General features: G+C 36.9%; 1 protein-coding gene across 1 annotated transcript; it reads right to left on the reverse strand.

Moving 5' to 3' along the window:
• Nucleotides 1–33,991: 33,991 nt before the first annotated feature.
• LOC131053341 (probable zinc metallopeptidase EGY3, chloroplastic) lies at nt 33,992–44,869 on the reverse strand. The gene is made up of 6 exons (XM_059218222.1): nt 44,108–44,869; nt 39,456–39,653; nt 38,950–39,174; nt 34,975–35,213; nt 34,718–34,872; nt 33,992–34,512 (listed from the first exon to the last, which is right to left on the reverse strand). Exons 1-6 carry the CDS (start codon nt 44,747–44,749, stop codon nt 34,160–34,162), a joined length of 1,812 nt encoding a protein of 603 aa, XP_059074205.1. The 5' UTR covers nt 44,750–44,869; the 3' UTR covers nt 33,992–34,159.
• Between the last annotated feature and the right edge of the window lie 27,220 nt (nt 44,870–72,089).

Consider the following 72,089-nt stretch of genomic DNA (forward strand, 5'->3'; position numbering starts at 1 on the left):
TGCAAATATGTACATGATGGAATGCAATATTTGTGTTCTTTTATGTTTTATATGTGTATGCATGATGCAAATGTGAATGTATGAAATGCAGATGAATATGATAATGCAAATGATGAAATGCATGAGTAAAATGTAGAATGTGCTGACATGTGTTGTGTGCAAGATGTGATGCAATTGTGATATCTATATATATGTATGAAATGCTAACATGTGGTAATGTAGGTGTAACTACATGAAATGCAAATATTTTTGGCATGTCATTATACTCAATCATGTGATAGAACGCTACACAGATTCAAGAAGGATGATGGAAGTCAAACAAGAAAGGGGGATGAAAGATAGAAGATATGAAAGTGAAAGAGCTTCTTGTGCGTTATCATCATTGAGCTTTATTGTGGCAAGTAGGCTATGACAATCGATGCATATGTTTGACCCAGAAAGTCATTGTACCCGTTTGCATGGAGATAAGATAGTCGCAAACAAGGAATGCCCCAGTTCATACTAGACTCGCAGTGTCCTCATATCCTTGGACAAGTCATAGCATTACTAAGAGACAATCCACAGACAACAAAAGAAAAATAGGTGACGATACCCCGTCCTCGCCTTTCTAGTCAAAGACATCCTAGAGATAAAATCTCTAGTCAGAGACATCCTGGAAAAGCTAAAATACATGTCACCAGAAAGATAAAATCAAAAGAAAGCCAAGAATCGACACCAACATCCACTGTAGTCCTCAAGTTTAGTGTCTCTTGTCACTTGTATAAGTCTATTTGATTGTGGTCACAATGTTTACTTTCACAAAAAGGATAGATAGCACTAAACCATAATGTTGTTTGAGTCTGTTGAAATATTTGATTTGTTGAAGACCATTGTTGCTATTGTGTCTCATCTGAAACTGACTGAATCCATAAAACTGATACTTTATTGCGGAGAAGACAAAACTTTATTGCGGATTGGTGATGCAAGTGTTGCTTTATTGTGGATTGTGTGCAGATAGACTGAAGAAAGTTGGAAGAAACTATACTCCTCGAAACATGTGATGCTCTTAGTTCCACACCCATCACTAGACGTAGGATTTGCCTTAGCCACAGATATGAGCTGATTTATTATGAATGGTAAGAGGTGAAAAAGAAGGTTTATTATGAATGGCTAACCAATCTTAGGTAGATCAATAACAAGCCATGATGGGAATGGGTAAGGTTATTATGAATGAATAGGTTGTGAGTATGTACAAAGTGACAGGATGAAAGTGAATCCTAAAGAAGGGAGGAGCAATGTCTCTATACATGGTGCTAGTGACCCGGTTTTCACCATGGTACTTGCCCAGGGCACCACTGAAGTGGTTTTCACCGCTAGATGAAAATGTTTTTTATGTTTTTCAATTTTTTATTTTTTATTTTGATTTTTTTGTATTTTTGAATTAGGATACTCTGAAGAGCTACGTGTAAAACCTACGAAGGTGCATGCTGTCAATAGGATCCTCTAAAGGTTCACCCTCTGTGGTTGAGAGCTGATATGCACCAGATCCATATGTTGTTGTGATGATGTAGGACCAAGCCAGGTTGGTTCGAATTTTCCCTTCTTCTCTCTGTCTTGCTGATTTTTAGGATTTTCTCTGAGAAGCAAGTCACCTACCTCAAATGTACAAGGCTTGACTTTATGATTGTATCTGTGACTCATTCATTGTTGATAAGCCTTGAGGTGATTAAAAGCAGTTTGTTTTTGTTCATCCAATAGTTCAAGTTCTTGTAAGCGAGAGATGTTGTAGTCTTCATCACTGATAATGTTTTGCAAAGATACTCGTAAAGAGGGTAACTCGACCTCAATAGTCAAGATAGATTCAGTGCCGTAAACAAGTGAATGGGGTGTAGCTCCTGTAGGTGTGCAGACACTTGTGCGGTAGGTCCAAAGTGTAGGATTAAGTTGGATATGCCAATTGCGGCTAGCGTCGTCAACTGTCTTTTTCAGGATTGTTTTATTAGATGCCTCAACTTGACCGTTACCTTGGGGATAATAAGGTGTGGAAAAACAATGGGTAATATGGAAGCGGTCACAGAGTTCATGAACATCCTAATTTTTGAAGGGATGCCCGTTATCAATGATGATGGAAATAGGAATACCATATCGACAAATGATATAGTTGAGAATGAATGTAGCAATTTGTTTTCCAGTGACTTGTGTAAGAGGCACTGCTTCGATCCATTTTGTGAAATACTTTGTGGCAGTGATGATGAACTTATGACCATTGGAGGAAAGAGGGTCAATCTTGCCTATGAGATCGAATCCCCATTGGCAAAAGGGCCAAGGAGTTGCAATTGATTGAAGTTCTTGAGTTGGCGCATGAATGAGGTCTCCATGAATTTGACACTGCTTACTGTATATGGTGAAAATGGATACAATAATAACAATATTGAAAGGCTAAATGAATTCAACCACCAAAACCCTAGCCTAACAATCAACAAAGATCCACCATAACATATGAAGATTACCTAAGACAATGCAAATCAAATGATATCACAAAGATTATACCATCACATGTCCAATAGGGTTTTGATCTCCATTCTTCCTATCTCCATTGATCTTGCTTGATATATTTGCTCTCAGATTTTATGTGCACAAGAGCTCAACAAAGAACGGAATGTGGTTGCAAGTAGGATCGTAGTATAGTCAAGTCCTTAAGATCAGTGATTAGGGTGCATAGAACGATTAGAACGATTGATTAGGGTTTGATAATGAAGGAAGCATCTCCTTAAATAGAAGACACAATATGAAATGGAGGGATAAGATTGAGAGGTGTAAAAAGGAGGTCGGCTATGATTAGAGGGTAGGTAGAAGAAATAATAAAATAATGAAAGAGGTAGATAGTGTAGGAATTAAGAGATGAATGACATGTGTCATGGGTAGAAAAGGATAATGAATTAATTAAATAAATAAAGATTTATTTAATTAATAGAAGAAATGGGATAATTAAATAAATAAGAATATTTATTTAATTTAGGAAAAGGATAATTTAAATAAATAAATGTATTTATTTAAATGAGAAATAAGGCTAGAAGAGGATAAATGAATTAATTAAATAAATAAAGATTTATTTAATTAATAGAAGAATTAGGCTTAGATAATTAAATAAATAAAAGACATGACAATTTTGGGTGTCTACATTTTGCCCCTCTTTGAGACAATGCGGCCTGTCGCGTTGTTTCAAAGAAGATAAGATGAACTGATACAGAGTTGCCCCAGAATGGGAATAATATGCCTCCTCGAGAGATTGGATGAAAATGTCTGAAAAGATTGCAGACAATCTCTCGATAAGAAAGAAAGGCTAGAATGGACTGACCGAATAAAGTGACAAAGTCACGGGATGAGGAAGACTGACTCGGGAAATGAAGGCTAAGGCTAGGGTAGGCTATAAGATAGACCACGGGCAAAAGACATCCTCATTGTCATCTACACCTTCACGAGATAAAAGTGCAGAGCGAGAAAAGAGAAGCAGCAGTCAGCAGCGATGGCTTCCGTGCACAAATTCGACCGCGTTCGACGATTTCAGAGGCCAGCAGAGGCAGGAGAGCCGGTAAGTACCACCAAGCCTCCTCGTACTTTGATGCATTTATTGTTGTCATTAATGCATGCTAGTTAGAGCAATAAATGCGCTTAGGAATAGGGTACAAAAAAAGTCTAAAATCGTGTAACCGCGTCTGTGTCGGTGTCAGGCGCGTCTGTGTCGGTGCCAGGTGCGTCTGTGTCTGGAACCGCGTTTGCGTCGAATGCGGGCGCGTCTGCGATGTGTAGGGGCATCTGCGATGTGCAGGGGCGTCTGCATAGTATAGTCGCGTTTATGCACAGCCTAGGCACGTCTATGTCATACAGGCGCATCTGTGTCAGTCAGGCACGCTTGTGCAGTCTAGAGGCGCGTTTGTGAGTTAAAAGCGCGTTTATGTCCGAAAATGCAAGGTTGTGTCTTCTAGGTCAAATCGGCAGTTCTGTGATGAACATACATTGTCGATTGGATAAGCTGCTGAGAGGATACACTCAAGCAGGTTCTCTAGGAAGACTAGGATAGATCAAGGCACTTTGTGATGAACAGTGAGTACCAAGATAGAGTACTTTGTGATGAACAGTGAGTACCCAAAGTATGAGCAGCACTTTGTGATGAATAGGGAGTGCAAATGTGAGTAACACTTTGTGATGAACAGTGAGTGTCACACACGTAGTACTTTGTGATGAACAGGGAGTACCACTAGGATAGAAGCAACACTTTGTGATAAACAGTGAGTGTCACTAGGATAGATAACCATATGCATTTAGATAAAAAGTAGCATTTTGTGATGAACAGTGAATGCCACCATGACTGACATGATTAATTTGCTTGACTGCAGGAGTACTTGCCTATGTTGGAGTCACGGGAGAGATTCCCGTCGACACAGAGATTGCGACCTGAGTTGTTATTTTAGGATAGAGCTGCCATCGAGGAGATGGGTTTGAGACATATATTGTATGTGCCTGAGTTTCGGGCAAACATGGGTTTGCTGACTGCGCTTGCTGAGAGATGGCACTCGGAGACGTGCACCTTCCATTTGCCGATGGGTGAGATGACAGTCACCCTTGAGGATGTCTACAGGATTCTGCGAATACCGATTGATGGAGAGTTGATTCCATATGATCGTGACGGAGACAGGGAGGCATTGAGACGGGTGTTCCAGGATCCCGGACTGGAGATGAGAGCAGGACACGTGCCATGGGACACCATGACCGCCACAGGGTTAGCATTGCCGGCCGTGATCGGAGGAGCGATCAATGGATTTCTATGCCCAGACAGGGCGACACGGGGATTGGCTGTGGGCTGGGGGGGAGCACTGGAGACACTGGTGACACATCACACCAGATATGCCTGGGGACCATGTGTATTGGCCCACCTGTACTATGAGCTTCACCAGTTTGTCTACCATGGGTCAGTGGGATTGGGCTGCAGGGTGACACTACTGCAGGTTTGGGCCTATGAGCATCTGCCAGTGACGAGGCCGATACACTTCCGAGGCAGGGGACATGGATGCAGTTTTGTGTATTTATATGACATGATCACCTCGCAGCCGCGAATTGGCAGGTTAGAGCATTGGCGGCGAGTGCTGGATGATATTGATGTAGTCATCTGGAGACCGTATCTAGGATGCGAGGAGTGGGAGGATGACACAGTGGAGCTGCCATACACCTTCCGGAGCAGGTACCTGATTGGGCGGACGCCCTATGTATTAGAGAGGCCGCTTGTGGACAGGGTATGTAGGCAGTATGGCAGGATCTAGAGGATGCCATGGGGCTCGGGCATGTATGCCTGCACAGTCAGAGATCAGGTGTAGTTTGGGCATTTATTGTCATATGATCAGGCGGTCACACAGCTGGCAGAGATGGTACCCCTACCTTGGGACATGTGGCCAGAGGTTGACGATGCCAGGATGGATGTTGAGTATTCAGCATATTGGGCAGAGCATCCATTCCCACGACTGACAGATCCAGGGGAGCTGTTGGAGGGAGATGGAGGAGGAGATGATGATGATGATGGTGGAGGTGATGGGGGTAGAGGCCGACGGAGGCGAAGGGGAGTAGTTGGGGAGAGGAGGGTTGCACCTCAGAGAGAGGGTGGAGAGGAGCGCCAGGCTCGGGTGGTGAGGGGTCGCGGAGGATTACCCCTACAGGTACCAGCAGCATAGGGTCCCAGGCAGAGACAGGGACAGGGACAGGTACAGGGACAGAGGCATGTACAGAGACAGGTACCCGTACAGGCACCAGTACAAGTACCGATACAGGGGCAGGCACCTGTAGAGGGAGAGCCACAGGCAGAGGTAGAGGGTGGGGATCCAGAGGAGGATGAGCTGATTGAGCTCAGGGAGATCTGTCAGGGCCAGGCAGATGAGATACAGGAGTTGGAGAGGGAGAGAGACCGACTCAGGATGAGGCTCAGGGATACTAAGCGGGAGAGAGATCAGGCGATTCAGCGCTACACAGAGGTTGAGACAGCGCTGAGGGCAGGGAGGTAGGTGGCGGAGGACACAGGGGCAGGATATGCATATGTCCTGCGGGCTGGAGAGGAGATAGGATACTGGAGGGACCTCTACTACGGTGCAGTGCTGGCAGATCAGAGGGCGAGGAGATTCCATAGACCGTCGCGTACAGCGACAGCTATAGGAGGGAGTCGGAGGAGGCAGGCATCGAGTGGTGGGGTCATGGGTCCTCCACCACCACTAGATAGAGGGGGCAGGCAGGATGATCCTGGGGCGGGTCCTTCAAGGGCTCAGATTCCGTCGAGGCCAGGTGGCTCCGAGGGAGGGAGTTCATCATAGCCTTAGAGGGCTCCCATTGTATTAGTTTTGTACCATTGTTTTGTATTGTAGACACCTACAGGTGCTTTTGTAGCCATATGTATTTTTGACATCATTGTATCATGACACTTATGATTATATATATGAGATGATTTATTTTTGTGGCAGCTATATGCATGTGTACCTATGTGATGAGATGTTTAATGATGTATGTTTCTATGTGATGCTTATGATATGGATGCAAATATGTATATGATGCAATGCAATATATTGTGTTCTTTTATGTTTTATATGTGTATGCATGAGGCAAATGTGAATGTATGTAATGCAGATGAATATGATAATGCAAATGTAAATTGTGCTAACCAGTGTTGTGTGCAGGATGTGATGCAGTTGTGGTATCTATATGTGTGTATGAAATGCTTATATGTGGTAATGCCGGTGCAACTACATGAGATGCAAATGTTTTTGGTGTGTCATTATACTCAGTCATGTGATAGCGGGCTACGCGGACTCGAGAAGGACGATGGAAGTCAATCAAGAAAGAGGGATGGAAGACAGAAGATATGAAAGTGAAAGAGCTTTTTGTGCGTTATCATCATTGAGCTTTATTATGGCAAGTAGGTTATGACAATCGAGGCATATGTTCGACCCAGAAAGTCATTGTACATGTTTGCATGGAGATAAGACAGTCACAAACAAGGAATGCCCCAGTTCAAACTAGACTCATAGTGTCTTCATATCCTTGGACAAGTCATAGCATTACTAAGAGACAATCCACAGACAGAAAATACAAATAGGTGACGATACCCCATCCTCGCCTTTCTAGTCAAAGACATCCTGGAGATAGAATCTCTAGTCAAAGACATCCTGGAAAAGCTAAAAGACATGTCACCAGAAAGATAAAATCAAAAGAAAACCAAGACTCGACACCAACATCCACTGTAGTCCTCAAGTTTAGTGTCTCTTGTCACTTGTATAAGTCTTATTTGATTGTGGTCACAATGTTTACTTTCACAGAAAGGATAGATAGCACTGAACCATAATGTTGTCTGAGTCTGTTGAAAGATTTGATTTGTTGAAGCCCATTGTTGCTGCTGTGTCTCATCTGAAACTGACTGAATCCATGAAACTGATACTTTATTGCGGAGAAGACGAAACTTTATTGCGGATCTGTGATGCCGATGTTGCTTTATTGCGGATTGTGCGCGAATAGACTGAAGAAAGCTGGAAGAAACTGTACTCCTTGAAACATGTGATGTTTTCAGTTCCAGACCCATCACTAGACGTAGGATTTGCCTTAGCTACAGATAGGATCTGATTTATTATGGATGGAAAGGGAGGCAAAAAGGGAGGTTTATTATGAATGGCTAACCAATCTTGGGTAGATCAATAACAAGCCATGATGGGAATAGGTAAGTTTATTATGGATGAATAGGTTGTGAGTGTGTGCAAAGTGAAATGATGAAAGTGAATCCTGAAGGAGGGAGGAGCAATGTCTCTACGCATGGCGCTAGTGACCCAGTTTTCACCATGGTACTTGCCCAGGGCGCCACTGAAGTGGTTTTCACTATTGGACGAAATTATTTCTCTTTACTTTTTTCGATTTTTCAATGTTTTTGTGTGTCACAAGGTGCCTGTTTGCTAGGTTTTCACCAAGTAACGATTTTTTTTGTTTTATAATTTTTTTTTGTATTTTTGAATTAGGATATTCCGAAGAGCTATGTGTAGAACCTGCAAAGGTGCATACTGTTGATAGGATCCTCCAAAGGTTCACCTTCTATAGTTGAGAGCTGATATGCCCCAGATCCATATGTTGCTGTAACGATGTAAGGACCAAGCTAGTTTGGTTCGAACTTGCCCTTCTTCTCTCTGTCTTGCTGATTCTTGGGGTTTTCTCAGAGAACCAAGTCACCTACCTCAAATGTGCGAGGCTTGACTTTGTGATTGTAGCTGCGACTCATTCGTTGTTGGTAAGCCTTGAGATGATTAAAAGCAGTTTGTCTTCGTTCATCCAGTAGTTCTAGTTCTTGTAAGCGAGAGACCCTGTAATCTTCATCAGTGATGATGTTTTGCAAAGAGACCCGTAAAGAAGGTAACTCGACCTCAATAGGCAAGATAGCTTCAGTGCCATAAACAAGTGAATAGGGTGTAGCTCCTGTAGGTGTGCAGACACTTGTGCAGTAGGCCCAAAGTGCAGGATTGAGTTGGATATGCCAATTACGGCCAGCGTCGTCGATTGTCTTCTTGAGGATTTTAAGAATTGTTTTATTAGACGCCTCAGCTTGGCCATTACCTTGGGGGTAATATGGTGTGGAGAAATGATGGGAAATATGGAAGCGGTCACAGAGTTCACGAACATCCTGATTTTTGAAGGGACGCCCGTTATCAGTAATAATGGAAACAAGAATACCATATCAGCATATGATATAGTTGAGGATGAAGGTAGCAATCTGTTTTCCAGTGACTTGTGTGAGAGGCATGGCTTCAATCCATTTTGTGAAATACTTTGTGGCTGTGATAATGAATTTATGACCATTAGAGGAAGGAGGGTGAATCTTGCCTATGAGATCGAGTCCCCACTGACAAAAGGGCCAAGGAGACGCAAGTGGTTGTAATTCTTGTGCTGGCGCATGTATGAGGTCTCCATGAATTTGACATTGCTTACATTTCTTGACAAACTGATATGAGTCTTTTTCCATATTGGGCCAGTAATATCCAGTCCTAATGAGTTTCTTGGCCAAGGTAGGACCACTAGCATGTGGACCACATATCCCTTCATGCACTTCACGTAACGCAATCTGAGCTTCGTCGCTTTCTAAACATCTAAGAAGAGTGCCATCTAGACCTCGTCGGTATAGGATATCAACTAAAATGACATATCGAGAGGATTGGCGAATGAAGGTGAGACGTTGGTTATTTGATAGATCAGGAGGTAAAGTATTGTCACATAGGTATGTGAAAATGGAACCATATAACTGGGATTCGGGACCAACAACGCATATCATTTCAGTAGGAGTGATCTCATATGAAGGAACCAAAAGGTTATCCACCAAGAATTCATAGCAGGTCTCATTTTGAGGTAGATCAATCAATGAAGCAATTGTAGCCATGGCATCCGCAGCACGATTCTGTTCCCTTGGTATCTGCTCAAAATCTATCTTTGTGAAATGTTGTTTCAAATCATCCACCATTTGCTTGTAAAGCAGTAATTTTTCATCTTTTGTTTGGTAATCATCAGTTGCTTGACGGATGACAAGTTGGGAATCCCCGAAAACATGAAGTTCCTGGATCTTCCACTGAACTGCAATTCGTAATCCAGTTGTTAATGCCTCATATTCCGCTATATTGTTAGTGCAAGGAAATGATAAGCGGTATGATTTTGGTATAGAATCGCCTTGAGGGATTATAAAGAGAATACCAGCTCCTGCCCCATGCTGTGTGTATGAGCCGTCAAAGTATAGTTGCCATGGCTTTGCATGTGATATTGTTAAAATGGATTCATCTAGAAATTATGGATTTAGAGGGACATCATCAATCATGGGGGCATCTGCTAATTGATCCGCAATGGCTTGTCCTTTTATCGCTTTTCTGTCCACATACTCGATGTCGAATTCACTAAGCATCATTACCCATTTGGCCAGCCGCCTAGTAAGTGTTGCTTTATTGAGGAGGTATTTCAATGGATCTATCCTTGCAACTAACTTAGTCTTATGAGTAAGCATGTAATGTCATTATTTTTGTGAAGCAAAGACCACGGCGAGACATGCACGCTCGATTGGTGTGTAGTTTAGCTTATATCCCACCAATGTGCGACTGATATAGTATACTGTTTTTTCCTTGCCGTCAGCAATTTGTTGTGCTAGGAGTGCCCCTAGCGCTGTTGGAGTAGCTGATATGTATAGTAGCAACGGTTGATCTGGAACTGGTGGCATCAAAACTGGTGGATTCAAAAGATAATCTTTGAGCGTCTGAAAAGCTTGTTGACAGTTATCATCTCATTTGAATTTGATATTTTTATGTAGCAGGTGTTGAAAAAGATTACACTTATCTGCCAGTTGTGCTATGAATCTTCGAATGGATTGGAGTCTTCCTTGTAAGGATCGAAGTTGACTGATGTTTCTGGGTGGTTGCATGTCCAAGATAGCCTTGACTGTTGCTGGATCGGCTTCGATTCCTCTTTTGGACACAATGAATCCTAGGAGCTTTCTAGAGGTTACTCCAAAGACACATTTCTTAGGGTTTAATCTTACTTTGTATTTTTCCAACCGATCAAAGATGACTGAAAGTATGTCCAAATGTGTATCTCTGTCTATTGATTTACCTAAGAGATCATCAACATAATCTTCCACAGTTATGTGCATGAGATCATGAAAGATAGTGGTCATTGCTCTTTGATATGTAGCACCTGCATTTTTTAGCCCAAAAGGCATGACATTCCAGCAGAAAGTTCCCCACGGACAAGTAAATGCTGTTTTATGTTGATCCTCAAGTGCGATTCTTATCTGATTATAGCCAGAGAATCCATCCATTAATGATAGCATTTTATGACCTGCTGTGAGATCAACAATCAAGTCAATATTTGGTAATGGGAAGTCATCCTTTGGACAAGCTTTGTTGATGTCTTTGAAATCTGTGCGAATTCTGATGCTGCGATCTGGTTTACTGGCAGGTACCAAGTTAAAGATCCATTCCAGATAATCAATTGGGCGTATGAATCCGACATCGAGTAATTTCTCAAGTTCTGCTTTGACTAGTAATGCCACTTGTGGATGCATTTTTCTTAATTTCTGTTTCACTGGCTTTGCCCCCGGTTTGACTGTCAAATGATGCATTACCAAATCTGGATCTAGTCCAGGCATATCAGCATATGACCATGCAAAGTTGATTTGTCGTTCCTTGAAGAAACTTATGAACTGTGACCTTTCGGACTCTGTCAATGATTTAGCCAGGAATATGTTGTGTGGAACCTCTTCCGTACCAATGTTTGTTTTGATGGTCTCCTCTACCAGCATGGATGACTTTTCCTCATACGAAGCTGGGAGAATGTTGAGCCTTCCATCTTCAAGTGCCTCAAAGAGGTTTTCGCCCTCAGATACGTCCTTTCTTTTTACTTTTTTGGGATCAGATAGCACCACAGTGTGGTTTTCGCCATAAGATCCTTGATTTTCTCTTATTTTCATATTCTTGCGACTGGAAGGTCCGACACCCTCACCAAAATATGCCATGTTGTTGAGTTCTATAGTGTATCTTGCTTTATGGTCTCCAAGGGGAAGATCATCTCATATGCCAAGATAGTCAATAACAGCTTCATCATTTTGGAATGTGTCAAACTGTGCTGGTCCTTCATAATCCCAGTCAATGAGTTGGTGGTGAACAAGGGGAAGGCCTTTAATGTTTTCGGAGTTTGCGGGGTTAAGAGTGAAGATGTGGTTATATTCGGGTATGTCAAGGTAATTATCGAGGTCATCGATGGCACTCTCCTCATCAGTCTCGATCACGAGCAAATCCAAATTATCATCACTAGTAGCGCATTCCGGAATAGGTGTTCTCATCCTATGTGATTTCAACCTAGAACCTTGAGACAAGGACTGTGTAGACTCCTCATGGGTTGTTTTTTGACCAACTCTGAATTTGTTATAAAACTCCTCCTCTTCTGTGGGTTCATCTAGCTCTCTGAATGTCTTGGTGAGCTCGTAGTCACTAGAAGACTTGTCGGAACCCCATTCCCATTCGTTGGAATATGTGGAATAGCAATTCTCTTGTTGAATTTTGGCAGCTTTGATTTGTTAGGCTTCTTCTGTCCTTTTAGTATGGATCTTGGAAGTCAAAAAACCAAGTCCCTTCGAGCGTTCCCTTTTTACAGTCAATTTAGGTTGTAAGGGCTCCATAACACCTTCTTTGCGTAACCCAAGAGGGCTTTTTCCATCATACCCGAATTTTTGTAGAATCTTGAAGCCTTTGCCATATTTCTCACAGGGTATATTGATCTGATCTTGTGTGTCATCTTCAATGTCTTTGTAGAGCATTTTATATAAACCTTCCTCTTCCAGTTCACCCCATCTTTGAAAGGTAGTAGGATCCCATTTGAATACCATGATGGATATTTGCTTGTTAGGATGTGGCCTTCCATTTTCTTTTGGAGAGCTCATGACTTGTCGTAAATACATGGTCTGATTTAAAGTGTATTCTCCCATGCCTTTGTCCTGAAATCTGCCTTTAAGTTCACCCTATTTTGATGTCGATGGTTTCAATTACTCAGGGTCAATGTATGCCGAAGAAGGAACAGCTTCACGATTACTGGGAATGATGGTCTCAGTATGTGATCTCAAGTTATTGCAATATATGAATGGATTAGGATCACCGTTAACTGTTACTTCGACTCCATTGTGAGGAAACTTAATGCATTGGTGATATGTCGATGGGACTGCCCTCATTTCATGAATCCAAGGACGTCCTAGCAATATATTATAAGTGAGGTCTAGATCCAGGACTTGACAAACCACATCCTTTGTAACTGGCCCAATTCTTAGAGGTAAGGTGACTGTGCCCTTGGATGAGTGCTCTTCATCATCATATGCCTTGATGGTGATTTGATTTGTTGAATTCACAGCTTTATAAGAATATCCCAATTGTTTGATAGTGCTTAATGTACAAATGTTTAGACCAGCTCCTCCATCTATCATGACTCGTTTTATTCGATGTTTGCGTATGAAGGCTTCAATATGTAATGGTGCATTATGTGGCTGATTTATGGAGGCGTCATCAACTTCTGTGAATGTAAGGGAATGTGGAATGGAAAGGTATCCCACCATGGCTTGAAATTGGTCCACATCCAGATCAGTAGGAACGGCAGTGTCTCTCAAGATTTTGTCCAGAATAGCTTTATGAGCGGGGGATATGCGTAAGAGTTCAAGTATGGAGATGAGCGCGGGTGTCTTCCCTAACTGTTCTACAAGGTCATACTCAGGTTTGGTTGATGAAGAAGCGGTGTTTTTAGTTGAAGCACCTGGCAAAGTAATTTTACCTCGACGGGTTGTAACATGACACTCAGAGGTAGGTCCGAAAGAAGATCCAACACCTCTTAGGACAATCTTGGGTCGCTGAGGAGGATTCTCAGGGTTTTTGTTCTTGATGGTAATAGTAGAGATATGATTGTCCATCGAGATATGATTGATAGTTGAATCATAGTTGTAAGGTGCTCTAGTATAGTTGGCTTGATCATCTGTGACTTTAGCTTTTCCATTGTCGTGCTTTGGGAATGGTTCCTTAAACATCTCATGTTCTTGATTGGATGAGTGTCCCTCAATCTCAATGTCACCTCTATCAATGAGATCTTGTATGATGTTTTTCAGTCGATGACAATTTCCTGTCTTATGACCCTTGCTCTTATGAAATTCACAATACTCATCATCATTCCACCAATTCGGCTTAACCTTTGGTTCATATGGAGGAAAATATGGAATTGTGATCACCTTGTTTGCCACTAACTTCTTGAAAACTGACTCAAGTGGTTCTCCCAATGGGGTGTACTTCCTTCGTGATCTGGAAGTTGTTTGAGTATTTACTTGATTGTTTGTAGAACTTGATCCTGAAAAGATGAATTTGGGTCGCACTGTGTTGGCATCAACAACACCATCATTGACTGTATTCTTGTTTTTATTCCAAAATCTTGGCTTGTCTTTTCCTTTAAAGTCATCTTTGTTTTCCTTAAATATCTTAATGACTCCTTGTTCAATTAGGACCTTTTCTATTGCTAAGCCTTTTTCGATAACGTCCTTGAAGGTAGACAAACAAGCTTTCCTTAAGTCATAACCAATCTCTTTGTTAACATTTTGGGTGAACATCTCTACCATTTGTTTTTGTGGAATCTCACAAGAGCATCTGCTGGCTAGATTTCTCCATCTTTGCAAAAATGATGCAAAAGATTCTCCCTCTTTTTGCTTAGTATTGCACAAAGTAGTGACTGATATGTTTGTCTCTATGTTGTAGGAGAAATGTTGAATAAATGCCTCTGCTAAGTCACCCCATGACTTAATTCCAGGTGGAAGTTGGGAGAACCATTCCATAGCTTGATCACCTAAGCTTTGTGGGAATAATCTCATCAAATATGTCTCTTCTGCTGCTATCTCAATGCAAGCTGTGAAAAATTGTCTTATGTGTGCCTTAGGATCCCCTTTTCCTCTATACTTGTCAAATTTAGGCGTCACAAAGTGTGCAGGAAATGGAAGCATTGGAATGCTCTTGTCAAATGGATAAGGACATATGTCTCTCATTGTGTATGTTGGCTTTGGTGTATTTATGTCCTCCATTTTCTTTTGTAAATCCCTGATTTGTTGCTCCAAATTGCTCTTAGGTGGAGATCGACTTCTTGAACCATATCCCATGTTTGAGGCACCAATTGGAGGAGGAGCATATTGCATATATGGATGATATTGATCATACACATGTTCATATGGAGGAGGTCTGTAATGATGTTGCATATATGGACCACTTGGTATAGATTCATGTTGAGGAACACCATATCTATTTTGTGCATGTATACCATACTCTACAGGCATGTCATGTTCTATTATATTGCCCCCAAATTTGACATGAGGTTTCCTTGTGTCCAAATTTTGAGCATGCCTTGGAATATCCCATTGCTTTGGTGGTTGATCCTTAGCATTGATATGTGATTGAGCATATTTTTCTCCATAAGACTTCCATAATGGTCTGAGAAGGTGAGTATCATATGTTTGACCATGTGTATGTGGGACCTCTGGTTTTTGAAGCAAAGCTGATGGTGATTCAGGTACCATATGTGGTCCTCTATTTCCTCCATTATTAGGTCTCCTTTGATCCATGTTGGAGTGAGTTTGTTGCAAAGGTCGATTTTCTATTATTTGAGACATGTCAAAATCATGAGGTATCTTGGATCCACTTTGTGCCATCATGTGTAAGAAGTATTGTCTATCTCTCCTCATTATTTCCTCAACCAATCGATTGAAATGGGGATTCATGATGGATTCTTCCACATCTGCTGAATGTACTGAAAAGTTGTCCACATTGTCATTTTGTGTAGCATTGTTGTTTATAGTGTCCATGTTCTCAACATTTGGAATGTTTCTATAGACATCCATGTCAGGCAATGTAGTGTGATTAGTATTGAAAAATAAATCATTCTCATACTCATAAGAACTCATATTTGCGGACTCTTGAGCCTCTTTAGTTTCTCTCCTAGATTTTTGAAGACGGGTTTCAACCATGAACTAGGTATTGACCAAGATGTGAGAGACTAAATAAAAAATGGAAAGAGTATGGAAGACCAAGAGTTGAATGGAATGTAAATGAATCTGAAGTGTACTTGCAATGTCCAAAGTGTAAGACCAAGTATGTATGTAGTAGAGTAGGTGTGACTTCCAAAGAGAGGATAGTTTCTCTTGATGAGGTAAGTTGACCTTGACTCTAAGTAAGACCAAATGAGACCCAAAGGTAAGAAACCTTGATGAAGGACCACTTAGCAAAGTGTTGTTGTATGTAGTATGTTGACAAAGTATGATGAGGACAAGCAAGTGACCTTTTGACTCAAGTTTAGACAAGTATGAATGTAAAATGAGATATGAAGCAATGATGGACTATGTGAGACCCAAAGACAGGTTGAATGCTAGATGAAACCTGGAGAAACAACCTAGGAAGCTCAAGTATTCCGAAACTGATTTCTTTTGTTTTGCTGGACTGTGAAATTTTCTTGCAATTTTTGAACACAGACGCGCCTGTATACTTCACAAACACGGTTATATGACGCATACATGTTTCTATTCAACACAGACGCTGTTATAAACACAGACACTATTTTGCCCTTCACAGACGCGTTTATATGACCCAGACGTGGTTAAAACAGACACAGACGCGTTTCTGTAAAATTTGTGTAATTTTTTCAATCTGTGAAATCGTTTTGTTGTGACCAAATCTGACTGTTTGACTGTTTTTCGTGACAAGAGGACACAATGTTGATGAGGACTCAATGTTTGCAAGTGTCTAGACTCAAAATGACTCTAAGAAAGTGTGTTGTTTGATGTAAAATTGTTTTGCATACACTTGAAGACACAAAAGACAATGTTTTGCTGTTTGGTCTTGAATGTTTGATTGTTAAAAATAAGTCAAGCACAATTCTTATGGCTGGCCAAGACAATAGTTGTTGATCCCACATAGGGTTTTACCCCCGAGGCTACGCTATTTAGAGCGGATACTTAGATGCTTGACCTCACTGGCTCCACCCTTGGCACTCACTTCTCGGGTCAGCTAAGCATCAGTCCCCATGAAAACTCCCCATGGCGAACTTTGTATCTCTACTAAGAACCATATGTGTGTGGGCCGCTACTAGAGGTCCGACCTCCTGCCCCAACAACTAGAAGGATTTGGGCTTCTAAAAAAAAATGGTGCTAGTAAGGGCATCCGCTCGTGTGGCCATACATGCGGCACTTTCAGCTTTGTAAATACAGAAGGCTCCCAGCCGGTAGGGGTTACGCCCTACAAATGATCAAATAAATTTGATCAAACGGGTTTATGGGGAGACATAGTGTCGATATGAACTAATTAGCACACGTTATTCATAGTTTTCACCATGAATACATTTGATTATAGTGGTTCGGATGAGGTGGGTTTTCCTCGCTACCACTTGGGTCGTTCTCTTCTCACTAGTAGTCCTAATGACCACATGGGAAGACAGGCCCTCTAAAGATTAAACAAAAAGAGCCTATTGCTCAAGACACAAAAGACAATGATTCAATTTTAGTGCACCAATGGAAGTGTTTGCTATTCTATGAAAACAAAGCACACAACAAAAATTCAAAACCCTAGCCAAGGACCTGCAACAAAAGTTGTTAGTAGTTTGGGTTGTTTGACATAATCACCCCTTCCTGCAAACACACAAGTTAGGTACATTTTAAAAACCCAAAAGACTTTGTGACATAGGGGCCTTCAACAAAACGCTTTGCTTCCAAGACAAGCTGCACCAATTTAGTTAGCTAGATCTGAAAGTGTTAGTCCAAAAATAAACCAGATCTGAAACCCTAAGTACAAAATCCGAAAATTGAATCAATGAAAACTTCAAAATTTCGAAACAGTAAATACACAGACGCTGTTACCCTCAACACAGGCGCGTCTGGATAACACAGACGCGGTTCTGTGATGCACAGACGCGCCTAAAAATCACAGACGCTCCTTTCCGACACAGACGCGGGTAGAAATAACACAGACGCGCTTATGAAACATAGACGCTCCTTTCTGAAACCTACAAAATAAAAATTTGTCGAAAACACAGACGCGATTCCAGATCCCGCAAACGTGCCAGAAAATCAAAGACGCGATTCGAAAGTTCACAGACGCGAAAAAAAACTAAAATGCTGTCGAACAATGTCCAATCTGCAACTTCAAAAACGCAGAATCTGCAACAAGGAGGTTAGATGCAAAGGGACAAGAGTCCCACCAGGCGTGCCAAAATGTGTATGGTGAAAATGGATACAATAATAACAATATTGAAAGGCTAAATGAATTCAACCACCAAAACCCTAGCCTAACAATCAACAAAGATCCACCATAACATATGAAGATTACCTAAGACAATGCAAATCAAATGAAATCACAAAGATTATACCATCACATGTCCAATAGGGTTTTTATCTCCATTCTTCATATCTCCATTGATCTTGCTTGATATATTTGCTCTCAGATTTTATGTGCACAAGAGCTCAACAAAGAACGGAATGTGGTTGCAAGCAGGATTGTAGTATAGTCAAGTCCTTAAGATCAGTGATTAGGGTGCATAGAACGATTAGAATGATTGATTAGGGTTTGATAATGAAGGAAGCATCTCCTTAAATAGAAGACACAATATGAAATGGAGGGATAAGATTGAGAGGTGTAAAAAGGAGGTCGGCTATGATTAGAGGGTAGGTAGAAGAAATAATAAAATAATGAAAGAGGTAGATAGTGTAGGAATTAAGAGATGAATGACATGTGTCATGGGTAGAAAAGGATAATGAATTAATTAAATAAATAAAGATTTATTTAATTAATAGAAGAAATGGGATAATTAAATAAATAAGAATATTTATTTAATTTAGGAAAAGGATAATTTAAATAAATAAATGTATTTATTTAAATGAGAAATAAGGCTAGAAGAGGATAAATGAATTAATTAAATAAATAAAGATTTATTTAATTAATAGAAGAATTAGGCTTAGATAATTAAATAAATAAAATATTTATTTAATTAGACATGACAATTTTGGGTGTCTACACTTACAATTCTTGACAAACTGATATGAGTCTTTTTGCATATTGGACTAGTAATATCCAGTCTTGATGAGTTTCTTGGCTAAGGTAGGACCACTAGAATGTGGACCACATATTCCTTCATGAACTTCACGTAACGCAATCTGAGCTTTGTCCCCTTCTAAACATTTAAGAAGAGTGCCATCTAGACCTCAAAGGTATAGGATATCGGTTAAAATGATGTATCGAGAAGATTCGTGAATGAAAGTGCGACGTTGATTATTGGACAGGTCAGGAGGAAGGGTATTGTCACGAAGGTATGCGAAAATGGGACCATATAACTGTGACTCAGGACCGACGACACATATCATCTCAGTACGAGTGATCTCATATGAGGGAACCAAAAGGTTGTCCACCAAGAACTCATAGCAGGTCTCATTCTGTGGTAGATCGATTAGTGAAGCAATTGTAGCCATAGCATCTGTAGCTCGATTCTACTCTCTTGGTATCTGCTAAAAGTCTAATTTCATGAAATGTTGTTTCAGGTCATCCACCATTCTTTTGGAAGGCATTAATTTCTCATCCTTTGTTTGGTAGGCATCAATCGCTTGACGAATTACAAGTTGAGAGTCCCCAAAAACATGAAGTTCCTGGATCTTCCATTGAACTGCAATCTGTAATCCAGTTGTTAATGCTTTGTATTTTGCTATGTTATTAGTGCAAGGAAATGATAATCGATATGATTTTGGTATAGAATCCCCTTGAGGAATTATGAAGAGAATACCAGCTCCCGCCCCATGCTGTGTGTATTAGCCGTCAAAGTATAGCTGCCAAGGTTTTGCGTGTGACACTGTCAAGATGGATTCACCTGAGAATTCTGAAGTTAGAGGAACATCATCTATCATGGGAGCATCTGCTAACTAATTTTCTATAGCTTGTCCTTTTATTGCTTTTCTGTCCACATACTCAATGTCAAATTCACTTAGGAGCATCACTCATTTGGCTAGTCGACCAATAAGCATTACCTTATTGAGATGGTATTTCAATGGATTGATCCTTGCGACCAACTTAGTTTTATGAGTTAGCATGTAATGTCGTAATTTCTGTGAAGCAAAGACCACAACGAGACACACACGCTCGATTGGTGTGTAGTTTAGCTCATATCCCACCAATGTGTGATTGATGTAGTAGACTGCCTTTTCTTTGCCCTCAGCAACCTGTTGTGCTAAGAGTGCCCCCAGTGCTATTGAAGTAGCTGATATGTATAATAATAGAGGTTGATCTAGAATTGGTGGCATCAATACTAGCAGATTCAGAAGATAATCTTTGAGTATTTGGAAAGCCTGTTGACAGTTATCATCCCATTTGAACTTGATGTTTTTATGTAGCAAGTGCTAAAAAGGATTACATTTATCCGCAAGTTGTGCTATGAATCTTCGTATGGACCAAAGTCTCCCTTGCAGAGATCAAAGTTGACTAATGTTTCATGGTGGTTGCATCTCTAGGATGGCCTTGACTTTTGCTGGATCGGCTTCGATTCCTCTTTTTGATACAATGAATCCCAGGAGATTCTCAGAGGTTATTCCAAAGACACATTTCTTGGGGTTTAATCTTACTTTGTATTTTTCCAACCAATCAAAGATGACTAAAAGTATGTCCAAATGTGTATCTTTGTCTATTGATTTTCCCAAGAGGTCATCAACATAATCTTCCATAGTAACGTGCATGAGATCATGAAAGATAGTAGTCATGGCTCTTTGATATGTAGCGCCCACATTTTTTAGCCCAAAGGGCATGACATTCCAGCAGAAAGTTCCCCAAGGACAAGTGAATGTCGTTTTGTGTTGATCCTCGGATGTGATTTTTATTTGATTATAACCAGAGAATCCATCCATCAAAGATAACATCGCATGACCTATTGTGAGATCGACGATCAAGTCAATATTTGGTAATGGAAAGTCATCCTTAGGACAAGCTTTGTTGCTGTCTCTGAAATCTGTACATATTCTGATGCTATGATTTGGTTTACTGACAGGCACTAAGTTGGAGATCCATTCAGGATAATCAATTGGGCGTATGAATTTGACATCCAATAATTTTTCAAGCTTTGCCTTGACTAATAATGCCACTTGTGGATGCATCTTTCTTAATTTTTGTTTCACTGGTTTTGCCCCCGGTTTAACTGTCAAATGATGCATTACCAAATCTGGATCCAATCCAGGCATATCAGCATATAACCATGCAAAACTGATTTGTCGCTCTATGAAGAAACTTATGAACTTTGATCTTTCTATCTCCGTCAGAGATTGAGCCAAGAATATGTTATGTGGACTTTCTTCTGTACCAATGTTTGTTTTGATGGTTTCCTCTACCAACATAGATGATTTTTCTTCATAGGATGCTAGGAGAATGTCGAGCCTTCCATCTTTGGGTACCTTAGAGAGGTTTTTCCCCTTAGATACGTCCTTTCTTTTTACTTTTTTGGGGTCAGACAATGCCACAAGGTGGTTTTCACCATAAGACCCTTGATTTGTTTTTATTTTTATATTTTTTTGACTAGAAGGTCTGACACCCTCACCAAAATATGCCACGCTGTTGAGTTCTATAGTGTATCCTGCTTTATGGTCCCCAGGGGGAAGATCATCTCGTATGCCTAGATAATCAATAAAGGCTTCATCATTTTGGAATGTGTCGAATTGTGCAGGTCCTTCATGGTCCCAGTAAATAAGTTGGTGGTGAACAAGGGGAAGGCCTTTGATGTCTTCAAAGTTAGCAGGGCTAAGAGTGAAAATGCCGTTATATTCAGGTATGTCGAGGTAGTCATTGAGGTCATCATTGGCACTCTCTTCATCTGTCTCGATCGTGAACGAATCCAAATTGTCATCACTAATAACACATTTTGGGACAAGTGTTCTCATTCTATGTGATTTCAACCTAGAACCTAGAGGCAAGGACTGTATGGGGTCCTCAGGGGTTGTTTCTTGACCAACTTTGAATTTTCTATAAAATTCTTCTTCTTCTGTGGGTTCACCTGGTTCTCTGAATGTCTCGATGATTTCATAGTCACTGGAGGATTTGTCTGAATCCCATTCCCATTCATTGGAGTCTATGGAACAATGATTCTCTTGTTGAATTTTGGCAGCTTCGATTTGTAATGCTTCTCCTGTCTTTTGAGTGTTTACCTTGGAAGTCATGAAACCAAGTCCTTTCGAGCGTTCCTTTTTTAATGTTAATTCTGGTTGTAAAGGTTCAATGATGCCTTCCTTTCCTAAGCCAAGAGGACTTTGCCATCATACCCAAATTTTTGTAGGATCTTGAATCCTTTGCCATACTTTTCACATGGTAGGCTGATGTGATCTCGTGTATAATTTTCAGTGTCTTTGTAAAGAATTTTGTATAAGTCTTCTTCTTCCAGTTCACCCCATATTTGAAAGATAATAGGGTCCCATTTGAGTACAATGATAGATACCTGCTTATTAGGATGTGGTCTTCCGTATTCTTTTTGTGAACTCATAACTTGTTGTAAACACATGGTTTGATTCAAAGTGTATTCACCCATGCCCTTATCCTAGAATTTCCCTTTAAGCTCACCTTGTTTTGATGTCGAAGGTTTTAATGATTCAGGATCATTGTATGCAGAAGAAGGGACAACTTCCCTATTACTTGGAATGATCGTTTCAATTTTTGGTCTCAAGTTATTGCAGTATATGAATGGATTAGGATCACCATTAACTGTTATTTCAACTCCGTTGTGAGGAAACTTAATGCATTGGTGATATGTAGATGGGACTGCCCTCATTTCATGAATCCAAGGATGTCCTAGTAATATATTGTATATGAGATCCAGGTCTAGGACTTGACAAACCACATCCTTTGTAACTGGCCCAACTCTGAGAGGCAAGGTGACTGTGCCTTTGGATGAACGCTCTTCATCATCATATGCCTTGATGGTAATTTTGTTTGTAGAATTCACAACTTTATCTGAATATCCCAATTGTTTAATAGTGCTCAATGTACAAATTTTTAGACCCGCTCCTCCATCTATTAGGACTCATTTTATTCGGTGTTTGTGTATGAAGGCTTCAATGTGTAATGGTGCATTATTTGGTTGACTTATGGAGGTGTCGTCAACTTCTGTGAATGTAAGGGAGTGTGGAACAGAAAGGTATCCCACCATGGGTTGAAACTGGTCCACGTTGAGATCAGTAGAGACAACAGTGTCTCTCAATATTTTATCAAGAATAGCTTTATGTGCAGGGGATATGCATAAGAGCTCGAGGATGGAGATGAGTGTGGGTGTCTTCCCCAATTGTTCTACAAGGTCATACTCAGGTTTGGTTGATGAGGAAGTGATGTTTTTAGCTAGAGCACCTTGCAAAGTGAATTTACCTTGACGAGTTGTAACATTACATTCAAAGGTAGGTTTGGAAGAAGATCCAGTGCCTTTTAGGACAATCTTGGGTCTTTGGGTAGAATTCTCAAGCGTTTTGTCCTTGATGATAATGGTAGATACATAATTGTCCATCGAAATATGATTGATAGTTGAATCATAGTTATAGGATGCTCTAGTATAGTTGGTTTGGTCATCTGTGGCTGCAGCTTTTCCCTTGTCATGTTTTGGGAATAGTTCCTTAAACATCTCATGTTCTTGATTGGAAGAGTGTCCTTTAATCTCAATGTCACCTCTATCAATAAGATCTTGTATGATGTTCTTCAGTCGATGACAATTACCTATTTTACGACCTTTTCTCTTATGAAATTCACAATATTCACCATCATTCCACCAATTTGGTTTAACCTTTGGCTCATATGGAGGAAAATCTAGAATTGTGATTATCTTGTTTGCCACTAGCTTCTTGAAAACTGATTCAAGTGGTTCTCCCAATGGAGTGTACTTCCTTCATGACTTTGAAGTTGTTTGAGTATTCACTTGATTGTTAGAGATTGATCCCCAAAAAATGATTTTGGGTCGTACTGTATTAGCATCAACAACACCATCATTGATTGTGTTTTTGTTTTTATTCCAAAATCTTGGCTTGTCTTTTCCTTTAAAGTCCTCTTTGTTTTCTTTGAATATCTTAATGACTCCTTGTTTGATTAGGACTTTTTCTATTGCTTAGCCCTTTTCAATGATGCCCTTGAAGGTGGACAAATAATCTTTTCTTAGGTCATAACCAATGTCTTTGTTAACATTCTGGGTGAACATCTCTACCATTTGTTTCTGAGGAATTTCACAAGAGCATCTACTGGCTAGATTTCTCCATCTTTGTAAAAATGATGAAAAAGATTCTCCACCTTTTGCTTGGTGTTGCACAAAGTAGTGACTGATATGTCTGTCTCTATGTTGTATGAGAAATGTTAAATAAATGCCTCTACTAAGTCACCCCATGACTTAATTCCAGGTGGGAGTTGGGAGAACCATTCCATAGCTTGATCACCTAAGCTTTGTGGGAATAATCTCATCAAATATGTCTCTTCTGAAGCTACCTCAACGCAAGCTGTGAAAAACTGTCTTATGTGTGCCTTAGGATCTCCTTTTCCCCTATACTTACCAAACTTAGGTGTCACAAAGTGTGTAGGAAATGGAGGCATTGGAATGCTTTTGTCAAATGGATAGGGACATATGTCTCTCATTATGTAAGTTGGCTTCGGTGCTTTTATGTCCTCCATTTTCTTTTGTAAGTCCTTGATTTGCTGTCCCAAATTGTTCTTGGGTGGAGACCGACTTCTTGGACCATACCCCATGCCCGAGTCACCCGGTGGAGGAGGAGCATGTTGCATATATGGATGATATTGATCATACACATATTCATATGGAGGAGGTCTATAATGATGCTGCATATATGGACCACTTGGTATAGAGTCATGGTGAGGAATGGAATATCTATTTTGTCCATGTATACCATACTCTATAGGCATGTCATGAGTTTGTTCTAGTGTGTTGCCCCCAACTTTGACACGGGGTTTCCTTGTGTCCAAATTTTGAGCATGCCTTTGGATATCCATTTGCTTTGATGGTTGATCCTTAGCATTGGTATGTGATTGAGTATATTTTTCAGCATAAGACTTCCATAATGGTCTGTGAAGGTGAGTATCATATGCTTGACCATGTGTGTATGGGACCTCTAGTTTTTGAAACAAAGATGATGGTGATTCAGGAACCATATGTGGTCCTCTATTGCCTCCACTATTAGGCCTCCTTTGATCCATGTTGAGGTGAGGTTGTTGCAAAGGTCAATTTTCCATTATTTGAGACATGTCAAAATCATGAGGGATCTTGGCTCCACTTTGTGCCATCACTTGTAAGAAGTATTGTCTATCTCTCCTCATTATTTCCTCAACCAATTGATTGAAACGGGGATCCCTAATGATGTCTTCCACTTCTGTTGAATGTACTGAAAAGTTGTCCATATTGTCATTGTGTGTATCATTGTTGTTTGTAGTGTCCATGTTCTCAACATTTGGAATGTTTCTATAAGCATCCATGCCAGGTAATGTGGTATGATCAGAATTGAAGAAGATAGCATTGTCATACTCATAGGAACTCATGTTTGTGGACTCTTGAGCCTCTTTAGCTTATCTCCTAGATTTTTGGGAATGGGTTTCAACCATGAACTAGGTCTTGACCAAGATGTGTGAGACTAGATGAAAATGGAAAGAGTATGGAAGACTAAGAGTTGGATGGAATGTAAATGAATCTGAAGTTTACTTGCAATGTCCAAAGTGTAAGACAAAGTATGTATGTAGTAGAGTAGGTGTGGCTTCCAAAGAGATGATAGTTTCTCTTGATGAGGTAAGTTGACCTTGACTCCAAGTAAGACCAAATGAAACCCAAATGTGATAGACCTTGATGAGGGACCACTTAGCAAAATGTTGTTATATGTAGTGTGTTAACAAAGTATGATGAGGAAAAGCAAGTGACCTTTTGACTCAAGTTTAGACAAATGTGAATGTAATGTAAGGTGTAAAGCAATGATGGACTTTGTGAGACCCAAAAATAGGTTGAATGCTAGATGAAAACCCAGAGAGATACCTAGGAAGCTCAATAAGTTTGAAACTGACTGTTCCTTGTTTGCTGGATTATGAAAGTTTTCAATTCTCAACACAGACGTGCCTATATACTTCATAGATGCGCTTAAATGACACATACACTATTTTGTCAGACACAGACACGTTTAAATGACATAGATGCGGTTCTGTCAAACACAGACGCATTTCTAAGATGTTGTAAGTGCAATGTTGGTCAAGAGAATGCAAACACGTTTTTGCCCTTCACAGATGCAATTATATGACACAGACACGGGTCTGTCAGACACAGACGCGTTTCTAAAAACTTTGTGCAATTTTTCTATTCTGTGAAGTGACTTGTTGTGACCAAATCTGAATGTTTGACTGTTTTTCGTGACAAGAGGACACAATGTTGATGAGGACTCAATGTTTGCAAGTGTTTAGACCCAAAAATGACTCAAAGAAAAAGTGTGTTGTTTGATGTAAAATTGTTTTGCATACACTTGAAGACACAAAAGACATAATGTTTTGATATTTGGTCTTGAATGTTTGATTGTTTAAAATAAGTCAAGCACAATTCTTATGGCTGGCCAAGACAATAGTTGTTGATTCCCACATGAGGCTTTGCAATTCAAAGTGGATACTTAGATGCTTGACCCCACTGGCTCCACCCTTGGCACTCACTTCTCGGGGCAGCCAAGCATCAGTCCCCATGAAAACTCCTCGTGGCGAACTTTGTATCTCTACTAAGAACCATATGTGTGTGGGCCGCTTCAGAGGTCCGACCTCCTGCCCCAACAACTAGAAGAATTTTGGCTTCTAAAATAAAAATGTGCTAGTAAGGGCATTCGCTCGTGTGGCCACACATGCGGCACTTTCAGCTCTGTAAATACATAAGGCTCCCAGCCGGTAGGGGTTACGCCCTACAACTGATCAAATAAATTTGATCAAACGGGTTTATGGGGAGACATAGTGTCGGTATGAACTAATCAACACACGTTATCCATAGTTTTCACCATGAATACAGTTGTTTATAGTGGTTTGGAAGAGGTGGGTTTTCCTCGCTACCACTTGGGTCATTCTCTCCTCACTAATAGTCCTAATGACCACATGGGGAGACAGACCCTCTAAAGATGAAACAAAAAGAGCCTATTGCCCAAGACACAAAGGACACTGGTTCAATTTTAGTGCACCAATTGAAGTGTTTGATAATCTATGAAAACAAGGCACACAATAAAGATCAAAAACCCTTGCCAAGGTCTTGCAACAAAGATCTATTAGTAATTTGGATTTGTTTCAAATGATCACCCCTTCCTGCAAGCACACAAGTTAGGTAAATTTTAGATCTAAAAGACTTTGTGAAATAGGGGCCTTTGACAAAACGATTTATTTTCTTCTTTTGCTTTCAAGACAAGCTGCACCAATTTCGTTAGCTAGATCTAAAGATGTTAGCTCAATATAAACCTGATCTGAAATTGGAATGATGAAAAATTAGATCAAATAAATCAAAATGCAACAACTGCACACAGACGTGGTTACCAGAAAGACAAACACGATTAGATCTGACACAGACGCGGTTCCTGAACACAGACACGCCTGAAGACTTCATAGACGTGACTAGGGAACACATACGTGTTTCCTGGAATCTGCAAAAAAAATAAAATACTATCGAAGGTGCAGACACAATTCCAGATGTCACAAACGCGACATAAAATAAAAAACGCGATCCGAAAGTACGCAGACGTGAAAATATCAAAATATTGTTGGAAATGTCAGATCTGCAACTTCAAAAACACAAAATCTGCAACGAAAGATGTTAAATGCAAAAGGGACAAGAGTCCCACGGGGCGTGCCAAAATGTATACGGTGAAAATGGATAACAATAATATCGAAAGGCTAAATGAATTCAACCACAAAACCCTAGCCTAACAACAACAAAGATCCACCATAACATATGAAGATTACCTAAGACAATGCAAATCAAATGAAATCACAAAGATTATACCATCGCATGTCCAATAGGGTTTGGGTCTCCATTTTTCCTATTTCCATTGATCTTGCTTGATATATTTGCTCTCAGATTTTATGTGGACAAGAGCTCAACAAAGAAAGGAAATGTGGTTGCAAGTAGGATTGCATATGAAAGTTCAAAAGCCTAGTGTAGTCGAATAATCATCGGGGTGCATAGGGTTGATAATGAAGGAAGCATCTCCTTATATAGAAGACACCATAAGAAATGGAGGGATAAGATTGAGAGGTGTAAAAGATAAATGGTCGGCCATGATTAGAGGGTAGGTAAAAGAAATAATAACATAATGAAAGGGTAGGTAGTGTAGGAATTAAGAGATGAATGACATGTGTCATAGGCAGAAAAGGTTAATGAATTAATTAAATAAATAAAGATTTATTTAATTAATAGAGGAAGTGGGATCAATTAAATAAATAAATGTATTTATTTAAATGAGAAATAAGGCTAGAAGAGGATAATTGAATTAATTAAATAAATAAAGATTTATTTAATTAATAGAAGAATTAGGCTAAAATAATTAAATAAATAAAATATTTATTTAATTAGACTGGACAATTTTAGGTGTCTACAGTAACAATCGGGTTACAACATACTGACTCATAGGCCTAGTAGAACATACATAATAGGTCACAACTGAGACCTTGAATCGTGAGATCTATCTTCTACGCATAGTCTAGCTACATGATTCTCTGATTGATTCATTCTAATGTGCAATTATAATTATATATATCGATCCAGTCGGCCCAAAAGGGATCAAAACCTGAAGAACAAGATCTAACGTGCAAAATAAACAAGGTCGGCCTCCACCAAGAGATTCCTCTAGAAAATCCAAAGGATGAAAGGCAGATTACGGGAAAAGATCGGCCATACGCCAAGGAACATCAAAATCAATGCCCAAGGCTCCGCAATCTTCAGAAGGGGTTCCGATAGATCACCAAAATGGGTCTAGGCAACTGGTAACAAGAATTGCCAATTGGTAACAAGAAACTATCATGGAAACCGGTCAGCGATATCTTGCCGAAAAATGATCCAAATGCGATGTAGTCTGGAAGCAAGAAAGATGATCAAGTCTTCAAGTAGAATCCAACTCAATAGGATCCGGTGAGCCAAAACTAGGACACACAGAAAGGAAAATGTTTTTGGTTGATGCAAGATTGCTTGAACAGGGGATGCTCCTGCATCAGTTATGTATGCCTTCGTGGCAAGATGCAATTTTAATGTAATCATTATGTATTCTTATGAGACTTAATGGTTAAGTGCAATGTAATATTATTTCAATCTTGTAATGTAAAAGAATTGTATTGAAGAGAATTAGATGGTTAAATGTATATCTTTTATTAGAATCACCGATGTAATGTAATGGAAAGTATCATCATGAATGGAACATAGGAATGTTAATGATATCACATGCAATTCTATGAAGCAATCATTGTTTAGTGAAATTGAGTTTTTAGGATAAATTCATCTTATACAAATTAATTTACCTTAAGCAATGTTTAGTTTATTTATGTAAACCATGTTGGGAAACCCTTTAGGAGTTACACTCAAGTCTTCCGTTTGTGCAAATTAAATGTAATGTTTATCTTAATGCATCATTTAGTTTATTAAAGTTTAGAAAAAAAATATTTACTCTTTTTCAAGTGTATTAGTTTAATCCCTTCGAGGTTTCCTGACAGGGCGTTACAACAACATTCCAACAAGCAAAGGTGTTTAGAGTGAGTGTAACAATGGTGTGAGTAGAAGTAGTAGAGTAGCAGTGTGACTTAGATTCCCTAATCAGGGAGGAGGTTTGGTTCTTGTATTGGGTAAGCCATCGCCGACTCACTAAAGAGTCAACAAGGAATTGCACTCCCAAGAGGCAAGAATTTTAGTTAACTACATATCATTCACAAACAATTTTATATAGAGAATATGGAAAACAACATGATATTGTATGTTAAATCATGATTCTTTAGAGATGCTATTTTATATGGAGACTAGTTGTTGTCATATGTTTGTAGCCATATTAGGACAAAGTAGTCTCCCAAAAATTGTGCAATGTATGAGGATGTTCATATTCTGTTTGAAAATATTTTGAGTTGACAGTTTCAATGATATCTTTGAGGAGACAAGGCTCCACAATATCACAAGCTTCTTAATTAAATATACAATAAAAGAGCTGACAACATGATATTGTATGTTAAATCACGATGCTTTAGAGATGCTATTTTATATGGAGACTAGTTGTTGTCATATGTTTGTAGCCATATTAGGACAAAGTAGTCTCCCAAACATTGTGCAATGTATGAGGATGTTCATATTCTGTTTGAAAATATTTTGAGTTGACAGTTTCAATGAAATCTTTGAGGAGACAAGGCTCCACAATATCACAAGCTTCTTAATTAAATATACAATAAAAGAGTTGACATTGAAAGAAATCTAAAAATGGATTAGCTCTATATCTCGTGGTCCCTTAGATCACATGGTCTTGTGAACGTCATTAAAGTTCATTCAAGTTGCACAAATGTCCTAATACCAATGAGGATATAAAAGAGTTTGTTATAGTAAAGTTTCAGATTGCCATGTGGACTAACCACATTGGACGTAAAAAGGCATATTACATCAAAGAGTTTAACCGAACTTGGGAACATGGAGAGAAAGCATATTTAGGGGCAATTATTAAAGGGAAAGTAAGGTTGTTAGTGACACAATTGAGGACATGTTTGCATCATCTCAAGTGAGAAATGGGTAGTTGGAAATTGCCCAAAGAGGTATGGGAAGAGAGAACTTGCTTGTTCTGCGGGATGGGTGCAATCGAGATAGAATGACACTTTCTCATTGAGTGCATAGTGTATGATGATATTCGTGCTTAGTACGAGATCATCTTAAAGGCTGCCAACATGCAACATTTATTTGACAAGGTTAAGATCAACTAGAGTGATAGCTTTCTAGTCAACATAAATAACATGAGATCTAACCTTGAAAGGAATATACATATAGTTGAATCCTTGGTCCCATAGACTGATCGATCTTGTAAACATCAATAAAATCATTCATTCAAACATAGAATTGTACTCCAGTGACACTCTAAATGAAAATTCTTAACAAGGAAAATTCATATATATTTACGCCGAAGGCGTCTCTTTCTATGAAATGGACGAGCTATTTTTTTCCTATCGATGGTACGCATTGTTCGAGAATGGGTGCAAGACGATTCAATGCATCTTGTCTGTTCAAATTTTTTTTGCATACAGTTCTATTTGTTCATCAACTGTACTCGCTGTTTTCACCGTTGTTTTTTACTCCTCGACATCAGTGACAACACGTCACTACATGATTTTGAGTCCACCGCTGGCAACTTGTTGTGCCTGACAGTACTATCTTGTCATCGTTTCCACCATCTATCTTCCCGTTCACGTTTCCTTGAAATACGCATTACCTGTCATAGGATCTTTTTGTGCCAGTTCTTTGACTTTGATGTCTATTCGCATTTTTCAAGCATACACAACGAAACGTAATGAATCAAAGGCAAAAATGCATTTCTTCCCGTCATCAAAACAAAGTCAAATCCAAAGTGTGATTCCACCTCTTTACAAAATACTAACAAGCACGTTGAATAGTTTTTCACTTTTTTATTATAACGTTAATTTAGTTTTCATGTATGATTTGAATTTTATATAATTTTATTTTCCATTTATTATTAACTTTAAAAATTAGTTTTACTTTTTATTTATCAATGTAATAAATTTATTGTTTATAATTATTGTTTAAATTATTATTTATTAATATTTAGATTTTGATATATTTTAATTTTGTATTTAATTTATTTAATTTTTAATTTAGATCTAAATTTTCAATTTATTTTAATTTAGATCTAAATTTTCAATTTATTTTAATTTAGATATAAATTTTCAATTTATTTTAATTTTGAATTTAGATTTAAGTGTGAAATTTATTTTAAGAATTTACGGTTTTTATGAAATTACAAATAATAATTAAATGTTATTAAAATTTTAATTTAATCATTCTTATTCTCTTCCTTTCTCTTTGTCTCTTCTAATTTGAAAGCAAATAGACTTTACACCACATTATCCATCTATCATTTGGATGTCTATTTGACAACATTTAATATTGAATTAAGACCTTTTCACATGATTGCAATGAAATTTGAGTGGCACTGCCACTTAATTCTTACAAGCCTATCTCGATTGAACTATCAAGTGTTCCACATAGATAAGTAGTGGATTTCAAATTTCGTTTAGATATTTTATGTTGAGCACTAAAAGAAATGGCCTTATCAAGATCAATAAACTTAATCTTTTTCAACATTAATCAAATATGCTTACTTGTATTCTCATATTAACTACGATTTTTGTGCAAAAAGAGTGGTCTAGATATAACATTGACAAAAAATCAATGTCTTGACAAGTAGAAAATAATTAGTGAAAAAAAGTACGTAAAAATATAATAGCAAAAATAACCAATGAATAATGATCCAACAACTTTAGACATAGTAATCATCTTGCACATCTCTCCTTAAACATGGACCGCCAATTTGTGAAGCTATTAGAAGTAGTTTAATTTATAATATTTTTTGTTATATTAAATTTAAATTAATACAATCATTATATTTAAAATTTTATTCTCTCTATCTTTACCCCCTCTCTCTATTTACTTGTTTTTGTCACCTTTATTTGGAACTATTGCCCCTTCTATCTCTATCTTCCTAACTTCCTCTCTCCCTCTCCATCTATATCTCATTACCTTCATCTATCTCTCTTATTCACTCCATCTCTCCTACTCTTTATAAATGTATCCCAATGAATAATGATCCAACAACTTTAGACATAGTAATCATCTTGCACATCTCTCCTTAAACATGGACCGCCAATTTGTGAAGCTATTAGAAGTAGATTAATTTATAATATTTGTTGTTATATTAAATTTAAATCAGTACAATCATTGTATTTAAAAATTTATTCTCTCTATCTTTACCCCTTCTCTCTATTTACTTGTTTTTGTCACCTTTATTTGGAACTATTGCCCCTTCTATCTCTTTCTTCCTATCTTCCTCTCTCCCTCTCTATCTATATCTCATTATCTTCATCTATCTCTCTTATTCACTCCATCTCTCCTACTCTTTCTAAATGTATCCCCCCCGCCTCTCTCTCTCTCTCTCTCTCTCTCTCTCTCTCTCTCTTTCTCTCTGTCTCCTTCCTTATATCTCCATATCTTTCCCCATCTCTATGTATCTCCCCCTCTCTCTCTCTCTCTCTCTCTCTCTCTCTCTCTCTCTCTCTCTCTCTCTCTCTCTCTCTCCTTCCTTATATCTCCATGTCTTTCCCCATCTCTATGTATCTCCCTCTCTCTATACCTCTCACTCTTTATTACTTGTATGCACATCGACATCTCTCTCTCTATTTATATCTCTTTCCATCCATATATTTCTTCCTCTATCTGCCTATCTCTTTAACTTTTTCTCTAACCGTCTCCATACCTCTCTCACACTATATATATATCACTCTATCTCCACCTCTCTATTTATCGGAATCTCTCTAACCATACTCTTGTGTGTGTGTGTGTGTGTGTGTGTGTATCTCAATCCTCTATCTATTTCTCGTCTTTTCTTCCCACATATATCTATCTCACTATCTTCTTCTTCTCATATATCTATATCACTTCCTCTTTCTCTCTCCTTGTCTCTCTCTTTCTACCTCTCTTTACCTCTATATATTAATCTCCCCCTTCCTCTTTCCCTCTATCTTCATCTCTCCCTCCATCTTCTTATCTCCCCCTCTATCTCTACATACGTCTCCCTCTCTCTTCCTATGCCTCTGCCTAGACTTTTGCAACTGTATATCTTTACCACTATAGCTCTTTCCCTCAACATTTCTTCTGCCATCTCCTCATGTATCTCTAGACATGTCTCCCTCTTTCCCTCTTCATCTCCCTATTCCTCTATATTGATATATCTTTACCTTTTTAGCTTAAGTTCTCACTATTTCCTCCTCCATATCACCCTCTATCTCTATCTTATTATCTATCTCTCTATCACCTCCTATATCTATCTTTATATTTCTCTCTTTCTAATATATATTTATCTCTTCTATCTCTATACATCCTTCTCTCCTCTCTCTTTGTCTCTCCCTCTCCATCTCAAAATACCCATCTCCCTCTATATCTCTCTCCATCTCTCTCTCACTATTCAATCCTCTATCTCTTCCTAGATTTATATATCTTTATGTCTCTCCCTATTGCAAACATAACATGAGCCTATTCATAATGAATCGTGATTGTCTTCCTTATCTTACTATCACTTCCCCACTACTACCTTCATTGTAAAAGAAAAATTATTTTCTAAATTGTCTTAATTGATCTCATGTACTATACTATTGTATGCAAATAATAGACCAATTTTTTTCCGTATTGACCTCCCATACCTATTCGGCATACCCATTGCACACCAAGGTGCAATTGCTAGTTTTATTATTTACACGTTGCACAAGGAAGCTCTTTGATGCTTGCTTTAACCAACCAAAAATTACATATCTGAAGATAGACCGAGATAGGCTATTCAGTCGCCCCTGAAGTATGGAAGAGTGTAGAATGCACTCGGAAAAGTGCCTGCACCATTCGGGAAAAGGGTGAGGAAACATATGATGGCAAGAATATAACCCCACACATAACGCTCATCACCTAACGGTGTGATCTCATCCTTCGCTGGAAGTTCTTCACCTCCTCTAAAGAAAGTCGCAAACAACCCCCATGATAAGCACAGAACACTACCACCTAGTCCTCCAATTCCAAGTATGAGTGACGCTGCAAAGGAAAGTAAAGTTGCCGCTTTTCTTCCAAACAATGCTTGAGCTATCCTCCCTCCTTCGAGCCTCCCACATGGCAAAAGGTTCAATGAAGTTATAACAATACCTGTAAAATACGCATGCATCACCTTAGATAAACAATTCTTGTGCCAATTTTCTTTCCGTAAGTCTCTTACACCTATTACAACCTTGGACATCTTAAATTATAGTTACACAGAAAGAAGTGGAAATTTAAATTCCTATTCAGAGGAATCCATGACTTGATTATCATCCATCCTAGCATTTACCAGTTTTTCCCAATGCCCACCTACCTAGAAGACCAGCAAAAGCAAGGGGATCTACAGGAACTCCAACTCCCTCCACTGCTCGGGGAAGAACATTTCCAAGCTCATCAGCGTATGGTCCAATAACAAACTGGATAAACGAGAGCAGTGGATTATTATAGAAAAATTCGGGCCTTATATACCTGTCAAAGGAAAATCATTCAAGGAGGTAAGTATAAAGTCGAACAAAAAAATATAGTCTTTTCCTGCAAATTATTAAGAAGAATGAATAGAAAAAGACTTACAAGGCATTGCCACCTCCATTAAAGCTACCATCAAGGAAGAATGCTGTGGCTACTAAAAGAAAAGAAGTGACATAGGCAGATGTTATCCGAGCAGCAGGAATATCAAACAGTGCCTTTTTGTTTGGTAGGAGGGATTCGTAATTGTTGATTACTCCAAGACAACCAGTCCAGTTAGATGGGACTAAGAATGACGGGCTTAACCTAACCCCATAGCGAGCTGCCGTCCATCGTGTTGCAATCTGTAAACAGTAAATAAAGTTCACATCAATCAACTGTGAGAGTTTTCATGGAATTGTATACATATTTTGAAGGCCAAAGAAGAAATACCCAAATATATACATCTTCATTCGATGTACAAATCTAATCTCATAGTTGGTTATAGTTTTAATTCTATAACTGTTTGTGTTTTTTTTTCACAAAAAGGGATAGAAATTTATTAATCACAAAGAGATTTACAAAGCCAGAAAGGCCAGTAGTCCAAGAAAAGCAACGAATTACAGAGTCTTATCTTAGCAACTAATTGCTCCAACATGTCAGAGAAATCCAGAGGCAAATGACTCCTACCCACAGTATTCCAATCTTAATTTTATAAAGTCCAGATTTTAGGTCGTAAAATCAGATACATTAAGCATTAATATTAAGACGAAGGTAACACTTCGGAAACTCCTTACAGTATGTTTTCGAAGTAGTATGGAATAACATTATTTGTCCTCAGGACAATGTGATATTATTTAGATCAAAATGATTTTTTTCCAGCTTTCAGTAAGAGAGAATGGAGGAAAATGATCTAAGTAGAGAAGATTTGTTTAATTTGCATGGTTCCTTTCACGGAACTTTTGCCATAAAACAAAAAAGAAAGGATGAGTTTCAACCATTCAGAAGTAACTTGTAACCAATTCCTTGAGCTGTTACTCAAAGGAGGCAATCTATGGAATGCAGCTCAAATTTTCTTGGATAATGGATTACCTCCAGATTTCTTGTCAATGAAAGAACAGGACAAGAAGGTTGCGATTAAAACAAACTCAAATATTAATAATTGAGCTCAGATCTAGATCCAGTGGGATCCTATTTCCACCCAAGGATTCAACTTCTTAAAAGGAGGAATGTTACTGAAGATGAAAGGAGATGCCAAGCCCGTGTATAAATATATATTTTATAGTCTTACTCTTGGCAACCCAGATTCTAGAATATTGAGGGGACAACAAAGTGAAAGAGAATTCTCCCATAATATGAGGGTGGAAACGATAGTATGCAACACATGCAAACAATATCTCATCAGAATGTCCAGGCCCAAGGGAAACAAAAACAAACATGTGTTTAGATCTGTATTTCATCAAATTCAAATTCAATTCATAAATAAACCCCTCAGTAGATTTCAAGCAAAGATAACACTTAGCAGAGAGAGAACCAATTAGACCATCTATATCATTTTATGCACAAGCGGTAAAGTTGCTTGGGCCATCTTTATTTGTGTGTTTGTACAGATATTCTCCAGAGAATGGAGTGGCTTCTGACAGAATGGTTTTGTGCAAACAGATTTTGAATTTATCCAAACATTCATTTGACTTTTGATTTTGGTCCAATGATGTTTAGGATGCTTGGTCTATAATTACTTGCCCGGTCATCGCCAGTAATTGTTTAGGATTTGGTCTATAGGTTCCTGCAAGAGACTTAGGCCCAGAATCAGAAATCTGGTTGTGAGAAATCAGATCATGGTCAATACTATTGTTAATTAAATATATGACTATCTGATTTATGTAGTTATACTTTGAGGTCTGATGCAGGAGCATCTGGCAAACAGGAACAGAAAGAGGCTTAGGGAGGTGAAATTGTAATGCGGCAGAAGCATCAGAATTAAATTAATGACCCATTTTGAGCTTGAAAAGAAAAAGATATCAATTCGCTGCACACATTTAAGGAAAAATAAAAGGAATTGGAAATCATTTTCTGCACCATCATTTATGATGTTTAAGTCTCATAAAAGAAAACAGAGCAAATCAGCAAGGTGGCAAAGAGATAAAAGAGGAAGGCATAGAAGAGTGGGACAGCCATTATGGTTCCTACGTAACAGCTGGTGAAATATAATAATAATTGAAATAAATAGAACAGCAGCAAGATAATGTGAGGAGACTTTGGAGAGTGAGGTGTCAAATTTGGAGTGTAGATGACAACAAATTATAGAAACAAGTATCGCCTCCTGAAGGCAGTTTTTTATTTGTTTTTGAAACTGAAATTTTGAGGAGATTCTCTATGCCAAGTGGCGAAGATAAGGTAAGAACGGAGGCCTCTTAAGGAATGAAGGGATCGACCAAAACGGATAAGAAATGTGGGCTGTGAGTGTGGAGATAAGGAGAGGGAGTCAGTACGCGGAAGTGTGGTGGGACTGCATAAGGAGAATTGGGAGCTGCTAGTAAGGGAATGGAAGCATACAAAGTCAAGAGGGCAGGATTAAAGAAGAGAGCATAAAGGAAGAGAAAATAATAAGAGAGGAGAGATTGAGATATGTGAGGCCAGAAAAGGCCATTCTTGTAATGTGATTATCCAGTTGTTTCACTTTGAATATATGGATGTATTTTCCTTATGTTACATTCTGATTTTGTTATTAGCAGAGAGTCTCTGCTTTGTTAACAGTGTTTGCTGATGATTTGTATGTGAAGTTTAAGGGCAGGGATGCTTAAAGTCCTGCGTCAAGGTCTTTAATAAGACTGCAAAATTGAATTAGGAAACCTAGTACTAAAGCCTCTGAAGATCCAGGTTTATGTCCTCCTTCATTTTCTAGTTCCATGCTGAACTCTATAATTTGAAATTTGTTCACATTTGAATGAGAAATCAATCAGACCCACACTACGATTCTTAACACGTCTAGAAGAAATTGTACAAAAAATGAATCACATTCTTAGCTGCATAGGGTTAGATAGATGCTAAGGGAACAAGTTGCAAAGCAGCTGCCAGAAGACATATCAATGCTGAAATTTGGTTCCTCATTCAAAACAGCAAGATGTTTTGTTTTGAATGATGCAACAAACTGCTGTATGCAAAGAAGCCGACCAAAAGCCATATCAGCTTTGCTCAATTGGTAGCCAGCATGTTTTCAATCTTACTATCCCTTTGAAGACCACTTCCCATAAAAGATCATATAAGAATGAGGTGGAGAAAAACTGCAACAGGTAAAGGCAAAGATTTGCAGAAGCAAAGCAAAAAACAAGCACTCAAAGTAGTATACGTTTCAGACATTTATCCATAGACATCGTAACCAATCTATCAAACATGTTTTGGCTTGAAAGAAAAGAAACAAAACAAATATTCAAATTTGATCATAAATTCTGCGGTGAAAAAAAATGATACAACTATGTCATGAAATTTTGGAAAAAAAATGCAAATACAAATATTCTTCATTCCTCGAACTTTTCATTCAATCCTCTTCTCTCCTTCAACTTCTATTTAATAGTGTGATAAATTTAAATGTTCACATAATAGACCTTCATTTTCGACCTGATGATGTCCTCCTGAAATACTTAGAGCTCTACAATTGAGCAGCCCAAGCCTTCAACTCTAGAGTTCACAAGAAGCATCATTCAAACTTGAGTTGTGAGATCATTTAATAAATTTGATAGAGTTTTAAATTAGTTTGTGTGATCTTGTTTAATCAATAAATTTTCGCATATTTAATGTTAGTAATGGTGGCAGACAAATGGTAACTGTTACTACTTACCAGGCCTCCAACCATGTTAGATTCATTGAGAGTTTGTAGAATAGTTTTGAAATGCAATCATCTGAATTTTGTTAAGTATCTCAAAATAAATTCTCTTCTTGGACTTTTACTCAAGTTTGGTACCATATTAATCAATTAAAAAACAACCTAACGAAAATGAAACATTCCTACACTGATCAAAGCATTTTGTTTTATACTGCAATAGAAGTTTATGAAACATCTAATTCACTTTCAAATAATGCTCATAGTGGGATGGAACACACCTCAGAAATTATGAGAATGGTGACAAAGCCACCAAAAAGAGGCAAAACATTGGCAATGTAGTCATCGAAAGTAGCATCTGGCTTTACAAAGAATCCACTCATGATAGCAGTTGTCCCAAACGTTGTAACACCAAGAAGTGCTGCGCTAATATAGCCCAAAGGAGTATCGAGTTTCGTGTACTCGAATTGGAGATCTATTTCTGATTTTGGTTGCACCATGCAAACCTGAAAAAGTGAACAATTATCATGTGGTTTTAAATGTAAGGATTGAGGAATTATTAGTCAGCTGAGCAACACAATATTCAGACTACAGCCTCTTTTATAAATCTAAAAACTATAAGAACCAAAACTAAGTTCAAGCTCAATTACAGGTTCTTTACAGCTAAATGCATCTCTACCATGAAGCATATCCAAGCAATCATTGCCATACGATTTACAAAGTATGCAGGAAAATTCAGAAAATCAGAAGATTAACCATACTGAAGCAAACATTAACGCTGAATTACCTGTTTTTTTATATCATTAGTTTCTTCTTCCATGAACCAAAGGACAACTTCTTGACCCGCAGCATCAGCTAGCTTCTTCTCCAGTTTAGGTATGACTTCTTCTATAGGCCTTCTAAGATTTCCAATAAAAATACCACCATCTCCAAAGCGGCGAACATCAACAGCAAAGAAGGTGTCAAAACCAAAACAGCTCTTTAACTGCAAGTCATAGAATAGATAACAAATGTATGTTATTCTGTGTGCAGGGTTCTGTATTTCAGTATCTCTTACTGACATAAGTTAATGTACAAACAACAACATGGGTGGTGCTCCCTTGTCCAAAGCAGGTTAATAAGTTTTTCTCCAAAGCACATATAGAACATTATCAGGAAATCTGCAAGGATGCACATTTTTATGAGTCATAGACTGACTTTACTAGGCACTAATAAGTGGCTTTAAAAAGTACACTTTAAATTACGTCCTCTTACCAAATAAGAAAAGTAGCTCTAGAATATATATTCTCTGGATACAGGGAAAGCGGATTTATTATTTAAAAATATGCTTTTAAAGAATGTAAACAGTTTAGAAGATTTTACGACATTAGAAGTCATCATTATCACCATGAAGGGGATGGATTTTGATTGTGTGGGTAGATAAAAAAGGCATTTAAACTAAAATTATGTTTCCTGTGAATATAAGTCAATGTTAGTGTTGATTTTCCAGTGTGCATTCCAGTCTCTTGTGTCCCTCTACAGAAGTAGTGTCAGCAAATTGCTAAAGTTTAGTTGAGAGTAGCAGCCTGAGTGATAAGATCGTGGCTATAATAGTTCCAAGATAGGCCTATTATTTTGAGAAGAGTATTAGTGCAAAAGAAGTGCAGTGCAGCAGCTTGAAGAAGGCTATAATAATTTAGAAGCAGAGCCATAGAGAATAGTTAAGAAAGGAGCTCACTCAATCTGGGGAAGAAGAAACATAAGGATCATGAGAAACTCAAGAATCATTGGCAAGAAATTTGAACCTAGATTGCTGAAGAAGTAAAGGTCAAGTCCTAGAAAGTCAAATAGGAAAATTGAGGATGCACAACTCTCTCAATATGTCTGAAAATTTTCAGAGTTGAAGATTTAAATCAGTGGGCTCTTAAGATGGAAGCATAATTCAAGAGAATGAAGATGGAGTTTCTACAATGTCTTAAAACTTGCAGCCTCTAAGTTGGCAAAGAAGGTATGATTTGTTACGCAAACTGCCTACATCAACGATGTGTATGTTGGGTGTGCTGGCATGGGTGTTCAAACCAAGGATTTTGTGATGGTGAATATTCCTATCGATGTCGATGGTTCTGATAATTTTGTCTCTGTCCAGGCCGTGGTTGAGGGGCAGATTCAAACTTCTATCCCTAACTCCCTTATTGCTAAGTCAACATCTTGGCTTAAGAACTCGCTTATTAGGAGATTCTATTGTAATTGCCCCAACATTGATGCTACTAGATGATGGCTACTTTGGAAATGGAAGTTAAAAGGCCAAGTAGAGGTATCTGCTATGTTTTATAACTTCTTATTTTCCTTTTCCAATTTGGATCGTTGCTCTTGGGCTTTGTCGGAAGGTCCATACTTTAGGTGGCAAAATGGCCTGTCTTAAATAATGGTCTCCAGGCTTTAATCCTTTAAAATAAGACTTCTTCAATCTTCCTGTATGGATCAAATTGTCAGGCTTGCCTTTGGAGCATTGGGATGAAGAGTTTTTTAATGCTTATAGCCAATTATTAGACAGTACTTTGCTACTAATCTGATCACTAAATTCAGAAAGCATTTGTTGTTTGCTAGAATCTGTGTGCTTATGGAGAAAAACAAGAAAATCCCTTTTAGAATTAATTTTTCTTCCAAACTGGGTGCAGCAGATTGAGCGTGAAGACTCTGCTATAATCCGCCTTTGTTGCTCCAAAGTGGGCCATGGTATGCTATTTGCCCATGTAACATGGACAACCAGTTTGGCTTTAAACCACCCTGAATTGGATTGTTTGTTTGTTTGGGTTGTTTGTTTTTCTACTTTTTGTTGTCTCGTTGTTGGTCTTCTTGGTTTTCTTTTGTTGATTTGCTGTGCTAAATGCTTATCTTTCTGATTGTACAAGGGTCTGAGCCCTTTCAAAAACCCTGTTTTATTTTTAATAAAAAACAAGCAAGAAGAACAAGATGAAATTATCAGAGAAGAGACAAATGTTGGGGGAGGAAACTGGTTTATTATCTGAGGGTGGAGAAGCCCCTAGCGAAGAGAAGATTTTGTAAAGAGGACCTAGCTGTAGAGATAGAAGAGACAATAAGAGAAACTGTGATTACATTTGAAGAAGAGGACCAATAGATTGAGGCTCCCATTCTTAATTCTAATGTTATTGAAGTGATTGATTTGCATGCAGTTGAGGAAGAAGAACTTGAAGACTAGTAATCCCAATTGAAGATTGCGGAGGCAAAATGTGGTTTTGAAAGAACTATTGGATCAGACATTAGTACAAATATGAATATATTTCAGGTAATCAGAATAAAAGTAACAATCGTAGAGCCTAAAGAAAAAAGCATGTCAAAGGAGGTGAAGATTGAAATGCAGAAGCAGTTAAAAAGATAAAATTTGATGGATGGGATTTAAGTAGATAGAAATAAAATTGTTGGAGAAATGCAATTAATGTAATTTGTGCAAATACAAAGTGGGTATATAGGAACAGACAAGATGAATGAGATCTTGTCCTCTTTAGTGGAGGAGAGAAGCAAACCAAAAAGAGGCTGTACATCTTCTTTATGCTAATGATATATCTATTGAATATGTGTTTGAAAAAACAATAACAAAACAAATTGGTAGACCAGGTGGTTCAATTTTGTTCCAACAATGGGAGGTTTCGACATCTGGAGAAAGAAGCGGAAGCAGAGAAATAAGAAATGATAATTGAATCGGGTGATTCAAAATTTTCTTCTAGCCAGTAGAATGATGCAGTGGCAGAATATTGCTTGAGTTAGTAAAACAGCATTTAATCTAAAATTCTGTCTCCTTCACATGTGAGTCATTGTTGGTTTTGGTTTTCCTGTATGCATACTAGTTTCTTGCTTTCTGTTGCCTTGAGCTTATCACAGATGCCAAGGAGCTGAATAGAGGCCAGGACTGAAAATTGGTTTAAATGGAAATGCAGCTTTGTCTGAATAGACATAGATTATTCTAGATCTTCAAGCTCATGGGCCTGGTTAGATATAATTTCAGTATTTAAAGGCCTGATTTTGTGATAATGTGGTGAATCCAATGACTATAATCCTGAATTAGGTGTGGCCAGAATGACTGCCACAACTAGTGCCTGATTGGACAATAAATGGTAGTCCATCTTCCTATCAAAGTAGAACATGAAAAATGTCAATAATGGCATAGTCTGATAATTAAATCATGATGATGTGATTCTTACTACCAAGTTCAAACCTCTGTTGGGGTGTTGTTGCTAAGTGTTCATATTGGAAATGATGGGGATGAGATCCCAACTGTGACCTTATGATTCATAGCTCTGGTGAAAAGCATTTACCAAAAAAGAAAAAAGAAAGAAGTAGAACATGGAAAAGTAAAACAAAAGAAATGCAAAAGAAGAACCAGAGCAAAGCAATGTAGCAGAGACAATCATGGACAAGTCAAAGCAGATGAAGATGACTAAATAGGCACCGAGAAAGATGCCCTGAAACATCACAGTTGATGAGAGCGTATGCTAAAAATCATGCCAACCAGTTTGGTATTACAGCACAGCATGTACCAATAGGTTAGGGTAAATTTACATGTCTGCTATGCCAAGATTGGACTCTCAAGATTTTACCATTTGCATTGTATTCCCTTGGACACCAGAATTTCCTGGTCTATCAGCATCAAGTACATATCCCCTGCAGGACACTTACTTTGTATCAAAGCTTTGAACTCAAGTGTCCACAAATGTGAACCATGGTTTTACTCCCGAGCCTCACCAGCTCAGAATTCATAAATAAATATTTCTTATCAAGGAGAACATTAAAATTTTGGAAAATCAATTCACACTCTCGAAAACAGAACCTGTTAAGGTCTAGCAGTTCACGGAACATTTGAACGCCTGAAGATCAGCAGTACAGCACTCAGAGCTCCTGGGATTGAATTTTAGATGGTTATTGTAATTTGTTATCATTGCAGTATTAGAGCAAGACTTGGTAATCTCAAACCGTGATTGGCTCGGTGTGGCTTGAAAGGTGTTTGGAGGTCAATCCATACTTAAGAAGCACTAAACGTGAGAAGAGCCTATACCTTAGTGGCAGAGCAGTGTACCTCGGAAGACCTAAGTTAGTCATAGCTGTTTCATCTTCTTCGTGAAAGAAAACAAGGCTACCAAAGATGTTACAGAATAATAAGAACAAAGCAATGAAACAGAGCAAGCTTAAGTAAGTTAAAGGAAAAAATGATAGATAGGTGTAAATAAAATAAATTGCAGATGCAGAAGAGAAAAAAGAGCAAAGTAATGAGGCAGAGCTACCTGAGATAGGTTAAAGAAGACCAAGCTGAACAAAAAGACGGCTCCCAAAACCATCACGGCCAATAAGAAGGCATCCTGATAGCTCTATACTATGCCTACTAGTTGAGTACTACACTACAAAGCATATCAAGGAATAAGGATAAGGAATCAGAGAAAAACTTACTTTATTGAGATCAAGGGCCTTAAACTTTTCTTCTGCCTTCTCCAACCTCTCCTTTTCCTGAGCAACAGAGCTTCTGAGCAAATTTGAAAAGAATTTCTGAAAGACATTCCCCGAGGCGTCCTTTTCCAATTCCTTTAGCCTCCTTTCAGCTCTCTTTTTCTCCAGCTTAACTGCTGCTTCAATGGAGGGATTACCCATAAAGTTCTTGAAGTCCTCATCCGCCTTCCAGTCACTCTCTTGCTCTATGTTCTTCTCCTCCCCCATTGTGGTCTCCTCATTTTCTGTCGGGTTTTCTGCAAGGCCAACATTCCCACCTTCTCTTGCACTATCCGTATTTTGATCTATTGAAGATTCCTCATCACTGGACTTGACAGAAAGCGCTACTGGACCCAGTATTCCTTTTCTACTTCTCTTAATACAAACATCATTCTTCTTACTGAATTGACTATAGATACCATTGTTCTTATTGAATTGACTACAAATAATATTGCTCTTATTGGATTCACTACAAATACCACTATTCTTATTGAATCGACAACAAATTTTTCGCCTTGAGAATTTGAATCTTTGTGAGTTCAGTCTTGGGCTTTTAAAATTGCCTGCACTCAGTGGCAAATTGCTGTTCAGCAGCGCTACTGCCATCTCGGTAATTTCAAGTGAAGCAATCTGCGTATTGAAAAACCATGCTATTTGCTTTGGGATCCTGTTACAGTTATAGACTCATTGCAGTTTCGACATTGTCCAGAAAGTACTGGAAATAAAGCTTATAATTGATGCGAGTTATTTATCTTGTTTTATGTGTGAGTTGCCTAAAATTTCAATTTTATTATTAATTATTATGTTTAATTTATTATTCTAGAACAAGATCAATTCCTTTCTTTTGGACTCAATAAATTAATATATCTTTAGATGGAATTTCTTCTATTTATCTAGTCAATTGTCATATAGAACTTTAAAAAATTGATGAGACTCTTGTAATTCATTATTAATTTTTTTTCACTAATTTAAGTAATGTTGTTTATATTTTTTTTAATTAATTCTTGGTATGAACAATCAATATATAAATAATGTGGTAAAATTTCAATTATATTAATGATTCAAGTCTTGTTGAGATAATGATAATTTTCAAATATTAAGTGTATATATAAGTACAAAAATACAAGCATTATTTTGATTAAAAAGCTTTTTAAAGAAAATAAAACAAAGATAGATGAATCAACATATATAATTGAAAAAATTATAGAAAAATATTTATATATTTATTTTGAGTGCCTCAAAACCTTTTCTATAATTTTCTTTTTTATTTTGAGTACTTCAAAGTCTATTTTGTTTTATGACGAGTGGCAATTCTCTTATCAAAGTTTTATTTGTATTTGTAGTTATATTATTTTATAAAGTGAAACACCAAGCTTTGTGTTGATTTCATCAAGTTTATCAAGTTTATTATCATTCCTTCAATTTTATTTCAAGTTCTCAATCTTTTTTTATACTAGTAAATAGTAGTCTATGATGACTATACCTTTTGTATTAAAGATAATAGAAAATTTACATTGTTTGTAGATACAGTCGGAGAACTCTCTGGTTGAGTCTATCACCAAAATTAGGAGAGACCTATTAACAAGATCTAAAAGAAACAAAATCCGGAGACCCACATTTTCTATACTATAGCTCGGTATTCATCGCTAGATTAAGCTTCGACGCTTACAAAAATGGAGCATCATTTACAAAATATAATACAAAATGCCTTAAAACCTATACCTTGCCCTCCACAACCCCACCTTCAAACACACCCTTGAATTTTTTTGGGACATTTTGGTCTACAACCATTGTCATCCTACTCATTGTCCTTAGGATCCTCATTGCCACCATATTGCTCCAATTTGTCTTCTTTGATATAATTTTATAGCCATCACAACCCCTCTTCTAGGACCAATTCAAGAATTTTTTTCAAGAATCATACGCTCCTGTCCATTGTCTCCTTATGCCTAGGTAGGGATGTGTTAGATGTAGAAAAGTTAAGTGGGAATTTATCCACTTCTCAGCCCCAAGAATTGATAATGTATAAGTCACTCAATAGTAGTACATCAACACCTATATATACATGTTCTCTAGAGTGTTATCCAACTCGACTAGAAACTTCTTCCATATTAGCAGAGTGCATCTGATGGGGTTGTTGTAATCCTCATCATTTAATTTATCAATTCAGGGTGGTGTCCATGACTGTATGCAAAAGAGAATGAAGAAAACTTGCTTGTCAATCTCTTCTAAATTGTAGGAAAGGAAAGCTAATCTAAGACACACTTGCATGAAAGGAAATGCTAATCTAGGGCACACTTGCATAAAATGAAAAGACTGAACTAGTTCACACTTGCTGAAAATAAAATGTTTGCTTGAAATTTAATTTACTCTAGGAAAATCTAGAAAATACATTGCTGGAAATGAAACTAGTCTATCTTATTTCCTCAAGCTAAAACAAGCCTTTCTAATCCACCCTTTTCTCAAATGATTACAATTGTTTTATAGAATTCTCATTCCATATCTACCCAACCAATTCCCTAAGAATTTGGATCCAAGATCCTATTTTTAAGGGGTCGTTTACAAAGCTTTGAGAAAACTAAAACTGCTATCCTTCATCCTGCCAATCTGTCTCAATCATTTTGTGATGTGAACCTCTCCCTCACTATTGTGAATCTTTCTAAACCCTAAAAAGGTATTTTATCCCTTCAAGTCTACTTTATAGATCATTTTTAATTTTTTAATTTCGTTGAGAAACGAGGGAGATATGGTCGTTTTACTAAGACTGCATTTTTCACAATTTCTGGGCACTTGAATTTTAGGAAGTCTCAAGTTCTCAACATGAATGAAGGAATTATTCTTCAATTCAGTTGACCAAATCATTGTAGCTCATCATGAAGAATATTCTACAATCATACAATTACATTTGAGTTCTTTTGTAACTTGATTTATCTTTATTGGAGAAGGATACCACAGTCTAGTGTGCAATTGCAACTTGTATGAAACATATAGTTTTCCCATTGATTTAGGAATGGCTTGTGCTCAATGATTTTGCATTATTGTTGGTGTGTGTTGGGAGTCTTCAATAATCTTCTCTATGTTCTCTTAATCTCTTCAAAACCTTTTGCAATGTCTGGAGCTGTTTGGAGTTAATGTTTGGAGCTCTCTGCTGTAAGTATTTTTGAATCTTCAAGTTGTCATGAGTTATTTAACAATTCATTCAACTACATTGCAACATCTTGCACACTCATACAGACATATTAGAAGAATTTTGGATCTCACATTTATTTAACTAAAATAAACCAAATATCTACTTTATATTCTACTTTAATCAACCTAAAGAACTTTCAGTCATTACTCAAATCCACTTTTACAACAATACACTAAGAAGAAATAGATGATTTTAATGGGTTAAATATGAGACAATTTATGGTCTCATCAACATCCACCTTTCCTTGTGTTTCATCAATGTCCAATAACGATTCCAAGAACATCAATGTGATATCGGTGTTAACTCTATACCGATGGTCCACATGTAAATATTCCTTTCTCAAAACTCCCTTCATTGCATATATGATCAACCCATGGTGCATCTTAAAGATACATTTCAGCCTTTTCTCTGAAATCTCTCCTAAAAATGTCATCTATCTACACTAGAGGGGTGTCCATCTCTCTTGGTAGCAATTTTTTTTTAAATGCCTTTGTGACAATTGCAATCACCTTGATAGAGCTTCTCCTACATATGTCACTTCCCTCACACACTATTTCTTGAAATGTGACAATGTATTATGTCCTTTGTTGGTTTATTACATTTAGTTTAACTACCTTGACATGTATAATAACATATTTGTATCTATCCTTGCCCTTTCCTAGTTATCCAAGTAGTTATCTACCTCATTTCCTTCCACAATTACTAGCCCATCTATCACTTCAAATGTTTCCTTTGCTAGTTGGTCAACCATGTCATTGCCCTCCCAATAAGTATGGGTAAGTCTAAACTCTTTGAGTTTCCTTATTATCTCCCATATTGGTGATAGCCACTTCATTGATCTTCAATTTGGAGTCTTTTTTGGTGTATATCATTAATTATCATTGGAGAATCACTTTGTAGATGAACATGCTTCAAGTTCAATTCGACCTTGCAAGTCAAGTCAAACAATGTTGCTTGGAATTCTACTTCATTATTTGTTTTGATACCTAATTATTTTGATACTTTCTTCAAGACTTTCCCTCCATGATCTCAAACTACACACCCAATACTAAGCTTACTCTTGAGTTGCCTCTAGAAGCCCCATATAAACCAATTTTGAACCATTCCATTGCTAGAGGGACCCAATTTACCCTCGCCATATGGTTACTAGCAAGATCAACCTACTTAATCCCATAAACAAGGGATTTCAGATTCTCAATCTTAGTAACTATTTGGTATTATTATTATAAAATTACTCATACATAGGAAAGGTTTTCTTGTGGCAATTCTCATCTAGTTTGAAGGTTGGGCTATATTACAATTTGCATGCTTATCTAATTTAATGCAAAAATAAGGTATGAAATTTTGATCTCCTATAAAAAATTGTGTTTACTTATTTAAAAGCTAATTATATGTTTCTTTAGGTTTAAAATAAATTTTACATTTTTTTTTTTTAATTCTTGGTTAAAGATGTTGCATGTTATCAATAACTAAACTTATGAAAGGAACACACAATAACATTTGATATAAAACATTTTTTTTGTAATACAAAAAATTTCATTTTGAGTTAAGAATTTATGATGTGCATGTGGGAGTGCCGAGAGTCCAATCCAAACTAAAGCAATTGTAACTCAAGATGAGCTCTAAAGTGGGAAAAGTGCAATTAAATAGGAGTAGGGTTGTGTTATGTGAACATTGGTATATCTTCCTCTCATTATTAATTTGAGATAGTTCCCAATTAGTTATGACCACATAGTGTGAAATTTTTAAATCTAAATCTAATGATGATATATACTTTCATAAAACAATGTCAAACATTAAGGAATTGAAGGTAGTGCATGCTTAGAAGGAACAATCCATGTCAAACAAAGAAAAGTAAACAAAATTCAACTTTATGACATAATTAGAATCACAAGGACATACTAAGAAAATGTCATGGAAATAAAAAGGAACTTTTTTGAGAGAGTGGGAATCATATTAACAATTCATATTATTTGTGCAAACTTACTTATACCATTTCATGTACAAAAGTTCCTATGAAATTAAAGTTTACATAGTTTCAATGTTAGTTTTTAGTTTCTAGATAAGCTTAAGGAAAAAGTTTATCTTCAATTATAAAACCCAAAATTGAACTCTATGTAAACCCAAATATCAAATCCAAATTATCTAGAATTAAAAAATAGACTAAGTTATCCCACAAAATATTATAAATGGAAAATCTTTAATAGCTACTCCAAATTGAAGGAAGAGAATTTTTTGTAATGTCCTAAAATTGCACTCCTTGCAATTTTAGACTGCATTTGGGTCTTCACCTTACTGTTTTCGCCTCTTATCCTGATCAAAGACTTGATTATGCTCACACATATCAAAAACCTCATGCAATTAATTGATGCACCCTGCTTGCACCTTGATATTGCCCCAAATTAGGGCAGGACTAGGTCGTGGCGCCTTGGTCCCCCTTAACGGGGACCTATCTTGGACCCCTCTCCCTCTCCTAACTCAAATTTGAAGCGAGAAAACCCCCCCTATGTCGTCTCATGTCAAAAAATTAGTCAATTAATCCTACAAACAAGTATATATATCTCCATCCTGATCTTCCATATGCCATAGTAGGTTCCATCAAGTTTAGGACTGTCCTTCCTGAAATAGTTAGAAGACATTGGATCTCCTCAAGCTGTAAACTTCTGCAAAAAGAGGACTAGGCTCTGATACTAATTATTAGGTCCTGGAGACAACTAAGAGGGGGGGCGGGGGTTGAATCAGTTGTCCAATAAATTTAAACCAAAATTAACTTAACCATAACTTAATGCTGATAGATAGTTTTATCAGTTAATTGTAGTACCGGTAAAGATTAATGCATGAAACAGAAAGACAATAACATCCACAACACATAACACAAACATTTGTACGTGGAAATCCTGTAAGGGGAAAAACCACGGTGGGAAACCTTACCCATAATCAAATTATACTACTATAGATAGTATGTGTGTACAATATGGATTCTCAACATGCAGAAAGGCCAGCTGCCTAGAGGTCATTGCTCAATCACAAAATGGGAGTCACAGTGACTACAATTGGATGGTTAAATCCAATGATAATGTATTGCTCAAAATAACATCTTCATATGTTGGATTCAGTATAAGTTTAGCTCTGATATGCGTTCTTCAAACCTTCCTTCAATCTTCAAATAATGTCTGCGTGTATAGTTTTGCTTATTTTTGCATATACCTTATTCACACTTCCTTACATTCCCATATCAATCTCACAAATGAGATCTTACATATATACCGAAGACCAAATGTGTAGGCCGACTTAAAAAAAATATTACAATAAAATCAATTACAAATAAATCAATATGCGATGTATCATGTTGGCTTAATGCATTTACAATAATAATAAATCATCTTCATAACGTGTCATGCTGATCTGGACTAGATATGCTTGCTGGTGCATATCATGGATCTATTTGATGGTAACGGAAAATATGCAAACCCGAATAAATCAATAACCAAATTGCCAAAACCAAGTGATAAAATCATGTCTTCGACATTCCAAGTGCCAGTGAACAATATAACCTACCGGTGAACTAAATACCGGTGACTGTGCATAAGTCACTGACATGCCGGTGGACAAAACCAAAGATCTCCAATTGTTGATAAGTGTTGACAAGTGTCGACAAGTGTTGAAATCAATGACAAAACCATATCAACATATCCAAAATACCAACAATCTCGCCCTTTGGCATTGATGGCAATACAAGATGGAAAAACCATCAAAGTGCCAAAACAGAAATGCCAAAAACCAAAAACCAACAATCTCCCAAAGAGATCATTAACAAGAAATCAAAATACATAATATCTCCCCTAGGAATAATCTCTCCCAAAAGATAATGTGTTTTTCCATAATATCTCTCCCCCCTTTGACATCAAATGCCAAAGCAATAAAAATTAGATTCAAAATACAAAATATCAACTCATTACAAAATACCAATTATCCAATTTATCCAACTACTCCCCCTGAGAAGTAGCTCTCCTCATCAAAGCCAAAATAAAACATTTCTCTGTTAATTCTACCGGTTGATGACAGACATCAACTATCGAAGTCTCTACCGGTGGGGGATAGAACTCCAAGCTGCTCTCTAAAATATTCAAAAGTCTCCTTAGGAAAAGGCTTACTAAAAATATCTGAAATCTGCCCTTTAGTATTCACATAAACCAATTTCACTTCTTTTGCTTCAACATTTTCTTTTAGAAAATTAAATTTAATAGAAACATGTTTAGTTTTTGAGTGAAATACAAGATTCTTAGATATATCATTTTTTGCCATATTATCATAGTAGATAGTTATAGGTTCCTTGCATTTTACCTTTATGTCCCTCAACATTTGTTTAATTCATAATACCTATGTACAATTAGTTGTTGCTGCAACATATTTTGATTCAGCTGTTGATAGTGAAGTACAACTTTGTTTCTTACTCAACCATGAAATTAGTTTGCTACTAAGAAAAAATGCTCCGCCGGTGGTGCTTTTTCTGTCATCTACATCTCCTGCCCAATTTGCATCTGTGTATGCAAATAAATCAAAGTTTTCATCTCTAGGATACCATAAGACAATATTTTTAGTGCCTTGTAGGTATCGAAAAATCCTTTTTACTGTTGATTCATGATTTTCTTTAGGATTACTCTGAAATATTGAGACAATACATATTGCATTTGTAATATCAGGTCTTGTTTGTGTCAAATACAGTAAACCTCATATCATAGACTTGTATCTAGTCAGATTAACAGGTGTTGATTCATCCTTCAAAGATAGTTTATCAGTTGTAGTCATAGGTGTGCTTACCGATTTAGACTTTTCCATGCCAAATTTCTTTAGTAATTCCTTCAAGTACTTAGATTGACATAAGAATATACCTTTACCAGTCTGTGAAATATCCAATCCTAAAAAGAATTTTATCTCCCCAATCATAGATATTTCAAATTCTTGCTGCATTTTATTAGAAAAGTCTTTACACAATCCATCTTCTCCTCCTAAGATTATATCATCAACAAAAACTTCAATAACCCAGATGTCATCATTAGTCACTTTGTAGTAGAGATTGTTGTCAGCATTACCTTTAGTGTATCCAAGCTTCAAAATATATTTGTCCAATCTAGCATACCAAGCTCTAGGAGCTTGGTTTAGTCCATATAAAGATTTTCTTAACCTGCAAACCATATCTTTGTCATCTGTCAAAGAAAATACATCAAGTTGTTCAATATAAACTTCTTCTTCAAGATCTCCATTCAGAAATGCACATTTAACATCCATTTGATATACTTTATAGTTTTTGTGAGCTGCAAAAGCTAATAATAGTCTGACTACCTCAATTCTAACTACCGGTGTAAAGGTTTCATTGTAATCAATTCCTTCTTTCTGTGAATATCCCTTACACACTAATCTTGCTTTGTTTCTAATTACCTTGCCATCTTCATTAAGTTTATTTCTGAAAACCCATTTAGTTCCAATTACATTTTTTTCTTTAAGTCGGGGAACTAATGACCAAGTGTTATTCCTTTCAATTTATTCCAATTCATCTTCCATATCTTTAATCCAATATTTATCTTCACACGCCTCATGAATTGACATAGGTTCAATTTGAGAAATAAGACATACCTCTTCATTTGCCAATCTTCCTCTAGTCATAACTCCTTGAAATTTATTTTCAATTATCTGATATTTAGAGTGATTCAATCTTACATACCGAGGTGTTTTTACTTCATGTTGTTCTTCAATGATTGTTAAATCCTCAGATGACTCCGGTGTAACTGGATCAACATTCTGTACTGGTGTACTCATAGTAGGTTCATTTGTGATTATCTCTATTGCCGGTTCAGAGTCCATGTACCTTGAGTTTCCGCTAAACTGTTCATTAATCTTCACATTTGCACTCTCAACATTTTTCTGCAGTGTTTTGTTAAAACATCTATATGCGTTGCTCTTAGATGAATAACCAAGAAATATTCTTTCGTCACTTCTAGGATCAAATTTGCCAATATAATCTTCTCTTCTAATATAGCATTTACTTCCAAATATTCTAAATATTTAAGAGTAGGAGTATTACCAAACCATAGTTCATGAGGGGTCTTACCGGTTTCACCTTTGATGTGAGCTCTATTGAATGTATAAACTATTGTATTGACTGCTTATCTCCAATATATGTGAACAATCCAAGTGTCGGTGAACCAAATACCGGTGATTGTGCATAAGCCGCTGACATGCCGATGGACAAAACCAAAGATCTCCAAGTGCTGATAAGTGTTGACATCAATGACAAAACCATATCAACATATCCAAAATACCAACAATCTCCCCCTTTGGCATTCATGGCAACACAAGATGGAAAAGCCATCAAAGTGCCAAAAAAGAAATGCCAAAAACCAAAAACCAACAATCTCCCAAAGAGATCATTAACCAGAAATCAAAATACATAATATCTCCCCTAGGAATAATCTCTCCCAAAAGATAATGTGTTTTTCCATAATATCTCCCCCCCTTTGACATCAAATGCCAAAGCAATAAAAATCAGATTTAAAATACAAAATTTCAACTCATTACAAAATACCAATTATCCAATTTATCCAATTTATCCAACTACTCCCCCTGAGAAGTAGCTCTCCTCATCAAAGCCGAAATAAAATATTTCTCTGTTAATTTTGTCGATTGATGACAAACATCAACTGTCTAAGTCTCTACCGGTGGGGGTAGAACTCCAAGCTGCTCTCTAGGATATTCAAAAGTCTCCTTAGGAAAAGTCTTAGTAAAAATATCTGCAATCTGCTCTTTAGCATTCACATAAACCAATTTCACTTCTTTTTCTTCAACATTTTCTTTTAGAAAATTGAATTTGATAGAAACATGTTTAGTTTTTGAGTGAAATACCGGATTTTTAGATATATCAGTTGTTGCCATATTATCACAGTAGATAGTTGTAGGTTCCTTGCATTTTACCTTTATGTCCTTCAACATTTGTTTAATCCATAATACTCATGTACAATTAGTTGCTACTGCAACATATTCTGATTCAGCTGTTGATAATGATGTACAATTTTGTTTCTTACTCAACCATGAAATTAGTCTGCTACCAAGAAAAAATGCTCCACCGCTGGTGCTTTTTCTGTCATCTACATCTCCTGCCCAATTTGCATCTGTGTATGCACATAAATCAAAGTTTTCATCTCTAGGATACCATAAGCCAAGATTTGTAGTACCTTGTAGGTACCAGAAAATCCTTTTTACTGCTGATTCATGATTTTCTTTAGGATTACTCTGAAATCTAGAGACAATACATACTACATTCGTAATATCAAGTCTTTTTGTGTCAAATACAGTAAACCTCCTATCATAGACTTGTATCTAGTCGGATTAACAGGTGTTGATTCATTCTTCAAAGATAGTTTATCAGTTGTAGTCATAGGTGTGCTTACCGGTTTAGACTTTTCCATGCCAAATTTCTTTAGTAATTCCTTCAAGTACTTAGATTGACATAAGAATATACCTTTACTAGTCTGTGAAATCTCCAATCCTAAAAAGAATTTTATCTCCCCAATCATAGACATTTCAAATTCTAGCTGCATTTTATTAGAAAAGTCTTTACACAATCCATCTTCTCCTCCTAAGATTATATCATCAACAAAAAATTCAATAACCAAGATGTCATCATTAGTCACTTTGTAGTATAGATTGTTGTCAGCATTACCTTTAGTGTATCCAAGCTTCAAAATATATTTGTCCAATCTAGCATACCAAGCTCCAGGAGCTTGCTTTAGTCCATATAAAGATTTCCTTAACCTGCAAACCATATCTTTGTCATCTATCAAAGAAAATCCATCAAATTGTTCAATATAAACTTCTTGTTCAAGATCTCCATTTAGAAATGCACATTTAACATCCATTTGATATACTTTATAGTTTTTGTGAGCTGCAAAAGCTAATAATAGTTTGAATGCCTCAATTCTAGCTACCAGTGCAAAGGTTTCATGGTAATCAATTCCTTCTTTCTGTGAATATCCCTTACACACTAATCTTACTTTGTTTCTGATTACCTTGCCATCTTCATTAAGTTTATTTCTAAAAACTCATTTAGTTCCAATTACATTTTTTCTTTAGGTCGGGGAACTAATGACCAAGTGTTATTCCTTTCAATTTGTTCCAATTCATCTTTCATAGCTTTAATCAAATATTTATCTTCACACGCCTCATGAATTGACATAGGTTCAATTTTAGAAATAAGACATACCTCTTCATTTGCCAATCTTCCTCTAGTCATAACTCGTTGAAATTTATTTCCAATTATCTGATCTTTAGAGTGATTCAATCTTACATACCAGGGTGTTTTTACTTGCAGTTGTTCTTCAGTGACTATTGAATCCTCAGATGATGCCGGTGTAACTGGATCATCATTATGTACCGGTGTACTCATAGTAGGTTCATTTTTTATTATCTCTATTGTCGGTTCAGAGTCCATGTACCTTGAGTTTCCACTAAACTGTTCATCAATCTTCACATTTGCACTCTCAACAATTTTCTGCAATCTTTTGTTAAAACATCTATATGCCTTGCTCTTAGATGAATAACCAAGAAATATTCTTTCATCACTTCTAGGATCAAATTTGCCAATATAATCTTCTCTTCTAATATAGCATTTACTTCCAAAAATTCTGAAATATTTAAGAGTAGGAGTATTACCAAAGCATAGTTCATGAGGGGTCTTACCGGTTTCACCTTTGATGTGAACTCTGTTGAATTTATAAATTGTTATATTGATTGCTTCTCTCCAATATATATGAGGTAGATTTGCTTCTGATATCATACTTCTAGCTACATCCAAGATAGTTCTATTTTTCCTTTCTACAACTCCATTCTGCTGGGGTGTCTGGGGTGCTGACAACTGTCTTCTGATCCCATTCACTTCACAGAATGTATTAAATTCCTTAGATGTGAATTCACCTCCTTGATCCGATCTTAAACATTTGATTTTCTTGTCAGTTTCATTCTCTACCATCATCTTGAATAGTTTGAATTTCCCAAATGCTTCAGATTTCTCCATGAGAAAAGTAACCCAACACATTCTAGAATAGTCATCAATGATTATCATAAAATACCTATCTCGTTGTATACTTCTAGTTCTTGCTGGACCACATAAATCAATATGAATTAAATCAAGAACATTGTTAGATTTCTATGGAATACTCTTGAAAGATTCTCTAACTTGCTTTCCAGATTGACATTCCTTACATACCAGATTGTGAGGTTTAACAATCTTAGGTAAATCTCTTATTACCTTAGTTGTACTAATTTTCACAATGCAATGAAAATTTGCATGACAAAGTCTCTTATGCCATAACCAAATTTTATCAATATGAGCAATCAAAAATTCTTTCTCATTGTTGTTCAAATGAAAGATATTACCTCTAGTCTGATTACCAGTTGCAATGTCCAAACTAGTTCTGTTTAAGATTTTGCTTTTACCATTCTCGAATTATAACTGAAATCCTTTTTCAACTAATTGACCAACACTCAAATTATTATGCTTCAAACCTTCAACATAGTAAACATTATCAAGTATTGTGCTTACCATCAAAAGATATAGTTCCTTTTCCTTTGATCATACAAGCTTTATCATCTCCAAATCTCACTAGACCTCCATTGTATTCCTGAAAGGTTAAGAATTTACTCTTATCATCAGTCATGTGATGTGAACATCCAGAATCAATGATCCATTCATCCTTATCTTCAATTTTAGCTGCTAGGGCTTGCTCTACTGGTTGAATAGTAGGTGTCAGTTGATCTTCTGTTATTGCAACAAAAGCCCATCCATTGTCTGCCAGATCCTCATCAGAATCATCAGTGACTCCTTCATCAGCATAATAACAAGATTTGTCTCTATTCTTCTTGAATTTGTATCTCTTATAATTAGAGTTAGACTTATATGTTCTTTTAGCTTCTTCTCTTAATCTTGCATGTCTATCAGGACACCTAGAAGCCATATGACCAATTTTATTGTAGTTGAAATATTTAAAGGGTGCTTTACCTTCATACTTATTTCCAACTGGACCTTTAGGCATTTTCCTTGCGAATAGTGCTTCAAGTGCTTCAAGTTCTTCCAGTTCTTCATTCTCCTTTCTGATTTCTTCAAGTTCTCTTGCATAAAAGGCTTTCCAATCATATTTATCAGATGATGTTGATGATGTTGCAGATGATGATGCTTTGAAAGCTAAATCTGTCTTAATAGTAGCAACATGACCAAATTCCTCAAGTTCAAAAGCTGAAAGTTTTCCAACCAAAGTATCTCTAGATACTGATGCATTAGGCATTGTTCTTAATTCATTTATAGTAGTAACTTTCATTTTATATGCTGGTGGCAAAGCTCTTAAAACTTTTAAAATGTTCTCATCTTCACTTAAGGTTCCTCCACAACATTGTATACCCAAAACAATTTCATTTACTCTTTCCATAAAAGCAGAAATTCTTTCATCTTCTTTGATTTTTCAGATTTTCATACCTGACCTGGAAGCATTGAAGTTTTGCAATTTTGACTATGGAATATCCTTCATTCAATGTTTCCAATCTATCCCAAATAGCTTTAGCAGTAGATCTATCTGATAATCCAATGATTTGCTGATCTGATAATGCGCTCAACAGTGCTCCTCTTTCTTTGCAATCATTTTCCTCATCTTTAGCCATGTTTGGTGGATTATGCTGACCTTGAGTAGGAGCATTAGAACCATTCTTTGTAACATCCCATATGTCCTTTCCAATGCAATTCAAATGTGTCTCCATCCTGATCTTCCATATGCCATAGTTGGTTCCATCAAGTTTAGGACTGTCCTTCCTGAAATAGTTAGAAGACATTGGATCTGCTCAAGCTGTTAAACTTCTGCAAAAAGAGGACTAGGCTCTGATACCAATTATTTGTTACTACTTATCAAATTGCCATTAGTTTCATATCCAAAGTCATACTATATTCTAGTTGGTTAAGTATTACCGAATCAAGTAGTCGGTACACACAGAGAAGTCAGTATAAATAGTCTAGTCGGTTACTGAAGAAAGCAGTCACAGAATACAGTATTCACCGAGTTGTTTACCGAGTAAAGGTTCATGGCTACCGAGTGGTAAATTTAACTCACCGAGTTGATATTCACCAAGTGAAATGTTTTACCAGATACATTGAACCTGGACATGCACATGAAAACGTGTTACAAGATCGAGGCACATCTAACCGTTTTTTGCATTGGAAATTGCACTAGGAGATTGTGCATGATTACAAGATCAATCTAACCTATGAGATATTTTGTTTAGTTATTCATTCGAAGAATATTTTTGTAAGATCGAAGCAATGAATCAGATCACCGCTGTAAGAGATCTATATATACAACATGATTCTAGGTTTAGAAGAATAAGACATGATATGATGTGGTATGAGATGCAATGAGATAGCAGTGTGTATGCATGAAGGAAGACTGTTACAGAGACACATAGAGGTCACCGAGAAGGTTATCAATGAACAGTCGAAGAACAAAGTAAACAGAAGGGTTTACCAAGTTTCATTATGGGTTACCGAGGTATGCTACAAGCTAGGTAATCTTATTCAGAGCACATAGAATCTGCTTTAACATTTCAGATGTAAAGTTGCAGATATTTGTAATGATTATATTGTAATATTTTGAAGTTGTAAGAGAAACCTTTAACAGGGTAAAAGACTCTAACCAAGTCTATAAACTGTAAATCCTTTAACCAGGTGCTACACTTATATAGTGTTGTAAAAATCCTTTAGTAAGGTAGATCTAACTGATCTTAATACTCCTAACAGGGTAAGCTATCAGAAATAGCTAAATGTAGCTCTAACTGAGTATTCTTTATTATTGCAGTAGTGAAGTTGTGGGTGCCATTCCCACCACAGTTTTTCTCTCTAACCAAGAGTTTATGCGTGACCAAAATATATGTGTTATGGAGTGAATCATGTATGATTGTTATCTGTTGACTAAAGTTTTATTTTATGTTACTGCACTATTCTGTTTATGCATAACAGTAATGTTATTACAAAGGAAAAATTTTGGAGTACTGATTCACCCCTCCCCTCTTAGTACATTAGCTTTCTATATTGGGCCTAACAATTGGTATCAGAGCTTGAATCTTGGAAAAGGGTTTAACCACCTGAAGAGAAAGATCTTAGAAATGGAAGGCTACAAACAATCTTGGAGGATTGTGCATCTTCAAGAAGAGCTGGATAATGCAAATCAAGTGATTGCAGACATGCAAAGGCAAATGCAAAAATCTCTGAAAGTAAGGAGTAGATTATCTGATGACTTGCAGGATTCTCAAGAGCTAGTGGAACAAATCGAGACATCATCTGAGAACAGTATATCTGAAGAAACTAAAGAAATGATTGGAATTTTGAAAGAAAAGAACAAAGCATTGGTTGATCAACTAAAACCAATGAAAAGAGAACATGAACATTTCAGTACACAAATGACTGAAAATCTAGATGCATTAAGGATAGTTGAGGATGAAGCAAGAGATCTACAAAGAGAGAAACAACAACTTGAAGCTCTAGTATCTGATAAGGATGATGAAATCATGAGGTTAATTGGTATTCAAGAAAATATGATAGATCAACTAGGTTATGCACATTATGAAGCAATTCTGAAGAATGATGAAAATCAATCATTGAAACTTGAAGTATCAAGGTTGACTGGTGAACTTGAAACAGAAAAGAAATCCAAAGAATCATTGGAGAAAAGTTATGAAGCATCAAAGATGTTGGATGAGAAAATGAATACAAGAAGACTCTACAAAGATGGAGGACTCGGTTACAAAGGAAAAGACTCTACCAAGAAAGGAATTCATACTATCGAGAGAGGAGAATCATCAAAACAAACTGGTAAAAGGAATAACATCAAAAGGAAGAAGCCTATTTGCTACTACTGTGGAAATCAAGGTCATACTGCCAACATATGCCAGATCAAAAAAGGTAAGCAACCGAATATCTCTAAGTCCAATAGATATTGTTATAATTGCAATAAATATGGTCACACACCTAATCAATGTAGGACAAAGTCTGTTAACAACCATCAAAAGGTAAAATTCAAAGGGTTTTGTAAAAACTGCAATAGATATGGACATAGCATCGAGAGATGCTGGTTTAAGCGAAAGAACTACATGAAGTATCCACACCGAGCAAACACTGGAGGTTACCAAACTCACACAGATTCTTACCGACAATATGCAGCAGTACCATGGGATTACAATATGAGGATCTGGTGTGAATGTTGTGGAAGATATGGACATATAAGTGCCAACTGTTTTATAAGGTTTGGAATGAACAACCGGAGATCATGGAGAAATCCCGATATGGCATGTTTTCCTTGTCACAAAGATGGACATTTAGCTGGAGATTGCAGAGATCAACCAAGAAGAGACACTGAGGAGATAAAAGAAAAATTCAAGATGATCTGGAAAAAGAAAGAAATTATGTCTGATGAAGAAAGCACCTTACCTACCGAGTTAGGTGCACCTATTTCAAATTAGTCAAGAAAAGGTATGAAGGGACTACATTCTTTAAAAGTTAAATCATAACAGTTCCTATTTTATTATGAACGGAATTCAAAATTTGCATAGTTAAGATGCAATTAGTCAGTTTACATACTATACAGGAAACCTATCAAGTCGGTGTATACAGGAAACCTGTTAAGTCGGTTAGCAAAGAAAAGTTGGGTACTCGGTGAAAACAGAAAATGAAGTAAATCGGTAAAAGGTGAACCGAGTGCATTTAATACCATGACCTAACTTGCACGGGGCCCGATAAGGTATTTTTGAGTACTTAAAAGTGTTTTCGCGGTCATTTTCATTCACCCAAGTTTTCAAAAAGAAGAGCAGAGCGAATCAAAGCGACCAAATTTTAGTTAGAGTGAATTTCGAGGTATTTACATCAATCTATTCACACTGTTTAGCTGCTTTCTGATTTAGTCAAATTGCTAGTATCTACCGAGTGTGAAGAGTCAGCTACTTGTAAACCCTAAGGATAACCTGTCAAATTTTACTCGAGATCTACCATGGTGCCCAAGATCCAAGACCCTGTAGTTGTCCAAAATGTGGAGAAGCCATCTCTAAAGTATTCCCTAACATCTAAAGTCGCCTCAAAACCGGATGATAAAACTGCATTTTCACTCATCCCGGATCGAGTCTTATTGGTAGAAGATGTCAGATTCTTTACCAAGTGCCGTGTTGAGGAACTCAGTCATGTAGAGATTAGTGACACATATGATGAACTGTGCACTGACGGCAAATTGGATAGTAAATTTGAACATATCAGAATCAAGGGATTAACCGAAGCCCTAGTCTATCCTCATGTGTTCAAACCCCAATGGGTTAAGTTTGCATTGAGCAGAGTACATGATGATTTCATGTGGCTACAAGAGCAACCGTTCAAGATCATGAAGGAAGTCATTCACCTGATCACCGGATATCCCATCTACGATCATGCTCGTGCATAGAAAATGATATCACAAAAGGAGCTAATAAGTCTAACTGGAGTAGAATCTGATTACCGAGGACTGAAATTGAATAATGTCACTAATGTTGAATTGAAATTTGCAATCAAAGTCATTGGTTACTGTTTCTTCCAATCTGCAAGGGAAAATAGTGTACCATGTGCTGCAGTGGCCCTGGCCTACAAAATAGTAAAGAAGGGAATGAAAGTAGACTTGTGTGAAGTACTACTAAAGAACTTATTTGAGAACCTGAACACAATAAGGAAGCCGAAGAAGAACAACTCGGCAAACACACTCAAGTTCGGTTCACTACTTGTTTGTATGTTTTTCTATTTTGAAAAGTTCTCTCCCTCAGTCGGTAAAGTAGTATGGGAGCTACACCGATCTATCACCCATCAGATCAATGATTACATCAAGAAGTTAGGAGATAACTTTAATGATGTCATGGATGATTACTTTAGCAAATTCCAAGAGAAAATGCACAACAGGTACAGGATCCCACCACAGCTGGTTGAAAAATACAAGGACAATATTTGTTTTGAAGTCGACACTGATTATTGCTATGTAAATGTTGTTGAACCGAGGATTCAATCGTTGCAACCAATGGGTTATGAAATTGATCATGACATCACACAACAACAAATTGATGCCTACCTATCATTGCCAAGGCATGCAACTGAACTAAGGTATGGAACCTATGAAGAGGTAAAGGAGAAAGTAAAAATGAGCATTGTAGTTCCTAAGGCTACAAGGAAAGCAACAAAGATGATAAAAGCTTTATCTGAGAAATTCAGAGAAGAATCCTCATCTACACCTATCAAAGGAAATCTTGCCATTACCAAGGAAGAATCAAAAGCACAGGAGACTGCAATAACATTGAGCACAGAGTTGCCAAAGGGAAAAGATCTAAAAAGAAAGAAATAGGACATTTCAAAGGCCCTACAGATTCCACCAACAAAGAGACCCAACACCAGAGCATCAGCTGCATCACCGAGCAAGAAACAAAAGACTGTTGCTGCTCCTAAGGTAACAAAGACTTACAAGAAATCTACTCGGAGACTCATTTTGGCAAAAGAGTCGAGTGATACAGAGTCTGATGATGCTAACAAATTCCAAATTGTGAAGAGCAAAAAGGCAAACATTCACAGTGTTGAAAACTTTTGTGCCAATCTTAAGGAATACAGTGGGTTTGCAGGATTCAGATATGTTAAGTATGAGTCTAGGAACAATGATGAGAAATGAAAGATTGAAGAAACTGTCATATGTACACTTCTGAAGTTTTGGTTAGCACCATTGGAACTAGCAAAGTCACTTCCAAGTGAACTCTACTCACATATTGATAATAGATGGAAATATGCAATGGATTCAGAGAGACAAATAAGAGAAAGAAGTCTTGTCCATTTATTTCCTAACATGTCCGTAGCTAAAATCAAGAAGCATTTGTCCACATACAATTCAAAATTTCTTGTGAAATAGAGAGCCTTAAAATTGATGAATGGGCTATATATTAACGTGGAGAATGAGACTAAGGCCAAGTGGCAGGAAATCTTCAAACAAAAGGATGTTAGTGAACAATCTCAAATTGAAATTTTTGATGTCACTGAGCAAGATCCAGATGTCATCGAGCAAGGTCCAGACCCAGTTGACACAATACAAATTGATGAAGATGTAATGGATGAAGCCGCACCGGAGCAAGAAATGATTGAAGGCACTACTTATGCAAAACTTGTGTCTAGTGAATCGGTCTTAGAACAAGTTCAGCCTTATCCACCGGTGAAGCCAACAATACCAACCGAAGCCCCCAAGGACACCGAACAAGTTACCGAAGGTAACAAATCTGAAGCTGCAGAAGATGCAAGTAACAAATCTGAAGCTGCAGCAGACACAACAAAAGATCAATCGTCTAGGGGATAGACAAGCACAACAAATATTACAGCAGAGACGCCTAGCACCGAGCCATCCAAAGATACTGCAACTGCTACAGGAACAGTGCAAAGTGTTGCATCTACCGAGCAACCTACCAAGGGACAACAAGCCTCACAAGCACTTGTCTTAGTGCCCCAGATAAAAGGAAAAGAGAAAAAGGTGAGAAAGCATGGTTTTAAATTTGACTTATCTAAACCGATCGTGTTGCCCAATGTCAACATCTCCAAATTAAAAGGGCAAGCACTCACTGAATTCAGTGAACTATGCAAAGCAAAGGCCGAACAGGAGAAGAAATTGGCCATATAGAAAAAGAACAAAGTACTTCAAAAGGTTAGTACACTGCTCACAGAAATGCTACCATCAGCAACAGTGTCACCCAATGCAACCATCCATATTCAGTTGGATGAACTTCTTAATCAGATTGAAACATCTGGACTTGATGCATCCAAATACCTAAGCAAGCTCAAGGATAAAGAGCTCACAGCAAAAATGATAGAGGAAGTCCACAAATCAATTGCTGTTGGCAAGGTAAAACTTGTCAAATTCATTGCTGAGTTGACCCCTCAACTCAAGCACATTCTTTATTTATTCCAGAAATTGTGTACATTTTCTTTATTTATTAAAGACATCAAAAATAAAACTGATGCAATTGAGAAAGAGATCACCGATCTCTCATCCAAGTTGATCACTGAGTCTAATTCAGTTCAGACTTTTTACAAAAAGCTACAACAACTCATGGCTCAACAGTTAGAACTGAGGAATGAAGAGCATAAAATTAGGATGGATATAATGACCCTTCAAATATTATTCCTTCCTCATCTCTCATCAGTCCAAGAGCAACTTAACCGAGCTACAAGCTTATCAACTACCCAAGAGGGAAGCACTCTTGATGGCTTGATATCACTCTTATCTGATATTCAAGCACATAACTCATTAATGGAAAGTCTCAAGGACTCACTCTTAGTCGCCCTCACTGACACCCGGACCAAGTATAAGACTATTTTTGATCAGTTACTGCCTCCGGATGCAAATTAAGTTTTTAATGTTTGTCAAAAAGGGGGAGTAATATTATGTTACTACACAGAGGAAATCCCAGCAAAGGGGGAGTAATTCTACACTTGGAGAATAGTACAATTTTTGATAACACAATTTTGAGTATTGTATACAAGGGGAGTACACTGAGCATAATATGCAGAATATACAAAGCACACAAGTACAGTATAGAATTGAACCGAACATGCAAAATTCAGAGTTATGTACAGGATAATGGTAAGGGGAGTATATCTACATATACTATTGACTATTGTACATATTGTCAAGTATAGTCATTTTGTCAAGTATATTTTTTTTGAGTTATGACTTTGTAAGTAGTTTTTGTCAAACATCTCAACTAATGTCAAAAGGGGAGGTTGTTACTACTTATCAAATTGCCATTAGTTTCATATCCAAAGTCATACTATATTCTAGTCGGTTAAGTATTACCGAATCATGCAGTCGGTACACATAGAGAAGTTGGTATAAACAATCTAGTCGGTTACTGAAGAAAGCAGTCACAGAATACAGTATTCACTGAGCTGTTTACTGAGTAAAGGTTCATGGCTACCAAGTGGTAAAGTTAACTCACCGAGTTGATATTCACCAAGTGAAATGTTTTACCAGATACATTGAACCTGGACATGCACATGAAAACGTGTTACAAGATCGAGGCACATCTAACCATTTTTTGCATTGGAAATTGCACTAGGAGATTGTGCATGATTACAAGATCAATCTAACCTATGAGATATTTTGTTTAGTTATTCATTCGAAGAATCTTTTTGTAAGATCGAAGCAATGAATCAGATCACCACTGTAAGAGATCTATATATACAACATGATTCTAGGGTTAGAAGAATAAGACATGATATGATGTGGTATGAGATGCAATGAGATAGCAGTGTGTATGCATGAAGGAAGACTGTTATAGAGACACAAAGAGGTCACCAAGAAGGTTATCAGTGAACAGTCGAAGAACAGAGTAAACAGAAGGGTTTACCGAGTTTCATTATGGGTTACCGAGGTATGCTACAAGCTAGGTAATCTTATTCAGAGCACATAGAATCTGCTTTAACATTTCAGATGTAAAGTTGCAGATGTTTGTAATGATTATATTGTAATATTTTGAAGTTGTAAGAGAAACCTTTAACAGGGTAAAAGACTCTAACCAAGTCTATAAACTGTAAATCCTTTAACCAGGTGCTACACTTATATAGTGTTGTAAAAATCATTTAGTAAGGTAGATCTAACTGATCTTAATACTCCTAACAGGGTAAGCTATCAGAAATAGCTAAATGTAGCTCTAACCGAGCATTCTTTATTATTGTAGTAGTGAAGTTGTGGTTGCCATCCCCACCGTAGTTTTTCTCTCTAACCAAGAGTTTCTGTGTGACCAAAATATATGTGTTATGGAGTGAATCATGTATGATTGTTATCTGTTGATTAAAGTTTTATTTTATGTTACTGCACTATTCTGTTTATGCACAACAGTAAGGTTATTACAAAGGAAAAGTTTTGGAGTACTGATTCACCCCTCCCCTCTTAGTACATTAGCTTTCTATATTGGGCCTAACATTATTAGGTCCCGGAGACAACTGAGATGGGGGGGGGGGGTGAATCATTTGTCCAATAAATTTAAACCAAAATTAACTTAACCAAAACTTAATTCTTAATGCCAGTAAACCAAACTTTATGCCGATAGACAGTTTTATCAGTTAATTGCAGTACCAGTAAAGATTAATGCATGAAACAGAAAGACAATAACATCCACAACACATAACACAAATATTTGTACGTGGAAACCTTGAAAGGGGAAAAACCACAGTGGGAAACCTTACCCACAATCAAATGATACTACTGCAAATAGCATGTGTGTACAATATGAATTTTGCACATGCAAAAAGGCCAACTGCCTATAGCTCACTGCTCAATCACAAAATGGGAGTCACACTGACTACAATTGGATGGTTAAATCCAATGATAATGTAATGCTCAAAATAGCATCTTCATATGCTACATTCAGTACCAGTTTAGCTTTGATATGCCTTCTTCAAACCTTCCTTCAATCTTCAAATGATGTCTACGTGTATAGCTCTTCTTATTTTTACATATACCTTATTCGCACTTCCTTACATTCCCAAATCAATGTCACAAATGAGATCTTACATATATACCGAAGACCAAATGTGTAGGCCGACTTACAAAGAATATTACAATAAAATCAATTACAAATAAATCAATATGCGATGTATTATGTCAGCTCAATGCATTTACAATAATAATAAATCATCTCCCTAACATGTCGTGCTGATCTGGAATAGATATGCTTGCCGGTGCATATCATGGATCTATTTGATGGTAACAACAAATATGTAAACCCAAATAAATCAATAACCAAATCACCAAAACTAAGTGATCAAACCATGTCTTCGACAATCCAAGTGCCGGTGAACCAAATACCGGTGACTATGCATAAGTCACTAACATGTTGGCGGACAAAACCAAAGATCTCCAAGTGTTGATAAGTGTTGACAAGTATTGGCATCAATGACAAAACCATATCAACATATCTAAAATACCAACAATCTCCCCCTTTGGCATTAATGGCAACACAAGATGGAAAAACCATCAGTGCCAAAACAGAAATGCCAAAAACCAAAAACCAACAATTTCCCAAAGAGATCATTAACCAGAAATCAAAATACATAATATCTCCCCTAGGAATAATCTCTCCCAAAAGATAATGTGTTTTTCCATAATATCTCTCCCCCTTTGACATCAAATGCCAAAGCAATAAAAATCAGATTCAAAATACAAAATATCAACTCATTACAAAATACCAATTATCCAATTTATCCAACTACTCCCTCTGAGAAGTAGCTCTCCTCATCAAAGCCGGAATAAAATATTTTTCTGTTAATTATGTCAGTTGATGACAAACATCAACTGTCCAAGTTTCTACCGGTGGGGGTAGAACTCCAAGCTGCTCTCTGAGATATTCAAAAGTCTCCTTAGGAAAAGGCTTTGTAAAAATATCTGCAATCTGCTCTTTAATATTCACATAAACCAATTTCACTTCTTTTGCTTCAACTTTTTCTTTTAGAAAATTGAATTTGATAGAAGCATGTTTAGTTTTTGAGCGAAATACCAGATTCTTAGATATATCAATTGTTGCCATATTATCACAGTAGATAGTTATAGGTTCCTTGCATTTTACCTTTATGTCCTTCAACATTTGTTTAATTCATAATACCTGTGTGCAATTAGTTGCTACTACAACATATTCTGATTCAGCTGTTGATAATGATGTACAGCTTTGTTTCTTACTCAACCATGAAATTAGTCTGCTACCAAGGAAAAATGCTCCGCTGGTGGTGCTTTTTCTGTCATCTACATCTCCTACCCAATTTGTATCTGTGTAGGCACATAAATCAAAGTTTTCATCTCTAAGATACCATAAGCCAAGATTTGTAATGCCTTGTAGGTACTGAAAAATCCATTTTACTACTGATTCAAGATTTTCTTTAGGATTACTTTGAAATCTTGAGACAATACATACTACAATCATAATATCAGGTTTTTTTGTGTGTCAAATATAGTAAACCTCCTATCATAGACTTGTATCTAGTCGGATTAACAAGTGTTGATTCATACTTCAAAGATAGTTTATCAGTTGTAGTCACAGGTGTGCTTACCGGTTTTGACTTTTCCATGCCAAATTTCTTTAGTATTTCCTTCAAGTACTTAGATTGACATAAGAATATACCTTTACCAGTCTGTGAAATCTCCAATCCCTAAAAGCATTCTATCTCCCCAATCATAGACATTTCAAATTCTTGCTGCATTTTATTAGAAACGTCTTTATACAATCCATCTTCTCCTCCAAAGTTTATATCATCAACAAAAACTTCAATAACCAAGATGTCATCATTAGTCACTTTGTAGTAGAGATTGTTGTCACCATTACCTTTAGTGTATTCAAGCTTCAAATGATATTTGTCCAATCTAGCATACCAAACTCTAGGAGCTTGCTTTAGTCCATATAAAGATTTCCTTAACTTGAAAACCATATCTTTGTCATCTGTCAAAGAAAATCCATTAAGTTGTTCAATATAAACTTCTTCTTCAAGATCTCCATTCAGAAATGCACATTTAACATCCATTTGATATACTTTATAGTTTTTGTGAGCTGCAAAAGCTAATAATAGTCTAACTATCTCAATTATAGCTACTGGTGCAAAGGTTTCATTGTAGTCAATTCCTTCTTTCTGTGAATATCCCTTAAACACTAATCTTGTTTGTTTCTGATTACCTTGCCATCTTCAATAAGTTTATTTTTGAAAACCCATTTAGTTCCAATTACATTTTTTTATTTAGGTCAGGGAACTAATGACCAAGTGTTATTCCTTTCAATTTGTTCCAATTCATCTTCCATAGCTTTAATCCAATATTTATCTTCACACGCCTCATGAATTGACGTAGGTTCAATTTGAGAAATAAGACATACCTCTTCATTTGCCAATCTTCCTCTAGTCATAACTACTTGAAATTTATATCCAATTATATGATCTTCAGAGTGATTCAATCTTACATATCGGGGTGTTTTTACTTGCTATTGTTCTTCAGTGACTGTTGAATCCTCAGATGATGCCGGTGTAACTGGATCAACATAATGTACCGGTGTACTCATAGTAGGTTCATTTGTGATTATCTCTATTTCCGGTTCAGAGTTCATGTACCTTGAGTTTCCTCTAAACTGTTCATCAATCTTCACATTTGCATTTTCTGCAATCTTTTGTTAAAACATCTATATGCCTTGCTCTTAGATGAATAACCAAGAAATATTCCTTCATCACTTCTAGGATCAAATTTGCCAATATACTCATCTCTTCTAATATTGCATTTATTTCCAAATATTCTAAAATATTTAAGAGTAGGAGTATTACCTAACCATAGTTCATGAGGGGTCTTATCGGTTTCACCTTTGATGTGAACTCTGTTGAATGTATAAACTGTTGTATTGACTACTTCTCTCCAATATATATGAGGTAGATTTTCTTTTGATATCATACTTCTAGCTGCATCCAAGATAGTTTTGTCTTTTCACAACTTCATTTTGTTGGGGTGTCCGGGGTGATGACAACTATCTTCTGATCCCATTCACTTCACAGAATGTTTTAAATTCCTTAGATGTGAATTCACCTCCTTGATCTGATCTTAACCATTTGATTTTCTTTCTGGTTTCATTCTCTACCATCACCTTGAATAGTTTGAATTTCCCAAATGCTTCAAATTTATCCATGAGAAAAGTAACCCAACATGTTCTAGAATAGTCATCAATGATTAGCATAAAATACCTATCTTGTTGTATACTTCTAGTTCTTGTTGGACCACATAAATCAATATGAATTAAATCAAGAACATTGTTAGATTTCTCTACAATACTCTTGAAAGATGCTCTAACTTGCTTTCCAAATTGACATTCTTTACATACCAGATTGTGAGGTTTAACCATCTTAGGTAAATCTCTTACTGCCTTAGTTGTATTGATTTTCACAAGGCAATCAAAATTTACGTGACAAAGTCTCTTATGCAATAACCAACTTTCATCAATATGAGAAATCAAACATTCTTTCTCATTGTTGTTCAAATAAAAGATATTACCTCTAGTCTGATTACCGATTGCAATTTCCAAACCAGTTCTATTTAAGATTTTGCATTTACCATTCTTGAATTGTAATTGAAATCCTTTTTCAACTAATTGACCAACACTCAAAATATTATGCTTCAAACCCTCAACATAGTAAACATTATCATTATTGTGCTTACCATCAAAAGATATAGTTCCTTTTCCTTTGATCATACAAGCTTTATCATCTCCAAATCTCACTAGACCTCCATTGTATTCCTGAAAGGTTAAGAATTTACTCTTATCATCAATCATGTGATGTGAACATCCGGAATCAATGATCCATTCATCCTTATCTTCAATTTTAGCTACCAAGGCCTGCTCTACCGGTTGAATAGTAGGTGTTGGTTGATCTTTTGTTATTGCAAGAAAGGTCCATCCATTGTCTGTCGGATCCTCATCAGAATCATTAGTGACTCCTTCATCAACATAATAACAAGATTTGTCTCTATTCTTCTTGAATTTGTATCTTTGATAATCAGGGTTAGGCTTATATGTTCTTTTAGCTTCTTCTCTTAATCTTGCATGTATATCAGGACACCTAGAAGCCATATGACCAATTTTATTGCAGTTGAAACATTTAAAGGGTGCTTTACCTTCATACTTACTTCCAACTAGAGTTTTAGGCATTTTCCTTGCAAATAGTGCTTCAAGTTCTTCCAGTTCTTCATTCTCCTTTTTGATTTCTTCAAGTTCTCTTGCATAAAAGGCTTTCCAATCAGATTTCTCGGATGATGATGATGATGCTACAGATGATGATGATGCTTTGAAAGCTAAATCTGTCTTAATAGTAGCAACAGGACCAGATTCCTCAAGTTCAAAAGCTGAAAGTTTTCCAACCAAATTGTCTCTAGATACTAATGCATTAGGCATTGTTCTTAATTCATTTATAGCAGTAAGTTTCATTTTATATGCCGGTGGCAAATCTCTTAAAACTTTAGAAATGATCTCATCTTCACTTAAGGTTCCTCCACAATATTGTATACCCAAAACAATTTCATTTACTCTTTCCATAAAAGCGGAAATTCTTTCATCTTCTTTGATTTTTCAGATTTTCATACCTGACCTGGAAGCATTAAAGTTTTGCAATTTTGACTATGGAATATCCTTCATTCAATGTTTCCAATCTGTCCCAAATAACTTTAGCAATAGATCTATCTGATAATCCAATGATTTGTTGATCTGATAATGCGCTCAACAGTGCTCCTCTTTCTTTGCAATCATTTTCCTCATCTTTAGCCAAGTTTGGTGGATTATGTTGACCTTGAGTAGGAGCATTAGAACCATTCTTTATAACATCCTATATGTCATTTCCAATGCAATTCAAATGTGTCTCCATCCTAATCTTCCATATACCATAGTTGGTTCCATCAAGTTTAGGACTGTCCTTCCTGAAATAGTTAGAAGACACTGGATCTCCTCAAGCTGTTAAACTTTTGCAAAAAGAGGACTAGGCTTTGATACCAATTGTTAGGTCCTGGAGACACCTAAGAGGGGGGGGGGGGGGGGTGAATCAGTTGTCCAATAAATTTAAACCAAAGTTAACGTAACCAAAACTTAATGCTTAATTCCAGTAAACCAAACTTTATGCCGGTA

The sequence above is a fragment of the Cryptomeria japonica genome, chromosome 3, assembly GCF_030272615.1.
Source record: "Cryptomeria japonica chromosome 3, Sugi_1.0, whole genome shotgun sequence".
Taxonomy (NCBI): Eukaryota; Viridiplantae; Streptophyta; class Pinopsida; order Cupressales; family Cupressaceae; genus Cryptomeria; species Cryptomeria japonica.

What these genes read in the sequence shown, in the direction of transcription:
- LOC131053341 (XM_059218222.1), bottom strand. Translation starts at nt 44,749, where the DNA reads ATGGCAGTAGCGCTGCTGAACAGCAATTTGCCACTGAGTGCAGGCAAT. An exon ending in AGGCCCTTGATCTCAATAAA is followed by an intron (nt 39,654 to 44,107) that starts GTAAGTTTTTCT and finishes TATGACTTGCAG; the next exon opens with TTAAAGAGCTGTTTTGGTTT. An exon ending in CCATTCTCATAATTTCTGAG is followed by an intron (nt 35,214 to 38,949) that starts GTGTGTTCCATC and finishes TACTGTTTACAG; the next exon opens with ATTGCAACACGATGGACGGC.